Source organism: Helianthus annuus, chromosome 4, assembly GCF_002127325.2.
Source record: "Helianthus annuus cultivar XRQ/B chromosome 4, HanXRQr2.0-SUNRISE, whole genome shotgun sequence".
Lineage (NCBI taxonomy): Eukaryota > Viridiplantae > Streptophyta > Magnoliopsida > Asterales > Asteraceae > Helianthus > Helianthus annuus.
In genome coordinates, this window is record NC_035436.2 from 100,457,475 (window position 1) to 100,529,563 (window position 72,089).

Here is a 72,089-nt window from a genome sequence, read left to right on the forward strand (position 1 = left end):
TAGTTTCGCTTATATGGTAGGTTAGTAGTTTCGCTTATATGTCAGGTACGTATAAGCGAAACCATATGTCCTATATATAGGGGTCATTTGAGCGAAACTAGATAGCAGTTCAGTTGTGGTCTTGTATGGTATGGCGAAGCCCTGCCAGATTGTCTCCAGCGCTTGTACAGTGCTAGCAGATCAATAAAAGAGACGTTAAATTGTGAAATCAAGCTAAACAAAGACTGAATCAATGAATTCCGCCTCTGATATAGTCTGAGCACTCTTCTGATCGACTCGTCAGGTCGTCTAACGATCCTACAAGTGGTATCAGAGCTCAGGAGGAAGAGTTCTTACCGTTTAGCTCGTTTTCGCTCAAAAATTCTGATTTCTACACCTTCTTTCATCATTTCAGAGAGTTTTAACGGTCAAAACCCGCTCAAAATTTCATAGATTGTGCGTAATAGGAAATTAACAAACCCTGGAAAGTTTCAGACCAAAATACGGATTTATAATGGGTCAAATTGCTTTCCGTTTAGGTTCTGCTTTTACGGACATCTGATAGTTTCGCTAATCTGAACACATAGTGTCGCTTTTGTGTCAACAAAATCAGGTGGTTTCGCTCCAAAGGACTTCCAAGAGAAATGTGCTTGAGGTTTCGCTTATGTGTCACCTCTAAGTGTGTAGTTTCGCTCCAAAGGACTTCCAAGAGAAATAGTTCCGCTCTTGTGTACACTCCTGGTTTCGCTCGTGTGTACACTCCTGGTTTCGCTTATTTGAACGTTGAGGTTCCGCTTTTGTGACACTTTGAGGTTCCGCTTTTGTGACACTTTGAGGTTCCGCTTTTGTGACACTTTGAGGTTCCGCTTTTGTGACACTTTGTAGTTCCGCTTTTGTGAACATCAGGGTTTCACTCTTGTATCACACACGTCTTGAGATTTCGCTTTTGTGACAGTTAGAAAATTTGTCGGGATTGTTAAAAAAAATGGCAGAAATGTTTGATGAAAAGGAGAATGAGTTTATTGAAAGGTAAATAGATATGGTTGGTATCATACAAGTATGTATGAACAAGATGATAAGAAAATTTGGATGCTTAGACTTGAAAAGTTTGCATGTCAAAAGGATGAGACCGTGAAAGAGATGGGAACGAGATTTGATTACTTGATGGACAAGTTAAAACTGTTTGGAATAAAATTGACAGATACTGAAAAGATATCAAAGCTTGCAGACGCTTTACCTGCCGAATGGGATGATGTTTTAACGAAATTAAAAAAAGAGCCGAAATTTTCAAAATTACATCCATCTGATTTCATCAATAAACTTCAAAAACATAGTTATGAAAATTCAGATAAGAAGAAAATATTGATGAATAAAATCAAAGAACTTCTAGATGAATTGAATTTGGGAAATCTAGATAAAATCAATTTGGATGTAATTACTGAAATTGATAGGAGAATATGTATGTGTATCGCTGCAAAGCATAACATGAAATATGATCTGAAAAGGGGATGTTATATTGATGCAAATTTATATCCTCTTGACTTTGTTAAAATTGTTTGTGCAGGATCATATAAGATAGAAACAAAGGAAGCTTCAAAAGTTAAAGAATCTGTAGAGTTTGGATTCTCAAATTGTAGGACCGAGTTTGACAGTCAAAGTAAAACTGTAGAAGAAATGAGTAGAAAACAGATAGAATTCACTTTTAACTTGCTTTCACATTAATTCTTCAGAAAACACACGGTCAGCAGTTCGGCTACCTGATGACATCAAAGTTCTGAATGTGAAAACTGACTAGGGGTATATATAGGAGTGACAGGTTCGCTTATATGGACATGACCATATGAGCGAACCACTTACATGTAGATCCGCTATTATGACATGTGTCCATATAAGCGGACCTCATCCACTAATATCACAAAATTACATATCTAACCCCTGTACAATACATAATCAACCTATCTAGACCCTACACATTAATCTAACAAGACTAAGACGCAGGCTTTAGACATAATGCACCAACACAAATTCTGCATCAGTGTGCTCCAAATGTGACAACTTTAAGACTGACAATGACAAACTCGTGAAAGATGCGGAAAGTTTGGCATTGAAGATCAAGAAGTTGAACAATGAGAAACAAGCTGATGATAAGCAAATTCTTATTTTAAAAGAAAATTGTGAGAAGTTGAAAACTGAAAATGACAAACTGTTGGGTAATTTGAACATTTTGACATCTGAGAACAAAGTTTTGAAAGAAAAAGAAAAGGAGTTTGAAAGCAAACATAAATTTTTAGAAGATGAAGATTTATGGATACAGCTTGAAAACAAAAAGTTTAAAGAAAATGCAAGAATTGTTGAAAATAAACTGAAAAATTTTGAAAATGAGAAATTAAAAATGGAAAAAGAATTTCAAAGTCAAATTAAAATTCTAGAAGATGGAAGAGATGTGTTTAGCAAAAACAACATCGAAAAGCAAAAAATGATAAATTCTCATCTTCAGAAGATTATTCGACTTGAAAAAGAAGGTGAGCAAGCTCGAAAGAAAATCAACGAGCTTGAAACAAAATTGAAAGGTTTTGTGACTTCTTCAGAGTATTTGAACATTCCATGTCCAAAACCGATCAATTCAGTTCCAATAAATGACAATGTCACAAACTTTGACAATGTCAAAGCTGAAGATTGCGATGAGAAATCTGATGATGATAATGAAAAAATTGAAAAACAAAAATTGTTTTTGAAATTAAAAGAAAAATTTCAGAAAACTGTTCTGCAATCAACTGAAAAAGGTGAATGCTCTAAGCAAAAACCTTTGAAGAAGAAAGTGGAACAGAAACAAAAAGATAAAAATTTGAAAAATGTACAAAAAGAAAATAACAGCTCATCAGATCGATCATCCAATCAAAATAAAAAATTACAAAAAGTAAAAAATGAAAATTCAAAAGTTGTTGGTAATAAGTGGTGCAGGTCGGACCATAGTGCTCAAAAGTCAAATCCAGCAAACATCAGGAAGGAATATCACCAAGCCAAACAATGTTATGATCTGAGCATTTGGTGTGAAGGTGGTACATGGTACGATAACAGAATGTGTTACCAATGTGGTTATCAAGGACACATTGCTGTTAACTGCCAAGGTTGGAGTTATGAGACGAGGAGATGCTTTAACTGTCAAATTAGAGGTCACATTGCCAGAGATTGCCCAAGGAGATCGAATGACAGATCAAGGGCTAAGTCTCAAAAATTGGCAAAGATTCCAGTCAATGTCAAGCCCCATGAACAGAAGGTTCTAAAACCTAAAGTTCAAGAACAAACAATTCAAGAAAGGAAAGTTAAACTTTCACAGGGGCAGAAAGACAGACTGAGGAAAAAGAGGAAGAAGGCGAGAGAGTATCTCGAGAAGATATTGTCCTCGGGTTCATCTGGTGGATCAAATAAGAGTTCTGATGAATCGACTCCCTCGATTGCAAAGTCAAGAAAGACGAATTCATTGGATACAAATCTGAGGACGAAAGAAGAAAAGAAGAAGTAGAAAATGGTCGGCGATGAATCTGACGTGTCAAAGTCAGACAAGCCACCTTCTCGTGATGAATCTGATAGATCAAAGTCAGACAAGCCATGTGCAGGCAATGATACTGGTTCATTAAAACCAGAGGAGCCATTGGTTGAGGTAAAAATGGAGAATTCAGGTTTAACAATGGATGATGCAAACTTTCCACCATTGTTGAACAAGAATTCGAAATCACCCAAGGACAGTCAGGCTTGGGTGAATCTGTTCAGATAAAAAACCTGACTTGCCGGAGTTCCCAGGTTGGTAAGTGTGGAACATAAATCAGCATATTTCTTGAGAAATTTCACTTTGGTGATTTTTCGCCTTACATGTGGTAAATCAGGGACATTAAATTGTACTTGATTTTCTACAAAGTGATTTTTGAGATCTAAAAACAGAAACCCGGAACCTACAAATGATTGGTAAACACACTAATTTTTCCGGAAAAACCATTTTGATTAAAACAAACTTAAGTGTTTTGAAATCACAATGGGAAAATAGTTTGCTGTAAGGGGGAGTTCTGATTGTTTATGCCAGGAGGATGGAGAATTGAAGTGATTCTCATCAAGTTGTCAACTTTGTACAGTTTATTTCAAATTTTCCCAGAAAATCAAAATTGAAACATATTTTGATTTTAGGGGGAAAAAAATTTAAAAAAAATTAGAAAATTTGAAAATGTCAAAAACATCGGAAAAATTAAAAATGAGTTTTGGTGCGAATAAGGGGAAATGATAGTAAATCAGCTAGACTGGCATAGTACGCTAAAGAATTGTAATGTATAAATGCAATTAAGCAGTCTCGTTAAAGATGTGCCCGTAGGTTTTCACAAAATCAGAAGATCAGTTTGGGATATAAACATAAAATTAACTTGTGTCTATGTGGGGAACACCTCCAGGATATATAGGTAACCCCTGAAATCCTGTTTGAAGGGTCCCGTATTCTGAGATACTAGGTCTTTATGCTCAGTGATATCTGGGGTATTATCTCGGGACTTCTGCTGTATGGAAGTACTGACCTAGTCCTCGGATAATACTTTCTGCAACAAGCTTTGAAATATAAGCTCGCCCTCAGCATGCAGATGAAACAATAAAATTGATAGTCGCTGCTGTTGTAAATAAAAGATCCTCTAAAGGGGACACACCTTAAAGTCGAAGCCGTCCTCTCTGCGTATACGGAAGTATCGACCTGAGCTCTCACGGCCCTCGCACTTACCCCTGAACAGATATCATTTGTGGTATACTCACCTGTAAGACTGAATATTGGGATCTGGATACGGGAGTATATTCAAGTAGTGGGATACACGAATAAGTATAAGTAATTAAGACACTAATTGCGTATCTCGAAACAGTTGAAAAATTGTGTGAAAATTTAAGTGGACAAACATACTGACAATCTAGGTGAATTATTTAGAACTTCAAATGTAATCAAGCTTAATGATGTTGGTGATATGTCTCAGAAACTGATATGATCCTCTTGCCCGAACTCACAAAAATAATGTTTGTACATATTTCATTTCTGCATTTAATTTTTGTTATAGCATTTATGTTTCATATTTGAAAATTCTAAAAAATATTTTCGACAACTGATGTTGGAGAGCTGATATTCAAAATCTCAAAGGATAAACATGATGAACAAATGGTTTGGTTAATTTGGTTTGAAATGTTTAATCAAATTTTTGGAAAGTTTCAAAATTTTATCAGTTTTACATGTGAAGATTCTCAAATGTTTAGTTGATTCATTAAGTTGAATCACAATGTTGTTTGTTTGTGATAGAGTGTTTGAGTTGTGTAGGTTTCTGATCCTGTTGCTATGGAAAGCCAGGAGATATATCAGAACCTGAGAAGAGCTTAAACTGATAAAGCCAGGATTTGATTTCAATGGTGATAACAAATTCCAGACAGCGATCCCAGCTTGATGACAGGGGGAGTCTGACGAGAGTTAGAGCCAAAGAAAGATCCAGGTATATGATTCCAGGAAGAGTTCCTGAAGAAGACCGATCAAGATTGAAGAGTTGTCATGTTTGAAGACTCTCACTGAAGATTCCGTCAACATTCAAGGGGGAGTCTGTTGGTGCAGTTATCTGTCGACTACATCTTAGTTTGAGTCTTAGGTTAGGGCAGATTATATCATACACGGAAATCGAGAAATCATGTTTTAGACATAGTTTCGCTCATATGACACTAAGATAGTTTCGCTTATGTGTCATTAGGATTAGTTTCGCTTATGTGTCATAGAGATAGGTTTCGCTCTTATGTCATCATATAGTTTCGCTTATATGGTAGGTTGGTTGTTTCGCTTATATGTCAGGTACGTATAAGCGAAACCATATGTCCTATATATAGGGGTCATTTGAGCGAAACTAGATAGCAGTTCAGTTGTGGTCTTGTATGGTAATGGCGAAGCCCTGCCAGATTGTCTCCAGCGCTTGTACAGTGTTAGCAGATCAATAAAAGAGACGTTAAATTGTGAAATCAAGCTAAACAAAGACTGAATCAATGAATTCCGCCTCTGATTCAGTCTGAGCACTCTTCTGATCGACTCGTCAGGTCGTTTAACGTTCCTACAACGAATTATTTAACTTACTGTGAGGATTCAACTACTATTTCACGACTGACCGATGATCGAGTATCCTTAGCTGAGGATTCAGGAAAACAGCATACCGGGGAGATTGTGGGACAATAGCTTGTTTTAACAATACACAAGAATGGTGTTTCCTACATGATGCATAGGACGATTCCACACCAAATGCGAAACTCTGAGAATTTAGGAAACATGTACTTAGGACCATCGGGAACTCAGGTCCAAATTCACAAAGCTTGTTGCTTAGGAACCACATCTGTTAACTCAAACATACACCATTAACCTGACATATATGCCAGTTCTGTTGACCAAACAAAAAGTACTTAAACTTCTTTTGTTGAAATCTTTACTTTTGCTTCTAGCAAATAGATGTTTGCATCTCTACTCTCCTAGATAGTAGTTGCATCGCGTTGATTTTCTTCACTAAGAGCGAACACACATTTGTTTCGATACTTGGTCATTTCTTCATTTTAGCAAGTACTTATTGTTTCAGTACTCGGAAGTTTTCATGACATACATGCACCATTTGCTACACATGTGGTTTCGTTTCGAACAAACACTTCATTGAAATTCAAATATTATTTTACTAAACCTAATTACAGATTCGTGATTCGAATAAGCTACATTATTTTAATTGTTGGATCTTTTGCTATTGATGACGGGGGTAGCCCAAATCTCAATAAAATGACTAATATACATAACAACTTAAAAGGTTAAAAGGTTGAGAGGTTCAATACGCGCGAACTCAGGAGAACAGTAAAAAGGACAAGCACAGTTCCAGTCACATCAACACTTAACGTATGAACCATTTCTGCACAGACAGAACATGTGCACAGAGAACACCCTTTTGTCCGCAGGTCCAAACCCTTTCACCCCTAAAACGGTAAGCCCCTCACTGCAAGCCAGGTTTACTAGTTAAAGGTTTCCCCTTTGAGAAACCTCTTCCCCTATAAATTACAGCCCATGTTAAGCATAGAGGACACGAAAATCAGCAGACATCACTCCAACTCTCTGATTCTTCCTCTCCCTCTCTAGAACCAACTTCATGCTTGCTTCTCTTATTCTTCTCCCATGAGAACTTGCTTCTTACAAGTTTTATTCTTCACACTAAATCATTCATCTTCTCCAACGATTGCTTTCTGGGTAGATTTCTAATCAGTTCATGATCTAATTAGAATAACAACAATACAAGTGAACCTCTCTCCACGTCTTGCAAACGTGGGGGGACCCAACGACCTGTGTTAGGCTAATCGAAACCCTTAAACCCTTTTACCCGGAGATATCGCTACAGGCCTTGGTCTATTATTTGTTGCATCAACAAGTTGGCGCCCACCGTGGGGCTACGCCGCTAACTTTTTCTTAAAGACCAGTTGTGTAGCTCCATTTTCTCTTTACATCATGTCTGAAAGCGAGTCTCTTGGTCAGGTAAATCAGGTTCCTAACAACACCGATTGAACACCAAGTTCCGGTCGGATCTCACCGGTCAAATCTACGTTTCTTTCTACTCCCGGAAGTACTCCACCGGGATATGTTCCCGGAGTTCACTTCTTTTCAAACACCAACCCCATCTCGGTCAGGGGTTGCACCTACTCAAATCGATGCAATGCATACACCGGAACACATAGATCTAACACCCGAGGGAGTAGCTAGAAATTTCTTACAACTGAGATTTATTCTCAACTAGCATGTGAGCTTAGAAAGGGAAAAAAGGGTGAGAATAAGACTAAATTATGAGGAGTCTAAACCCTCATTATCACCTGGCTGTCCATCTCTTCCTTTTAGCAGCTCACGTTCAGCCACATCTTACCTTGAAGCTGGTCCTAGTGTAACAGACCAACCACTCAAGCCTTTAATGTTTTGGGAGGCCAAGTCCAACCGTTTTTCCCTTATTTACCTCCCAACCCGTTACAACCGGTGCACCTATGGGGCATAAAACCACTCTTGATCAATTATGGCAGTCACCAGCTTCAAGTGTTCCCCCTCCTATTGCTACTTCGTGAAAACAAGCCATGGCCACCCTGCCTTTGGCTCGAGGTGCGGTCATGATGACATACATGGGAATGACTTATGCAGTAAGCCTTTAAGGCCTTAACCTTATGACACAGATAATGGCATCTTTTATGAGTACAATCAAAAAGCCTTTAAGGCTTTAACCTTATGCCTTAGCTCATGACACAGATGACGGCACAATTTCCTTTGCAGCACGTGAAAGCTGGATGATGACACAGAAATCCTTCAAGGCTTTAACCTTAACTTCATCAACCAAGTGCCAACCACTCACCAGGGTACCTCAAACGGTAACCCAGCTTCAAGGGTAGCAAAATACCTCTCAAAACCTTACAAGCCCAACAACTTGTCTTGCTTCTCCCAACAAATTGTTGAGTATGAATACCCAGATAAAGATGCCATCACGGTACTAAAGACTACCTCCAAATCTTCGCCGGGACTGCAAGAATTGAAAGATGACCTAACTCCGAATGTTGTCTCATGTTCATGCAAACCCTTGTAGGGCCTTCTGGCATATGGTTCAATGACCTTCCTGGACAAAGTGTTCAGACCTTTGACGATCTTAGCAAAAGTTCCCCATAACAACATAGGCATGTCAATGACGCCACGGTAATCTTCCAGCCCAAACAACGTGATGATAAAAGTCTCAGAGACTTCATCGAAAGTTACAAGAATGAAGGTTTAACTTACGCCGATGAAAAGATTAGGGTTGCAGGGTTCATGAATGCTATAAATTCCAAATATCTCGCAAGAAACTTCAATAAATGTCTGCCCAAAACTCTTGAAGAAACACTCGAAAGGGCTGAAGCCCACATTCGAGGAGAATAAGTTGTAGACATCAAAGAAAAAAGAGAGAACCCTTAACTGGTATGGCTCTTATGACAAACGGTTCAAAGGTTCGGATTCCAGAAGGCCTGAAGGCCGGAACCCTCCAAGCCGAGAAAAAACCATAAACTTTACAGCCTTAACCAAGACTCCGCAAGAGATCTTGGCCACCGAAGAGGTAAAACACAGCTTCCACCCTCCTCAACCTTTGCCAAAAAACAAAAGATCGGAAAAATCAAACCAATATGGTGAGTTTCACGAATAGAAAGGTCACCATACCAATGATTTCTTCCAACCCAAAAAGAAGATCGAAGAAGCCGTCAAGTCCGAACTGGCTCACTTGGTTAAAGGGGTCAAGGATAAGATGGTTGAAAAAAAATAATAGTGAACATGGTCGACCTTGAAAACAAAGCTTCCCACAAACGCCATCATTTTGAGGCTTGGGAACATCAACGTAAGGAGAGTTACTTTCAAACCCTCTGGTGATGGAATCCAACATAGGAACCATCAAGACACAAAAGGCTTACATTGACACCAGTGCAACCACCAAAATCATGTTTGAGAAATGTTTTAACCCTCTCAGCGACGATGAATGTTCAAAGCTTCAACATTCTGAATCCTCCATCGAAGCTATCGCAGACATACCTATCAAGCCTTTAGGCCAAATAACCCATAATGTTTGTTCAACAAGAAACCAAAGGGACGAACCGAACAACTCACTTTTGCGGGGATCAATATCCCTTCCACCTATGATATCTTCATAGGAAGGCCAGGGCAAAGTGTGTTCGGAATGGCAGTTTTGAGTTGGTCAAGGTACTGTGAAGTTTCCCAGTGAAAAGGGGATAGCAACCCTTTAACCTACCCAAGAAGCTTTTGTGGTTTAAGAGGAAAGCTAAAAAAAGGACGAAGACGATGAACATGGGTTGGACATAAACCCAAAATATCCTCAACAGGGGATAAGGGTAAACACTCACCTTTCCAATGAACCCCTCTCATACCTTGAAAAGCTGCTCTACACTATGTATTCGCTTGATGCCCCGAAGATATGACCGGCATCCCTCATAGCATTGTTGAAACATGAGTTATGGATCCCATCTGATAATAAGCCCATTATACAAAAGATGGAAAAGCTTGTTCTAGCCGGAATCCTTCGAGAGATCAAGTATCAATCATAGGTGGCCAATCCCGTAATGGTTCGAAAACCCGACAAGTCTTGGAGAATGTATATCGATTTTAAAGACTTGAACAAAGCACGCCCAAAGGATTGCTACCCGCTGCCCTAGATAGACCTCAAGGTTAACTTACTTTTGCTACCAAAAAATGCCTTTTGTTTTAAGAATGAATAAAAAACCGCATTACACACTGATAAAGGTATATTTTGCTACCAAAAAATGCCTTTTGTTTTAAGAAACGTAGGTGCCACTTATCAATGCCTGGTTGACAAAGCGTTTACCGAGCAATCTAGCAAGAACATAGAAGCTTATGTTGAAGATTTAATGATCAAGAGCAAAACGGAATACCAAATGCTCAATGACATATAAGAAACCTTCCAAACCTCAAGAAAGATAAACATGAAAGCTTAATCCAGTCAAGTGCTCGTTTCTAGGGCACATCATGGGGAAACAAAGCATAAAAGCCAACCCTCAAAGGATGTTCTTACAAGAAAGACTTTCAATGGAAAGCTTACACCTTTGAAGCGTTTTACCTCAAAAGGAAGCCTCAACCAAATGAAGCAACACTTGGCTTTACTCCCAGCCATTTCGGCTCCAGAAACAGGAGGAACGACCTCTATCTACCTTTCGATTGCTGAAAATACCATAAGTATGGCTCTAATCATTGAACGAAACAAAGTTCAGATACCCGTTTACTTTTTTAAAACTTCAAAATTAGCAAAAATCAAATATTCTTCTATGAAAAAAAAAACCTGCTCTAGCCCTAGTCCAAACGGCTAGAAGGCTTCGAAGGTACTTTCAGTCATACCCGATACAAGTGATCAATGAGTAACCAATTAAGAATGTGCTTGAAAAACAAGAAAATTCCGGACGATTAGCCAAATGAGTTGTGAAACTAGGTGAACACAAAATCACCTATGTCCTGAGAAAAGTTGTCAAAGCTCAAATCTTGGCTTATCTTGTAAGTCCCTAAAGAAGCCATAACAGAAGTTAATACTACTGCAGCTGAACCCTCCAACCCTGATACCTGGAAGCTCTTTACCGACGAAGCTTCCAGCATTGAAGGGTCAGGAGTAGGGCTAGTTCTAATTGATCCTAACGAATTGTAATTCACGTATGGACTTCGTCTTGAATTTCAGACTACAAACAACAAAGCTGAGTATGAAGCATTGATTGCTGGGCCCAAGCTTGCAAAATATGGGTGTCAAAAGGCTTCAAGTCTTCACAGACTCGTTGCTTGTTTCAAACCAAATAAGTGACAACTACATAGCCAAAGAAATAAGGGTTCAAAAGCTTCAAGTCCTTACAGACTCTCTCAAGATAAGACAATAACAGCTACATAGCAAAAGAACCCAACATGTATTAGTACCGAGAGAAATCAAAGGAATCGATGAACACATTTCAAACATTTTCCATCAAAAAAGTTCCAAGATCTCAAAACAAGAGAACTAATGCACTAAGCAAACTTGTATCTCCTACGTTTGTCCACCTCACCAAGAAGGTACTAATTGAGGTGTTAAAAACCTCATCCATCCAAAGACTTGAGGTTCAAGATGTGATCACTAAAAAAGGGCCAAATTGGATGACTCCCATTGAAAGGTTCCTCAAAATGGTGAATTACCTAATGACCAGACTGAGGCTAAAAGGGTTCGTATCAAGTCAAGACAATATGTGTTATAATGAGATATCCTTTCCAAAAAGGATACCTTGCACCACTACTTCGATGCGTTGGCCCAGAACAAAGCCAATATTTGATCAAAGAGGTCCACGAAGGGATATGTGGAGCTCATTGTGGCCCAAAATTGGTAGTGTCAAAGTTGATGAACCTCGAACACTTTTGGCCTTCCATGCATCGAGATACCTCCGAACAACTGCAAAAATGTGAAACTTGTCAGTTACATGCTCTGGTACCCAAAAGCCCCAAACATGACCCCGTCCCCATCTCCTTGGCTTGGCCATTTCACAAGTGGGGTATAGACATTGTTGGTCCATCCCCACTAGCCAAATGAGGAGTCAAGCTCTTATTGGTAACCGTGAACTACTTCACCAAGTGGCCAAAAGTAAAACTATTGGCAAAAATCTCAGGGAAACAGGTCATTAATTTCGTTTACGAAAACATAATCTGTCGTTTTGGGCTCCAGGGGTACTAGTCACGGATAACGGTAAGTAGTTTGCTGAGAAGCCTTCTAGCTCCTGGTGTAAGGAGTTCAGAATAACCCAAGTATTCAGCTCGGTAGCTCACCCACAATCCAACGGCCAAGTTAATAGGATAAACAACAACATTGTTAAAAGGATTAAATCTCGATTGGAAAGATACGACAACAACTGGCTCGAATAGCTTCCCAATGTGCTATTGGAAATTCGAACAACCAAGAAAACGAGCCACAAGAAAACACCCTACAGCCTAGTGTTTGGATCAGGGGCTGTAATCCTAGTTGAAATCGGAGTAACAACACAAAGAACATTTAACATCGACCTCGAGCCAAATAAGAAAGAGACAATGTTGAATTTGAAACTCCTCGAAGAGGCTCGTGATCAAGCAGCCATACAAAAAGCAAGGTACAAGCAAAACATGGAATTATATTACAATACACGGGTGAAGCATGAACGCTTCAAGCCTGAGGACCTTGTGCTTCGAAATAATGATGTCTGCAAGAAAGAAAGCCAAGGAAAGCTTGGCCCTAAGTAGGAAGGGCCATAGCTTCCCCGCCATTGGAATGGCAAAAACCTTAAAAGGTTCCATGTTTAACCAAAACGTATTACAAATAGTTCCCCAAAGTTGTTCTATTCCCCTAATAATCAAAATACTTTGAAATGAACGAACGATGAATCAAAATTTGTCTTTCTATCCTATAATCAGGTTGAGAACCTAGCAAGAAACTCCATGGCAAGGGCCATGTAAGGGGATGAGCTCCCAGGCCACATCACTCAATAGGTTCAAGGGTTGAATGGACCTATATAAGGGGTGAGTTCCTAAATCAATACAACTCCATGAGACTCAGAGAAATCTTAAAAATCATGTCTCATAGACGGGTTTGAACAGCCTACACCAAATGTTCCTTAAGCCCCAACATTGGCTTACGAACCAAAAAGACTCTAAGTGAATGTCATACATAGGATAGAGGTTGTATCTTCTTGTTAAAAATATCCTAAGGCTAAGTGACTGCAGCACTGAACCCTTTAAGGTATGAGTAAACATAAGATGCACCGCCTAAAACAAAGACAGCATACAAAACCAATGAAAACGCAAGAGAATAAATAGAACACCATAGCAAGATAAGTTAAAGATAGCAAGGGTTATACTATCCACCAAACATAAAACAGTGTCCACAAGCCTTCAAGTCTTTAACCACCAAAGGACATAAGCGGTTCCCTTAAAACAAAAAGATGTCTAAGCAAACAATTCATAACATTGTTCGGCATGCTAAGAAAGCTATGAATTAAAGTTTCTTCTTCATTTGGCAGCATCAGAGATGATAGACTTTGCGGCATCATCCTTATTCGAAACCCCATCATCTTGGGTGTTTTTAGTCATCCTCTTTTTCCTCCCTACGACACCCGTTGTCTCGGAGGCTTCAAGGCTTGAACCCTTCGAGCCCTCACCACCTTCAGAACACGTTTCCTCGCTATCTTCGGAGCAACGACATTTCTTCGAGAGGGACTTCAACACTTCGTTACAAATAGCCTCATTAAGGCCCAAGGGCTTTAGCTCTCGCAAGACAGACAAAGGTTTACCAAAACACTTGGAGACTTCACCCACATAAGGGTAAATCATATGCTCAATCTTAAAAAGTTGTTCCCTTGAAGACTTTGAAGGCTTTGGGTTGAAAAAGAGAAGACTTTTCCCAAGGCTCCCCAGGTTCACAAAGCTTTGTAACCAGCAAACAAACCTTGGTGTCTCCCATGAGCAAGAAGCTTGGTGTACACATCACCCAAGACTTTGTTGAACTCCGACGAATGGAGAAGATAGGTAACCACTTGCTGGAATCCATGCTCAATGAGCCATTCATTATCAGTAGTTGCCTGGGCAAGTGAAGCCTTTAACCATTCTTTCTCCTCTAATAAGGCCTTTTTCTGAACAACCAAGGCAGCCTTATCGACCCAGACTTGAACCTTGTCATCCTCCAAGCGTTTTTCCAACTCAACCACATCAGTCTTGTGCGGGAAGAAACTCCTCAAATCTTCAAACAGTAATGCTTTCTCCTTCTCAGCGTAGCCCTCAGCTTCTTTCAAAGCAACCATTAAAGCTTTCATCTCATCCCTCATCACCGAAAAAGACTTCATATTCTTGCATCCTTTTGCGAAATCAAGATACACCCTCAAGAAGCAAGGTAGCAAGGTTGCAAGCACCCATCAACATTTTCGAAATCATCAGTTCATCGTCCATAAATGAGCAAGAACATCAAACAGTGGGAGGAGCAAAATGGGTAAGAACATCCACACAAACGGATGAAGACTTGAAGCTGTCACCAACTGTGACCCTCCAATCCAGCACATAAACCTCTTCTGGATTAACATTGGTGGAAACTTCAACACCCTTCCCGAAACCCTTCAAGCTCACAACCTTCTTATCCACTGCTTTACTCTCCTTAACAATCACCAAGGGCAACTCCTTGTATCTTTTTATTTTCCCTCAACCCCAACTTCCGAGTCGTCCGAATCCTCTATGTCATCACTTGGTTCCACTGGCTCAGAGGCCGATGGTAGTTCAGCTCCCTTTAACATACGTCGGGTTAAACAACGAATAGAAGCTTTGGAAGCACCGATCCTAGCAAAGCCTTTGATATTTGGAACGTTTACATAACCTGAACCCTCGAACCTGTGTTCAGCACCTCTGGCAACAACATCTTCACCGGAGGTAGCCTCAACATCCCCAAACACAACATCAGAGGTATCACCACTCTTGATAATGCATAAGGCAAAACATCATACCCTGATCATCCCTCATGAGCACAGGGCCACGATCCGGCTTGTCCCACTAAGTGCTCACACCCATCAAAATTAAAAAGTGTTCAGGAAAGGAACGAAGCCTCGAAGGACACTTCCTAACGGCTTTTAACAACCAACTATCTAGTTCAGGCTCAAATGGCTTAAGCTTGTTTAACATAGCATCAGGGTGCCTCCAAACAAGCCTGAAAGGAACAATGGACTCAGAAATCCAGGAAAATCGGTCCTTCCAAGAACCAAGGGTAGTAACCATAGACGAAATTAAACACACATCAACCTGAGATGTTTCAAAGGTAAAACAATCGCCGTTCTTGGCTAACAGGAAGAAATGGCGGAACAACAACAACGATGGGCCATACCCTATCGCTTGAGACAAAACATCAAAGTCTAAAACCCTAACAAGACCTTAAGGGTATAACTGACCAAACGACACAAGATAATACTCTAAAACATTAAGAACAAAGACCGAAAACGGATGACGCAAGTTGGAAAACTCAGCAATAAAGAGCAATCGAACCAACGAGACACTAATCGATCGATTTGCCAAAACCCAGAGCCACCGGATTAAACTTTAGATAGATCCCCCATTCTTTACAAAAAGCCTCAACTTCCTCTTGAGTGAGACAAGTTGAAGCCTTTAAGCCTTAAAGCCTTCAAGCCTTAAAACCTTGAAGCCTATCACATCTACTATCATTCTGAAATTCAAATCTCAAAACTCAAACGCCTTAAAGCCTTGAAGCATTTAAGCAATAAAAAATAATGTGCAAAAGTCAGAAGCATTTGAGTTTACATCCCAAACACCTCTGACTTGGGGGGCTGATGACGGGGGTAGCCCAAATCTCAATAAAATGACTAATATACATAACAACTTAAAAGGTTAAAAGGTTGAGAGGTTCAATACGCGCGAACTTAGGAGAACAGTAAAAAGGACAAGCACAATGTCCAGTCACATCAACACTTAACGTATGAACCATTTCTGCACAGACAGAACATGTGCACAGAGAACACCTTTTTTTCCGCAGGTCCAAATCCTTTCACCCCTAAAAGGGTAAGCCCATCACTGCAAGCCAGGTTTACTAGTTAAACGTTTCCCCTTTGAGAAACATCTTCCCTTATAAATTACAGCCCATGTTAAGCATAGAGGACATGGAAATCAGCAGAGATCACTCCAACTCTCTGATTCTTCCTCTCCCTCTCTAGAACCAGCTTCATGCTTGCTTCTCTTATTCTTCTCCCATGAGAACTTGCTTCTTACAAGTTCTATTCTTCACACTAAATCATTCATCTTCTCCAACGCTTGCTTTCTTGGCTGATATCTAATCAGTTCAGGATCTAAGGAGAATAACAACAATACTAGTGAACCTCTCTCCACGTCTTGCAAACGTGGGGGGACCCCACGACCTGCGTTAGGCTAATCGAAACCCTTGAACCCTTTTACCCGGAGATATCGCTACAGGCCTTGGTCTATTATTTGTTTCATCAACAGCTAATCGTAACCCTTGAACCCTTTCCCTTGAACCCTCGAACCCTTTTACCTTCACAAAAATTGAAGCTTGCGCTAAGTTGTTATGCACCTCATACACGGATTCAAATGTTTATTTATTTGCTCTGAATCCATTTTGCTTATCACAACCAAAGCAGTCTCAACACAGTCGTGTGTTAAGGCAACGGTACATCGATTCATTTCATATCACAATGTACCTCTTAACGATTTTTTTCATTATTGGTCGAAGGTCTCTCACAGTAATTATTGCTCTTTCATTGGAAACAGTGGTTCTTTGATGTTCCCTACTCAGTTGAAAACGCTATGACATTGTGTAAATCAAATCTTCAGATTGTTTCAGTGCACTTTCATTTGATTTCAAACACGGTGAACTTGTTCAATCACCACTATTATGGCATTATGTCAATTATGAAACCTTGTGGTGTCGGTGATAATTCGTAGCTTGTGCTAGCCAGGGTCAACCGTTTCACTCAAACCACACATACTTTTGATTGGCTTGTCAATTAAACATTTCCGATGCAACTACAATGAGACACCACATTCACTTGAATTTCATTTGGCGTACTTTCGCAATTCAAGAATGTCAACTCACTAAACCTTACCATTCATTTATTCGGGAGTTGACAGATCATTTTACTATTACTTTTGAATTGTTGATTTTAAATCCATATAGCGGATGCTATGGTTTGTGAAAACTCGTTTGCATATCGCGATTGATCGATTGAGAATCTTATTAGCCAAAACTCCTCCTTTACGAAACCCCCTGCTGGCTGGATTACACTAGACTATACGTCAATTACGTCTTGTACCTTTGACATCAAAGGTCAAAGGTACATACCTTTAACCATAGAATTCAGATTGTTATATATTCTTAGACTCACCTGAGGTGAGTAGGGTTTAATGCGGTTTAGTGATTATCTACCTCGGTATTAGTCATATACATACACACGTGACGTAACCATAAAGAGTTAAGGTAGTACAAATTTCGAGGACGAAATTTTCTTAACAGGGGGAGAATGTGACAATCCTCACATTTACAGGTATCCGCACAATTAATTAATATTTAATTTGTGCTTAATGACTGTGCTTGATTTCAATTATTATTAAACTGCTTTCTGTTTTCTGATACATACATACTCATGTATCACATTATATACTGTCACTCTACTTATTACACACAAACATTAGTAACAAACTTGATGCACAAAAGCACAGTTAGCGCAGTGAGCGGATAACCCAGTAAACTTGCTGACAATGCCAGCACCTAGACAGACAATATTTTTTAGGCCAGAATGAGCCAGGAATAAAATACTACACTAGTAGGGAGTGTAGGGAGGTAAGGACCATAAAAATGCGTCACTAGGTGATAGTTATAGTGCCGGGAAGTGCCTAAAACAGACTTTAAATGCAGAATTCTGCACTTAATAAACTAAATTCAGCATTTAACTATGCTAGTAAAGTGCAAAAACTTGGCAAACTAGTCCTAGACACTTTCCAAAGTGTTGGGAATCAAATGGGTCACTAAAAGTATTATAAAAGGCATCTTATGGACTAATTATACACTTTAAGGGAACGACATCCAACCGAATAACCGGACATTACCCGGAACACTAAAATATTAAAAGAGACATTATTTTTACTTTTCTGAGCTAGTTATGGTTCCCGAACTTCATAAAACACTATATAAACATCTAGTGCCTAAAAATACTTAATTAGGTACTTAGAATCCAACTTATAACCATAACTAACCATTACAACATAACCAAGACCCCTTTCCCCCCTCATGAAACGGTTAGACAAGGGAGGCCCACATGGGATTTTCCTTGCATACTTTAATAGATTATGTTATAACTTTTGTGGGCATATTATCCATTGGATTGAGTAGTGGGAAGTTTATAAAGTGAACCAATGGACTATCATTTTCATGTCACACCACAAATCAACACTCAAAACACTTCTCTCCTCTTACCCCCACTCACGGCCGACACCAATACAACCATCACTACCATCTTCAAGTTTAATCCTACCAATTTCCAAGTGATATAAGGTGTAAGAAGGCGTATTAGGGAGCTTGGAGCTTTCGGAAGTTCAAGGACCACTCTAGTTTTCTTTTATCCACCACTTTTACGCTTTGAAACTCCCCTAGCCTTGTGCTAGTAGTAAGTGCTTTAAATCATCATCTTGTTCTTATTTTTGGTGGTTAATAGTTGAAAGAATGATAAATATTAAGAAACCCCAAAGAACATAATCAAAGTCTATGAACATAAAGGATAAAGAATGGATAAAAGATGAAGTAGTGTTAGAATGATGTTGAAATCATGTTGTTCTTGTGTTGTTATGATTTTTTTTTTTTTTTGAATATTGTTTGTTAGTAAAAATGTTATGGTTCATCACATGGACTTGCTAGATCATGTTTAAAGACATGAAGTAGCAAGATGTGAAGGTTAATGATATGAAGGATGATGAAACCTTCCATACATAAGCTTTGAACTTGAATAAATGAAAGTTTTCTTGAAAAATAGAGTTATAAACTTGTAGATCTAAGGATCTATGAGCGGTTTTTCGAAAGAACCAAGTGAAAGGAACAAGTTTTGTTAAAACTTGGATATTACATGAAATAAACACATTTTTAGTAGGTAAACAAGTGTAGGAACACTTGTGTAGAAAGAAAATTTAACAAACAAATATTTTTAGGAACATGACTAGAAGTTGTGAAAATACAAACTCTTTAAAAATAAAGTTTTTAAGAAACTAATCTTATTTTTAAAGATAACAAGACTTACTAAATGTACTAGTAAGTTACTACACATTTTTACAAACTTTCAAGTTCATAAGTTTATGGTTCATGTTTATTTTTGTCAAGGTTGGTGGTTAAGAATTGTATCTTGTTGATTGTTAATTGTTTGAATGATTTTACAAAAGAAAATGATATGCTAAAAAGCATGGACACCTCCATTTACAGAGTAAACTTTGGCGAAATTTTTCTAGAAATATAACACTTAGAAATATCTTTTTAACAAGCGTTTACGAATATATTTTTAACTTGGTTTTCAAAATAAACTTCGCCATGATTTTATTACAAAATACCAAGTACCGGAGGTGGATTTTCGTAAATAAAATTTGTTAAATATATATTTAGAATATATATTTTATACTAAAACGCTTGTGTGATTGTTTGTTTATTATGTGCACTAGATATATTATTTTTCGGGTAAAAATAATATAACTAATATATACCATAAAATTCACTACTCCAAAATTAAATACTGAAGCTCTCACAAAATAATTATTTAAGTTAAGCATTTATTATTACAACGCGACACGTTAAAACGTAACTTACATAGTTTTTCGGAAAAATACTCTTATTCGTATATTTTTGGTAAAAGTATTATTTTGGGAAATTTATGAAGCAAAATATAATATTTTTGGGAAAAATATGTATATTTTGGAATTAAGATGTTTTAGACAAATAATTTAAATATATTTTTCTAAGTGGGACTTAAAATATATATTTCGGAACATACCATTACATTATATTTTTGGAAAAATATTATTTTGGAAATCAAAGGAATGAAAATATGATTTCGTAAATATTACCAAGTATATCATATTTTTGATAACGAAAATATATTATTTTTAGGAGTAAAAAAATATATTTTCCTAGCATATGTAGAAGATATATCTTTTTGAGAAAAATATATATTTTCTGGGACGAGAATGAGTTTGTATATTTAAGTGAGACTTGAAGTATATGATTTTGGGAACATATATTAACCTACTAATTTGAACAATACACCAAAATACGACGCCATTACTTGGCAAGAAATACAAATACAAATACTTGAGAAGTATTAATACAGAAACACTTCATAAACAATTATTCCAAAACCAAATATAATCACAATAACTTGGAATAATATTAGAAACGTAACCCAAAAACACAAATACTAAGACAAGGCACGACCCGTTCGTCTAATAGACATAGCACACTGTAGGTAGTCGTGTTGGTTGAGGAGACTTGGGTTACACATACTGAAGACGCAATACTGTGAGTTCATGTCCCCCTTTTCTTTTAACTGTTTTCAGTTTTACAACTTCAGGGGTGAAATACATGTTACATACTGTTTACAAACGCTTTAAACATGGTATGATTGGCTATGGAATTTACTACTAGATCACGTGAATGGGTAGGCTATTATCGTAAGACCATTAATCCTTGTATAAGGACTGAGGGGCATGAGTGATAGATCTATTGGGTGTTGCGAGCCCCACCCATGGGCCTGCGAGTGGCTGCATGTGGTGACTATGTCGTTCCGCCGGAGGGGCCGGTACGAAATACGCATACAGGTTTGAGTGCTTCCTAGACCATGTCACTTATTAATGTATTAGCTACACATTAATTGATCTGTTTTTCCTTATTTGCTACATACCAAGAACATACATTTATACAAACATATTTTAACGATTTATACACATGAACTCGCTCAACTTTTGTTGATGTTTTTCAAACTACATGTATTTCAGGAAATTAAGTATGGATCTGGCGGGCGTTGGAGTCTCAAGTCATGTTAAGTATAAAGATGTCATCCATGGTCTTTGGGTTTGGCCAGCGTGTCTTAATCCTGGACGAGACACGTCTTCCAAACTTTGGTTACAACTAATATCTTTTGACGAGTCCTTAGCGAACTTTTACACAATTCATATGGTTTGTAAAAACTTAAATTTGAAGTCTACGTTTTAGCCAATGTTGTTATGTTTTAAACTCATTTTATGGATGACAAATCTTTATTTTATCATATAGTTGTTTGATATGGTTGAATGCAATGATAACAAGTAAGTCACACCATAATCACGCTTCCGCAAAAGTCAGGGTGTGACAGCTTGGTATCAGAGCTTCGATCGTAGCGAACTAGGATTCTTTCTCGAGTCTAGACTACGATCATTAGGACTCTCACGAAAACGTTTTACGACATGTTTTCATTGCATACACAAAAACATCCAGATCCAGGGAACAAACATTTTTACAAACAAAAGGCACAATACACATTTCAAAATTCATATTTATAATTCAGTCTTAGAGACTGAGGGAGGTTCAGTCTTAGAGACTGAGGGAGGATCAGTCTTAAAGGCTGGGGGAGGATCAGCCTTAGAGACTGGGGATAATTAGTCTTAGAGACTGGGGAGGTTTAGTCTGAGAGACGGGATGTGTCAGTCTTAGAGACTGGGGAGTTTAGTCTGAGAGACGGGATGTGTTAGTCTGAGAGACTGGGTGGCTTAGTCTGAGAGACTGGAAGATTTGTCTGAGAGACTAGGAAAGATAATGTGAATACATGGCTACGTGGTAAATTAATCTTATTTGCATATGCTGGTTGCTAATGATTATTATGGATATACGTGCTATGACTACTATGTATCGGCACACACGACACCTTCCTCAGGGAACGAATTGTCAGATAATGATGACCCTACGGCCACCGGCACAGATGATGAGACTATACCTGCGCTGGAGATATCTACGACAGACACTGAGAGTGACCCTGACATGCTGACCATTGACGAGGACGACTTCTAACCGTCCGCGCTGCCAGACTTTGGTGAAAATTTACCCTTGCTGATGGTTTCCTTGACGAGAATCTTCCTGTCATTCTTGATTCGGTCCACAACCGCCTTACCCTTTGGACACTTTGGTGAAGAGCACCTCTTGACTCCAATCTTCGACAATGCGCCTCCTGTGGACATTCCTTCCGAAGGTTGGCTACTCAACGAATAATTGATGTTGACATTGGCATGTTATTGACAGTCCTTCTGATAACACTCACGATGATGGGAAGTTAGACGAGAACGCTACTACTAATTCCGCTTTCAAGGCCCGTGTTAACAAGCTATCCTCTGATTATAGCATACGTTCGATTTCAGACTCCTTTGAGTCTGTGACATCTGCAGCCCTACAGACAGCTGGATTACAGCCTTCTACTACTGACGCAGACGACGATGACATGACTGCTGCATTACCACCTGCTTGAGGCACCACACCGATACACGACCCAGAGCCTGCCCCTGAGCTAGCTTCTGCACCTTTTGGGCCAGCTTGATGTTGCACTTACTGATCCTACGCCCTTGCTTGATCATGACCCTATTTCTTTTGGTTTAAGAGACATTGCGCCCCTTGAACCTAAAACCGTACATGCACCTATTGATCTTCCTTTTCGGGACAATTGCCACTACACCCGCACCCGCTGATGTTACTCCTTTCCTCCTGTGGAGTCCGACGTCCATCGCACCAGTTTGCCTAATGTTTTCTTTCAAGACATACCCGCACCCCGGGAAGGAACTCCAGGTCAGCACCCGCATAATGATCCTTTTACTACGGTAGTATTTTTTTCCCCAACCTCACAGGCCGCACCGTTTGCTACATTCATCTTTACAACGCTGGACGAGCCATTCCAATGGTTCCTATAATACACTATGCTGATTTTAGACCCTTGCCATCCCTCACATTATGGAGGCTACACACGGAATGAGTGCTCCTGTAACATCAGCTACAGTTTGAGGAGATAAGTCGCAAAGTTTTGGAGCTTGAGCTGACACCACAACTTCGACCCTATTTATTTCCAGTATACTTTGATCCTCCACAATTGTCGAAAACTTCTTTTGCGCTCTCACCTGCTGCTATAACGCCTTTCCCAGGGTTTTGATGCTCGTTTCTTTACCATCAAGCGGCAGATCAGTTAACTACTTCGATGTATATACAAGCTCGAGGAGGAGTTTACGCATGTTAACAGTTTACTTTTCTTTCCTCCTCCACCTCAGCCACCAGTATAGCTGAGTTCTCAATTTATGCGGAATACATTACTCTTGGGTAAAGACACTACAAATGAGCTGAGACCGTGGAGATTTTTGGAGACTACTTTTGACCACTCAATTTTGATACACTGATAGATTTGTTGGGCAAGGGTAGGGTGACCCTGTGTCCCTTCTAATGTGATAAATTTTGTAAGACAAAGTGATTGTGGCCGGAGGATAATGAAAGCCCAATCATCCTTAAACATGCGATAATATTTATGACTAATAACTAATGAAAAACTAAGTCGCTATGTTCTCACTAAGCACGTTGTTGATCTACATATTTGTGCTATAACTAAAATGCTACATACTTACTTGCTACATTCCTATTTACTAGTTGTGCTGTAATTGTGATGATATGTGATTGACTGTTATAACGACTGCGTATATACATATATGTAATACACCTCTGAGGTCTTAATCGTTAAGTAGAGGCTTGTGTGCTCGTGTCCTTAACATGACCTGACCTAACCGACCATCTTCTAGGAAGATGTCGACTCAAGGGAACACCGATACCAACAACCCTCTTGTGACAACTCGAGTTTCCAAGATTTCCTTATTCGCATTTATTGCACATTGACTGTTTAGTTGCCTGGTTGTTTAGCTTGTAACTGTATCCTGAATTATAAGATGAGACATTTGTTTGATATATTATGTGCTTAACATGAGTAAATATTTTGATTCCATGAACATGAACCTGTAATACCACATAACTTGTAATACTGCATAACTGATGAGTTTAGACCCAACGAAACAGGATATTTCGCCACAAACCAAGTCGACGAAACAAACTATGTTTCGCCATAAGCCAATTCGACGAAAATGAGCGTTTCGCCATCTATAACTCGACGAAACAAGCCGTTTCACCGGCCCAGAGTTACGCGAAGCCCATTAAGGGCCCAGTACGTTGTTTCGTGTATTATAATGTGAAACGGTTTTAGTTTCACACATTTGTGGCAAAAACCGAAACCCTAGAGCTCTCTCTTCTGTGTGACGACAGTTTGAAGTTCTCAAAAACTATTCTTAGCGATCAAACCCTCATCTATCTCGGTTAGTGCATGTTCGTTAAATTTGTTTCATGATGCTTTGATTTCTCCATACATGTTTGTGTATATGCTTGCTTGATTTCTGGAATAGATGTGATTATATGAGTATGGTGATCTTGATTTCGTTAGGCATGATTAATCGGTTACATAACTTTCTACGAAACATGATGCTGATTAGGGTTCTATGAGTCTTACGTACTATAATCCATCGCACATCTGATTTAAACCGTGTAGAACGTAACCATATGATTGTTCTTTGAACCAACAAATCTACACTATATTAATCGTTTAGATACATAATGATTTTGTGGATTTCATGTCTGTTTAGTAACTGTTATGCAAAGAATACATGTTATATCTGTGCTGATCAACGATTTCCACCGTGTGTGATAACTGGTTGTTTGAGATTGGTGTAAAACGGCTGAACTGGTGATTAGGGTTTCTGTGATTTACTGTTTAGTCGACGTAACTGACATTCGGATGAAACACTTAGCGACGAAACGAACATGACGAAACAAAATGTGTTTCGCCGGGACTAATTACAACGAAACAAACTTGACGAATCAAGTGTGTTTCGCCGAGGACATCACGACGAAACCCAGGGTGTTTCGTCGAAGGGGATTCACGGCGAAACAAGGGTGTTTCGCCGAATGGGTAATCTGCACAGTAACATAGTTTGAATCTGTTAAGACTTAACTGGGTTAACTAACTGCTGTTAGGTGATACGCATGACTTGTACGAACTTGATTAAGTGCCTTGTACTATTCGTGATTGTTGATTGATATCACTGTAATCGTATATGCATACGTGAACTTCGTGAATATAAACTGGTTATGTATATGTGCGTACTTTAGGACTTGATTGATTAACTGTGAGCACATACCTTAGCATACCGAGCAAACCAAGGTGAGTTCACACTCTTACTAAGGCATGGGATTCCCGGGGTAGGGAATGGGATTGAATGGTACTTGCACTTACATTGTTATTGGGAATTATGAATCACTGACCTCGTTAGGGGAAGGTCACTTATAGTTACTGCTAGACTAGTGATACAAATACTACTCTTCGCACACATGCCTGGAATGGCCGCGATACAAACACGAATCTTTGCACACATGCCTAGAATGGCCGCGATACTAATACTAAACTTCGCATACATGCCTGGAGGGCCGCGATACAAATATAACTAGTCTAGAATACATGGGAAACTCCCACTAATCTTCGCAAACATGCCTGGAGGGCCGCGATACAAGTATATACGATACATGGTTTACTAAACAAACATACGGTTTACGAAATGAACATTATAACTAAACAACCAACTGTGAACTGGCTCAACTTTGTTGTTGACTCTCTGTTACATGCCTTGCAGGTCGTTAGGTACACATGGAGCTTGCACAGGGAGGTGCAGTCGTTGTGGACATGGATCATGGATACGTTGATAAACATTTATGACATTTCAAAACTTATACTTATGATTGGGTTTACTTTTATGCTTCCACTAAACATTGAAACTATACTTATGTTTTGAACACCTTTCATATAGGGTTGGTTGATTTACATTTACTATTTACTTATCTGTTCAATATGATTGGTGGCTTGATCCTGGTCATGTCATGCCTCCATGCGGTGATACTCCGCGTGTGGATTTTGGGTTGTGACAGATTGGTATCAGAGCCATTGGTTATAGTGAACTTGGTTTTAATAAGGGGAAAAAGTTTTTGTTAAAACCAGACTATCACCTGTACAGTGCTCAACGATCCACAACGACGCTTCGCTCCACGTGCAAGACTCAATCCACTAGGTACTACAATTCATGTTTACATTGCCTACTTGCTAGATTACATAGAACTTTGCTCGTGGTATGCTTAGATAAACGTAACAACTTTTGCTTGAGAACACTTGTGTGCTTACTCTCTTCTGTCATCTATGTTACCTTTGCTATGAAGATCATGGTTGGACGCATTAACATGACTCAAGCCCAGTTGACGGCTCTCATTAACGAACAAGTTGCTGCGGCACTTGTAGCCGCACAAGCAGGAGGTATACCCTGCAGTCGTAACTCACCCTAGGATCCTTAGATCCTACACTCCTAAACCAACTCTTGTGTTTAACCTTGTCCTGTTCTTATAACAGAACAGGTCAACACGCTCAGCCACCTGTTTGCACTTTCAAGAATTTCATGGACTGTCGTCCTAGCACATTCAGTGGCACTGAAGGAGCAGTTGGACTCCTCCATTGGTTTGAAAAGCTTGAGTCCGTATTTGAGATGTGTGAATGCCCTGAAGCTCGCAGGGTGAAGTACGCCACTGGTACTCTAGAAGGTATTGCGCTGACTTGGTGGAATACGCAAGTTTAGATTTTAGGGTTGGCAGCTGCTAACGCCACCCCTTGGAATTATTTCAAGGAATTGATCAAACGGGAATACTGCACGCGTGATGACATCCATAAGTTAGAAGTGGAGTTCTTTCATTTGAAAATGACGGGGTCAGAAATTGAAGCTTATACGAAAAGGTCAAACGAGTTGGCCATCCTGTGTCCAACTATGGTGGACCCTCCTATCAAGCGTATTGAGTTGTATCTCAAAGGGCTAGCACCAGAAATTCAAAGCCATGTGACATCGACCAACCTTGATAATATCCAGGATATTCAACGTCTTGCTCATCACCTCACAGATCAGGCAGTGGAACAGAACAGGCTACCTAAACGTATCAGTGCTACCGATGCTACTACTTCTGCTACTCCCAGTGACAACAAGTGGAAATGGGATGGGGATTCCAGCAAGGGTTCAGCTACAGCTCAGTCTCAGGTTCAGCAGCGAAAGACTGATAACTACCAGAGCCCTGGCCAGCAATCTTCGGGCAACCAAAGACAGGGTGGATATCGAGGAAACCTCCCAAGGTGCAATACTTGCAACAAGCACCACAACGGCCAGTGCAACAAGGGTCGTTGTTAGCGGTGCCTCAAGATGGGTCATGAGGCTAAAGATTGCAAGAGCTCACGACCTGCGAATCAGAATCAGCAACAACAACAACCTGCTCCACGAAACCAGCAGCAGCAACAGCAGCGGGGCAGCAGGGGATGCTATCAATGTGGCGCTGAAGGCCACTTCAAACGTGACTGCCCCCAGTTAAACCAGAACCAGAACAACAACAACAACAATAATCCGGGCAACGAGAACAACAACGGGGGGAACAATAATGGCAACGACGCTAGGGGTTGTGTGTTCGTGCTGGGGCAGGGTGTTGCAAGGAATGATCCTAACGTGGTTATGGGTAAGTTTCTTCTTGACGACTTTTATGTTACTGTTTTATTTAATTCGGGTGCGGATACCAGTTACGTATCTCTAAAAGTTAGTCAAATGTTAAAACTTACACCAACGCCCTTAAACACCAAACATGTCGTAGAGTTAGCCAATGGTAAAAGTTTAGAGGCCACACACGAAGTCAAAGGTTGTAACATCGTCTTAGCCGGTCAGACTTTCCCCATCGATCTCATTCCTATAGTTCTGGGTAGTTTCGACATCGTCATTGGTATGGATTGGTTATCCCAACATCAAGCGGAGATCCTATGCAAGGAGAAGATTGTTTGTATACCCCGTTCTGGTAAAGAACCTCTTGAAGTTCAAGGCGACAAGAGTGGTGCCGTGGTTGGCATCATCTCCTTTCTGAAGGCACAGAAATGTTTAAGAAAGGGTCACACTACCATTTTGGCACTTGTTACAGACGCATCAACGAAAGAGAAGAGATTGGAGGATATTCCAGTAGTACGCGACTTTCCTCAAGTGTTTCCTGAAGATTTACCTGGTCTACCGCCTCACCGTCAGGTCGAATTTCAAATCAAACTAGCTCCATGAGTAGCACCAATAGCTCACGCACCGTATCGATTGGCTCCAACTGAACTGGAAGAACTGTCTAAACAACTATAAGAGCCCTTGGATAAGGGTTTTATTCGTCCTAGCTCTTCGCCCTAGGGAGCTCCAGTGTTATTCGTGAAAAAGAAAGACGGTACCTTCAGGATGTGCATAGATTACTGCGAACTCAACAAGGTGACAGTGAAGAACCGCTATCCTCTTCCAGGTATTGATGATTTATTCGACCAGTTGCAAGGGTCGAGCTACTACTCGAAGATTGATCTGAGGTCAGGTTACCATCAGCTGAGAGTCCGAGACGAGGATGTGACAACTCGAATTTCCAAGATTTCTATTTCGTATTTATTGCACGTTCATTTATTGTAGTTGTGTTTGCACAATTAGTTGCTATGGAATTGTATACGTTTTAGTGAAATAAATCGTATTGTGTGATTATGCATGGTTGTTTGTTAATTGTGATAAATTTGTTAAATGCATAAACTTGGTGGTGAAACTGTGAAATTGTTTGAGATGGTGCACTATTGTGAAATATAATAGTAGAGGGTGTAAAGAGTTATTAGTGAAACCTAAATCATACTTAACCCTAAATCATTCACTAAACCTCACACAAAAATCCAAGCACGTACTTTCACTTCTTTGGTTTTCTCTAGCAATCATCACATCATCATTGGCAAGCTATTCATCACTTTCGATTCCACATTTTCTCTAGAATCAACACAATAGGACTTGACAGATTACTTGTGGGTGCATAACCTAGCATACCGAGCAAACCAAGGTGAGTTCACACAGCCAAGGCATGGGGTTCCCAGGGTGGGAATGGGATTGATTTATTCATTGGTGCTTCTCTAGATAATGGAACGTAGTGATATGATCCTCGGGTGAGGAAGGTGATTGGTTAAGAGACTGCTAGACTAGTGATGCTTATAGAACTGATCTTCGCACACACGCCAGGGTTGGCTGCGATAATATGATTGATCTTCGCACACATGCCAGGGTTGGCTGCGATAATATGACTAATCTTCGCACACATGCCTAGGAAGGCTGCGAACTATACACTAAAACTTCGCACAGGTGCCGGGTGGCCGCGATACAAACATACCTATTCTAGAATACTTGAGAACTTTACTTAATCATCGCATACATGCCTAGAGGGTCGCGACACGTACTAATACGATATACGACTTAATGAACGAACACAAGGCTTACTATACTATTACAATTGCTGAACTATAAACTGTGAACTCGCTCAACTAGTTGTTGATCCTTTGTTACATGCCTTGCAGGTCGTTAGATTCATGGAGTTTGCATAGGGAGGAGCAGGTCGTTGTGGAGCATGGATCGGGGATGCCTTGTTAAATTATTTAAACATGTGAACTTATGATATACATTGGGTTTTCATACTTATGCTTCCGCTACACTTTGAAACTATAATTATGTTTTGAACACCTATCATATTGAATGACTAGTTTGCATTTATTTTACTTGATATTAATTACATGTTCAATATGATTGGTGGCTTGATCCTGGTCATGTCACACTCCCAAGCGGTGGTATTCCGTAGGTGGATTTTGGGGGTGTGACAGATTGGTATCAGAGCCATTGGTTATAGAGAACTTGGTTTTAATATGGGAAAACGTTTTTATTAAAACCAGACTATAACCAGAACAGTGCTCTCAACGATCCACAACGACGCTTCGCTCCACGTGCAAGACTCAACATCCTAGGTAATAAGGTTTGTGTTTATTGCCTACATGCTAGAATTGCATAGAACTTTGCTCGTAGTATGCTTAGATTACATTGCTCACTACTTGTTATTGCTTGAGAACACCTATGTGCTTACACTCTTCTGTCATCGCACTATTCGCGAACCTCTCTCATCTATGTTGCCTTTTTCTATGAAGAACAATGGCTGGACGCATTAACATGACACAAGCCCAGTTGACGGCTCTTATCAATGAACAAGTTGCTGCGGCACTTGCAGCTGTAAACGCAGGAGGTATACCTTGCAGTCGTAATTCATCCTAGGATCTTTAGATCCTACATTAACTCTTGTGTTTAACCTTGTCCTATTCGTACACAATAGGTCAACACGCTCAGCAGCCCGTCTGCACTTTCAAGAACTTCATGGACTGTCGTCCAAGCTCATTCAGTGGCATCGAGGGGGCAGTGGGACTCCTCCATTGGTTTGAGAAGCTAGAATCTGTGTTCGAAATGTGTGAATGCCCTGAGGCTCGCAGGGTCAAGTACGCCACTGGTACTTTGGAAGGGATCGCGTTAACTTGGTGGAACGCGCGAGTACAGATCCTAGGGTTGGCAGCTGCTAACGCCACCCCTTGGAATGATTTCAAGGAATTGATCAAAAGGGAATACTGCACACGTGAAGATATTCACAAGTTGGAAGATGAGTTCTACCATTTGAAAATGACTGGGTCAGAGATTGAAGCTTATACTAAGAGGTCGAACGAGCTGGCCGTTCTGTGTCCAACTATGGTGGACCCTCCAGTCAAGCGCATTGAGTTGTACCTCAAGGGGTTAGCGCCAGAGATCCAGAGCCATGTGACATCGGCTAATCTTGATAATATCCAGGCTATTCAGCACCTTGCTCATCGTATTACGGATCAGGCAGTGGAACAGAACAAGCTGCGAAAACGCATCAGCGCTACCACTACTGCTGTTACTACTTCTGCTACTCCCAGTGACAACAAGAGAAAATGGGAGGGGGATTCCAGCAATGGATCAGTTTCTGTTCAGTCTCAGCAGCGCAAGACAAATGACTACCAGAATCCGAGTCTGCAATCATCTGGCAGTCAGGGGCAGGGTGGATATCGGGGAATTCACCCACTATGTAACAGGTGCAACAGGCACCACAGTGGACGGTGTCGTAAGGAGCATTGTCAGAGATGTCTCAAGATAGGGCATGAAGCTAAAGACTGCAGGAGTTCGCGGCCTGCAAATCAGAATCAGCAACACCCACCACCAGCTCCACAGAACCAGCATCAGCAGCAGCAACAACGGGGCAACATGGGATGTTTTCAGTGTGGGGCTGAAGGTCATTTCAAGCGTGATTGCCCCCAGTTGAACCAGAACCAGAATCGCCACAATAACAACAATCAGGGAAATGGCAACAACAACAACAACGGTGGGAACAACAACGGCAATGAAGCAAGGGGTCGTGCATTTGTGTTGGGGCAGGGTGATGCCAGAAATGATCCCAACGTAGTCATGGGTAAGTTTCTTCTTGAAGATATTTATGTTACTGTTTTGTTTGATTCGGGTGCGGATGCGAGTTATATGTCTTTGAAATGAGTAAATAGTTAAAACGTACACCAACACCCATAAACACCAAACATGTCGTAGAACTAGCAAATGGGAAAAGTGTAGAAGCCACGCATGTAGTCAAGGGTTGTAATATCATTCTAGCGGGTCAGGCCTTCTCGATTGATCTTATTCCAATAGTTCTGGGTAGTTTCGACATCGTCATCGGCATGGATTGGTTATCCAAACAGCAGGCAGAGATCCTATGTAAAGAGAAGATCATTCGCATTCCTCGTTCGGGTAAGGAACCTCTCGAAGTCCAAGGCGATAAGAGTGGTGCTGTGGTTGGCATCATCTCTTTCTTGAAGGCTCAGAAATGTTTAAGAAAGGGTCATACGGCTATCTTGGCACTAGTTACTGATGCAGCGACGAAAGAGAGAAGAATAGAGGATATTCCAGTTGTACGTGATTTTCCTCAAGTGTTTCCTGAAGATTTACCAGGTCTACCGCCTCATCGCCAAGTCGAGTTTCAAGTCGAGCTAGCTCCAGGAGCAGCACCTATAGCTCACGCACCGTATCGTTTAGCTCCAACTGAACTGGAAGAACTGTCAAAGCAACTACAAGAGCTCTTGGATAAGGGCTTCATTCGTCCAAGCTCTTCGCCTTGGGGAGCTCCAGTACTATTCGTGAAAAAGAAGGATGGCACATTCAGGATGTGCATCGATTACCGCGAACTGAACAAGGTCACAGTGAAGAACCGTTATCCTCTTCCTCGTATTGACGACTTATTCGACCAGTTGCAAGGGTCGAGCTACTACTCCAAGATTGATCTAAGGTCTGGTTATCATCAGCTGAGAGTCCGCGAGGAGGACGTCTCCAAGACAGCATTCAGAACTCGCTACGGTCACTACGAGTTTCTAGTCATGCCATTTGAACTTACGAACGCGCCTGCAGTCTTCATGGATCTTATGAACAGGGTGTGCAAACCCTATCTAGACAAGTTTGTCATTGTCTTCATCGACGACATTTTGATCTACTCCAAGAGTCAGGAGGAACACGAGCAGCACTTACGTCTTATCTTGGAACTTCTTCGAAAGGAGCAATTGTATGCAAAGTTTTCAAAATGCGACTTCTGGCTTCGTGAAGTCCACTTCTTAGGCCATGTGGTGAACAGGGATGGGATTCATGTCGATCCATCCAAGGTAGATTCGATCAGGAACTGGCCTGCACCGCGTACACCAACAGAGATACGCCAATTCTTGAGTTTGGCGGGGTATTACAGACGATTCATCAAGGACTTTTCGAAGATCGCACAGTCGCTTTCTATGCTGACATAGAAAGGTGTCACCTACCGTTGGGGAGATTTCCAGGAAACCGCTTTTCAATACTTAAAGGATAGGCTTTGCAGCGCACCTACTCTCTCATTGCCAGAGGGCACGGATGATTTTGTGGTCTATTGTGACGCATCGATACAGGGGCTTGGTTGTGTATTGATGCAGCGTGATAAAGTTATTGCCTACGCTTCACGGCAACTCAAAGTTCATGAACGGAACTACACGACGCACGATCTAGAGCTGGGAGCTGTTGTTTTCGCGCTCAAGATATGGCGACACTACCTGTACGGTACCAAGTGCACTATCTACACCGATCACAGGAGTCTCGAGCATATCTTCAAGCAGAAGGAATTGAATATGCGTCAATGACGATGGGTCGAGTTACTTAACGGTTACGAATGTGCCATCAAGTACCATCCAGGCAAAGCCAATGTTGTGGCTGACGCTCTCAGTCGAAAAGACACTCTACCTAGGCGTGTACGAGCTTTGCAGCTCACTATTCAGTCTGATCTTCCTGCACAGATACGAAATGCTCAAGTGGAAGCATTGAAACCAGAAAACGTCAGGGCTGAAGCTTTGCAAGGCTCAAGGCAACGATTAGAACAGAAAGAAGACGGTGCTTACTATGTAACGGGGCGCATTTGGGTCCCACTCTATGGCGGTCTACGCGAACTTGTAATGGATGAAGCTCACAAATCTCGCTACTCGGTACATCTAGGGTCGGATAAAATGTACCACGACATCAGAACTACATATTGGTGGCCTAGTATGAAGGCCCACATTGCAACTTACGTCGGCAAATGTTTGACTTGTGCGAGAGTCAAGACAGAGTACCAGAAACCCTCAGGCCTACTACAACAGCCCAGGATACCACAGTGGAAATGGGAAGAAATTTCCATGGATTTTGTTACTGGCCTGCCTAGGTCCCAGCGTGGGAATGATACTATATGGGTGATCGTGGACCGACTCACCAAGTCTGCACACTTCCTGGCTATTAAGGAAACGGATAAGTTCTCCATCCTCGCAGACGTTTATCTTAAAGAAGTTGTTTCGAGGCATGGGGTGCCCACCTCCATTATTTCGGATCGCGATGCACGATTCACTTCAGAACTGTGGCAAGCAATGCGCAAAGCTTTTGGCTCTCGATTAGACATGAGCATAGCTTATCACCCTCAGACGGATGGGCAGTCTGAGCGCACGATTGAAACTCTAGAAGACATGCTTCGGGCGTGTGTTATCGATTTCGGCAACAGCTGGGAAAAGCATCTCCCTTTAGTGGAGTTTTCATACAACAACAATTATCACACCAGCATACAAGCCGCTCCATTCGAGGCATTGTACGGGCGTAAATGCCGATCACCTCTCTGTTGGGCAGAGGTGGGGGATAGTCAGATCACGGGTCCAGAACTCATAGTGGACACCACAGAAAAGATTACACAAATACGACAACGCATGGCGGCAGCACGCGACCGTCAGAAAGACTACGCGGATAAGCGTAGGAAGCCATTGGAATTTCGGGTCGGGGACCGGGTTTTACTCAAAGTTTCACCCTGGAAGGGTGTGGTTCGTTTTGGCAAACGGGGCAAACTCAATCCGCGGTATATCGGACCGTTCGAGATCATAGAAAGAATAGGAAAAGTAGCCTATAGACTGAACCTACCAGTTGAACTCGGTGTAGTTCACAATGTATTCCATGTGTCGAATCTGAAGAAGTGCCTGTCAGATGAGACCCTCATAGTTCCTTTTAAGGAACTCACTATCGACGAGCGGTTGCAGTTCGTGAGGAACCAGTTGAAATCACGGATCGGGATGTTAAGGTCCTCAAACACAAGAGAATCCCTCTTGTTCGAGTTTGTTGGAACTCCAAACGTGGCCCAGAGTACACCTGGGAACGCGAAGACCAGATGACAGAAAAGTACCCCCCGTTATTCGGAACCAATGCAACCACTACTGAGACTGAAGCTACTACTGTGGAATTTCGGGACGAAATTCCAAATCAACGGGGGAATGATGTGACACCCCAGGAAAATCAGTAAATGATACAACTTACCTAGCTTCCTCAGTAACCGCATGCTAAATTTCGGGACGAAATTTCTTTTAAGTTGGGGATAATGTGATAACTCGAATTTCCAAGATTTCTATTTCGCATTTATTGCACGTTCATTTATTGTAGTTGTGTTTGCACAATTAGTTGCTATGGAATTGTATACGTTTTAGTGCAATAAATCGTATTGTGTGATTATGCATGGTTGTTTGTTAATTGTGATAAATTTGTTAAATGCATAAACTTGGTGGTGAAACTGTGAAATTGTTGGAGATGGTGCACTATTGTGAAATATAATAATAGAGGGTGTAAAGAGTTATTAGTGAAACCTAAATCATACTTAACCCTAAATCATTCACTAAACCTCACACAAAAATCCAAGCACGTACTTTCACTTCTTTGGTTTTCTCTGGCAATCATCACATCATCATTGGCAAGCTATTCATCACTTTCGATTCCACATTTTCTCTAGAATCAACACAATAGGACTTGACAGATTACTTGTGGGTGCATAACCTAGCATACCGAGCAAACCAAGGTGAGTTCACACAGCCAAGGCATGGGGTTCCCAGGGTGGGAATGGGATTGATTTATTTATTGGTGCTTCTCTAGATAATGGAACGTAGTGATATGATCCTCGGGTGAGGAAGGTGATTGGTTAAGATACTGCTAGACTAGTGATGCTTATAGAACTGATTTTCGCACACACGCCAGGGTTGGCTGCGATAATATGACTGATCTTCGCACACATGCCAGGGTTGGCTGCGATAATATGACTAATCTTCGCACACATGCCTAGGAAGGCTGCGAACTATACACTAAAACTTCGCACAGGTGCCGGGTGGCCGCGATACAAACATACCTAGTCTAGAATACTTGAAAACTTTACTTAATCATCGCATACATGCCTAGAGGGCCGCGACACGTACTAATACGATATACGACTTAATGAACGAACACAAGGCTTACTATACTATTACAATTGCTGAACTATAAACTGTGAACTTGCTCAACTAGTTGTTGATCCTTTGTTACATGCCTTGCAGGTCGTTAGATTCATGGAGCTTGCACAGGGAGGAGCAGGTCGTTGTGGAGCATGGATCGGGGATGCCTTGTTAAACTATTTAAACATGTGAACTTATGATATACATTGGGTTTTCATACTTATGCTTCCGCTACACTTTGAAACTATAATTATGTTTTGAACACCTATCGTATTGAATGACTGGTTTGCATTTATTTTACTTGATATTAATTACATGTTCATATGATTGGTGGCTTGATCCTGGTCATGTCACGCTCCCAAGCGGTGGTATTCCGCAGGTGGATTTTGGGGGTGTGACAAAACTTCGCACAGATGCCGGGTGGCCGCGATACAAATATACCTAGTCTAGAATACTTGAGAACTTTCCCTAATCTTCGCACACATGCCTAGAGGGCTAAGATACGAACTATTACGATACATGACTTAATGAACGAATACAAAGCTTACTACACTATTACAATTACTAAACTATAAACTGTGAACTCGCTCAACTAGTTGTTGATCCTCTGTTACATGCCTTGCAGGTCGTTAGATACATGGAGCTTGCACAGGGAGGAGCAGGTCGTTGTGGAGCATGGATCGTGGATGCCATGTTAAAACATTTAAACATTTGAACTTATTTACACATTGGGTTTTCATACTTATGCTTCCGCTACACTTTGAAACTATAATTATGTTTTGAACACCTATCGTATTGAATGACTGGTTTACATTTATTTTACTTGTTAATTAATTACATGTTCAATATGATTGGTGGCTTGATCCTGGTCAGTCACGCTCCCAAGCGGTGATACTCCGCGGGTGGATTTTGGGGGTGTGACAGAGGACGTCTCAAAAACAGCATTCAGAACTCGCTACGGCCACTACGAGTTTCTAGTCGTTCGGGCTAACAAACGCACCTGCAGTCTTTATGGATCTTATGAACAGGGTGTGCAAACCCTACCTAGACAAGTTTGTCATAGTCTTCATCGACGACATCCTGATCTACTCTAAGAGTCAGGAGGAACACGAGCAGCATTTACGACTTATTTTGAAGCTCCTTCGAACAGAACAGTTATACGCCAAGTTTTCGAAATGCGACTTCTAGCTTCGTGAAGTCCACTTTCTAGGCCACGTGGTAAACAAGGATAGGATTCATGTGGATCCATCCAAGGTAGACTCGATTAGGAACTGGCCTGCACCGCGTACACCGATGGAAATACGCCAATTCTTGGGTTTGGCGGGTTATTACAGACGGTTCATCAAAGACTTCTCAAAGATTGCACAGCCGCTTACACTACTGACACAGAAAGGTGTTACTTATCATTGGGGTAATACGCAGGAAACAGCTTTTCAACACTTAAAAGATAGACTCTGCAGCGCACCTATTCTCTCATTGCCCGAGGGTACAGACGATTTTGTGGTCTACTGCGACGCATCGATTCAGGGTCTTGGTTGTGTATTGATGCAATGGGATAAAGTCATTTCTTACGCTTCTCGCCAACTTAAGACCCACGAACGGAATTACACTACACATGATTTAGAGCTGGAAGCTGTCGTTTTTGCGCTTAAGATATGGCGACATTACCTGTACGTACCAAGAGCACTATCTACACCGATCACAGGAGTCTCGAGCATATCTTCAAGCAGAAGGAATTGAACATGCGTCAACGTCGATGGGTCAAACTACTGAATGATTATGAATGCGCCATCAAGTATCATCCAGGCAAAGCCAATGTTGTGGCTGACGCTCTCAGTCGAAAGGATACGACATCTAGACGCGTACGAGCACTACAACTTACTATTCAGTCTAGTCTTCCTGCACAGATACGAGATGCTCTGTAGAAGCATTGAAACCAGAAAACGTTAGGGCTGAAGCCTTACGCGGCTCAAGACAACGATTAGAACAAAAGGAAGACGGCGCCTATTATGTAACGGGGTGTATCTGGGTCCCAGTTTATGGCAACTTACGCGAGCTTGTAATGGATGAAGCCCATAAGTGTCACACCCCCATAATCCACACGCGGAGTACCACCGCTTGGAGGCGTGACATGACCAGGATCAAGCCACCAATCATATTGAACATATAAATAAATTGTAAAAGTTTCCATCAATACGAAAGGTGTTTATCAAAACCAACAAAAGTAAATATAGCGGAAGCATTAATGTAGAAACCCAAGATAGGTGTTAATGTATGAAATAACATAAGTGTTTAATAAGTAATCACGATCCATTTGCCCACAACGACCTGCTCCTCCTTGTGCAAGCTCCATTAGTACCTAAGGTCCTGCAAGGCATGCAGCAGAGAGTCAACAACTAGTTGAGCGAGTTCACAGTAAGTAATTGCGTAATAGTAAGTTTATGAGTATCAGGTGGCTCTACTGGGCCGTTATAGGTTTCTATTGGTGGGGGCTTCCCATGTTATTTATCCACTAGACTATGCGTTACCATAGGTGTTCTACATATCCCGAGAACAGTAATACGTACAAATTTACGTAGGATTTACGTAAGTATCCTTCACAACCGAGGATAGGGGTACGCGGGGGTTTACGTAGGTTTTACGTAAGTGCCTGACACAACCGAGGCAGTAGTGAGTATCCGTTCACGTAGGTTTTACGTGAGTGTCCTTCGCAACCTGAGGACAGTGAGTAACTTAGGTATACGTAGGTTTTACGTATGTATCCTGCAGAACCGAGGACGATGGTATGGTAGTCTAGTAATGGTACCCGTATGAATCTATGCAACCTTATCCTTTTCATCCCATTCCCAACACCCCGGGAATCCCATGCCTTGGTAAGAGTGTGAACTCACCTTGGGTTTGCTCGGCAGATACACAAAGTTCGGTTAAGCTATATAGTGATCAACCACGTCCTAGCATGGTTATCATACAAGTCAGGTTCGTATTCGAATATAGCACATAGGTTCTACACGTATTGTGGCAAATGTAATCATGGCATGCACAAGTATTCATAGCAGTCCAATAGCAGACACGTAAACAAGTTCAAGTATCCGGCCCAATCAATTGGGCTCGTGACAGTGCAAGTCCAAACAGTGTGCATGTGTAGCTGGTCTTGAGTTGAGACTAGGGATCTCGAGTCGCAACAAAAGGAGGTCTCGACTTGTGCCTAAATCACTCGAGGCTAGGTGGTCACGAGTCAGGTCTTGAGTCGCAACGGGACTCGCAAATGCAGGTCTCGGGTTGTCATGATCAGGTCGAGATCACACGGTCTCGAGTCGCAACTGGACCCGCAACCGTGGTCTCGGTTTGTGTTGTTGTGTGTCGATAATGTGGTCTCGAGTCGAGACTGAGGGTTCTCGACTCGCAACCGTGTCGAGACTAGCAAATTGTAACCACTTCCTGATTTCATGTAGATAGGTTACACTTATTCAGGTTTCCAAATGAAAATCAATCAATTAACAGAACAGTTTCTAAACCCAAAACCATTATCGATCAAACAGGCACATCTAGCATTCAATTCACATGAACCCTAATCGAAACATAATCATGAACAAAGATCAAACATTCAAGAACTTCAATCGCATTAACAATAATTCCTATTACTAGCATACACACTAGCTATAACAACGTAATTAATCATTCGGATATAGTCCATAATGGTCGATTAATCAAACACTTGTTTTGGTGAACAATGATCAATCCCTAGACTATTGGTTCAATCGTTTTTCATCATGAAATCACACACACACACACACCTCCGATTCACACATTCGGTTACTATAAAAATCCAAACAATCATATTGCAAGACATCCGATCAAACATATAATCATGCAATCATGTATAATCAAAGTATCATCGATCAATGCAAACAACATCACACTAACCGGATTAGGGGATTGGAACCAGTAGGGTCTCGGGTGAAAAAGGGGATTTCCGCCGGCTTCAAAACTTCGAGAGAGAGGGAGAGAGGTGTTAGGGTTGATGTGTGTTTGTGGTTTTACCAATTATGAGAGTCAAAACCCACCCAATGGGTATGTGTATTCGCAAAAGAGAAAGTGGGCCGAACCCTTCACCCGGGTTGCCTTGGTCTCGAGTTACGCATAGTGGGTCGAATGGGTTTGTGGGTTTGTGAAATAGAGCAAATGTTGTGCAGTTCGAGTTCAAGTAACATACATACAATCATTTAATTCGTAACATACAATAGCAACACATATCACGTAAACATGCATTTATTCAATTAAGGTGGCTCACGCAAATACGTAACGTTACAAGATAGGTCTAAAGTACGAGTTGTCACATTATCCCCAACTAAAAAGAAATTCCGTCCCGAAATTTGGTATGCACTCACTGAGGAAGCTAGGTAAGTTGTATTGTTTACTGGTTTTCCTGGGGTGTCACATCCTCCCCCCGTTGATCTGGAATTTCGTCCCAAAATTCCGCAGTAGTAGCTTCAGCCTCAGTAGTGGTTGCATTGGTTCCGAATAACTGGGGGTACTTTTCTGTCATCTGGTCTTCGCGTTCCCAGGTGTACTCTGGGCCACGTCTGGAGTTCCAACGAACTCGGACAAGAGGGATTCTCTTGTTTTTGAGGACCTTCACATCCCGGTCCGTGATTTCAACTGGTTCCTCGACGAACTGGAACCGCTCGTCGATAGTGAGTTCCTTAAAAGGAATTATGAGGGTCTCATCTGACAGGCACTTCTTCAGATTCGACACGTGAAATACATTGTGAACTGCGCCGAGTTCAGCTGGTAAGTTTAGCTTGTAGGCCACCTTGCCTATTTTCTCAATGATCTCGAACAGTCCGACATACCGCGGATTTAGTTTGCCCCGTTTGCCAAAACGAACCACACCCTTCCAGGGTGAGACTTTGAGTAAAACCCGGTCCCCGACCTGAAATTCCAATGGCTTTCTACGCTTGTCTGCGTAGGCTTTCTGACGGTCGCGTGCTGCCGCCATGCGTTGTCGTATCTGCGCAATCTTTTCTGTGGCGTCCACTACAATCTCTGGACCCGTGATCTGACTATCCCCCACCTCTGCCCAACAGAGAGGTGACCGGCATTTACGCCCGTACAATGCCTCGAATGGAGCGGCTTGTATGCTGGTGTGATAACTATTATTGTACGAGAACTCCACCAAAGGAAGGTGCTTTTCCCAGCCGTTGCCGAAATCAATAACACATGCCCGAAGCATGTCTTCAAGAGTTTGGATCGTTCGCTCAGACTGCCCATCCGTCTGAGGGTGATAAGTTGTGCTCATGTCTAATCGTGAGCCGAAAGATTTGTGCATCGCTTGCCATAGCTCTGACGTGAATCGTGCATCCCGATCCGAAATGATGGAGGTGGGCACCCCGTGCCTTGAGACTACTTCCTTCAAGTATATGTCTGCTAGTGTGGAAAACTTGTCTGTTTCTTTGATTACCAAGAAGTGAGCAGACTTGGTGAGTCGATCCACGATCACCCAAATAGTATCGTTCTCACGCTGGGACCTAGGTAGGCTGGTAACGAAATCCATGGAAATTTCCTCCCATTTCCACTGTGGTATCTTGGGTTGTTGAAGTAAGCCAGCTGGTTTCTGATATTCTGCCTTAACTCTTGCACAGGTTAAGCACTTGCTGACATAGGTAGCGATGTGGGCCTTCATGCTAGGCCACCCATAAGTAGTTCTGATGTCGTGGTACATTTTGTCCGATCCTGGATGTACCGAATAGCGAGACTTGTGAGCTTCATCCATTACAAGTTCGCGTAGACCGCCATAAAGTGGGACCCAAATACGCCCTGTTACATAGTAGGCGCCGTCTGCCTTCTGTTCTAATCGTTGCCTTGAGCCGCGTAGGGCTTCAGCCCTGACGTTTTCTGGTTTCAATGCTTCTGCCTGAGCATCTCGTATCTGTGTAGGGAGGCTAGACTGAATCGTAAGCTGTAGCGCTTGCACGCGCTTAGGTAGAGTGTCTTTTCGACTGAGAGCGTCAGCCACAACATTGGCTTTGCCTGGATGGTACTTGATGGCGCATTCGTAATCGTTCAGTAGTTCAACCCATCGACGTTGACGCATGTTCAATTCCTTCTGCTTGAAGATATGCTCGAGACTCCTGTGATCGGTGTAAATTGTGCACTTGGTACCGTACAGGTAGTGTCGCCATATCTTGAGCGCGAAAACAACAGCTCCCAGCTCTAGATCGTGCGTCGTGTAGTTCCGTTCATGTATTTTAAGTTGGCGCGAAGCGTAAGCAATAACCTTGTCGCGCTGCATCAACACACATCCAAGACCCTGGATGGATGCGTCACAGTATACTACAAAATCGTCCGTGCCCTCTGGCAATGAGAGGATAGGTGCACTGCAAAGTCTATCCTTTAAGTGCTGAAAAGCAGTTTCCTGATTATTGCCCCAACGGTAGGTGACACCCTTCTGTGTCAGTAGTGTAAGTGGCTGAGCAATCTTTGAAAAGTCTTTAATAAACCGTCTGTAGTAACCCGCCAAACCCAAGAACTGGCGTATTTCCGTTGGTGTACGTGGTGCAGGCCAGTTTCTGATCGAGTCTACCTTGGATGGATCGACATGGATCCCATCCTTGTTCACTACGTGGCCTAGAAAGTGGACTTCACGAAGCCAGAAGTCGCATTTTGAAAACTTAGGGTACAGCTGTTCCTTCCGTAGGAGTTCCAAAATAAGGCGTAGATGCTGCTCGTGTTCCTCCTGACTCTTGGAGTAGATCAGGATGTCGTCGATGAAGACAATGACGAACTTGTCAAGATAGGGTTTGCACACCCTATTCATAAGGTCCATAAATACGGCAGGTGCGTTCGTCAACCCGAACGGCATGACAAGAAACTCGTAGTGGCCATAACGAGTTCTGAATGCGGTTTTGGAGACGTCCTCATCCCGGACTCTCAGCTGATGATAACCAGACCTCAAGTCTATCTTGGAGTAGTAACACGACCCTTGTAACTGGTCGAATAAGTCATCTATGCGTGGAAGAGGATAACGGTTCTTCACCGTTACCTTGTTCAGTTCCCGGTAGTCTATGCACATCCTGAAGGTACCGTCCTTCTTTCTCACGAATAATACTGGAGCTCCCCAAGGCGAAGAGCTTGGACGAATGAAGCCCTTTTCCAAGAGCTCTTGTAGCTGCTTTGACAGTTCCTCCAATTCTGATGGAGCTAAACGATATGGTGCGCGAGCTATGGGTGCTGCTCCTGGTGCGAGCTCGATTTGAAATTCGACCTGACGATGAGGCGGTAAGCCAGGTAAGTCTTCAGGAAACACCTGAGGGTAGTCGCGTACAACTGGAATGTCTTCCAATTTCTTTTCCTTCGTTGATGCATCTGAAACGAGTGCCAAGATTGCGGTGTGACCCTTCCGCAAACACTTCTGAGCCTTCAAGAAAGAGATGATGCCAAGCACAGCACCACTCTTGTCGCCTTGAACTTCGAGAGGTTCTTGACCAGTACGGGGAATGCGAATAATCTTCTCACTGCATAAGATCTCTGCCTGATCTTGGGATAACCAATCCATCCCTATAACGATATCAAAACTTCCCAAGACTATGGGAATAAGGTCGATCGAGAAAGCTTGACCGGCTAAGACAATACTACAACCCCTGACTATTTGCGTGGCTTCTAAACTCTTACCATTAGCTAGTTCTACAACGTGTTTGGTGTTTAGGGGTGTGGATGTACGTTTTAACATTTTACTCATTTTCAAAGACATGTAACTCGTATCTGCACCCGAATCAAACAAAGCAGTAACATAAATGTTGTCGAGAAGAAACTTACCCATAACGACGTTGGGATCATTCCTGGCATCACCCTGCCCCAACACAAACGCAGGATCCCTTGCCTCATTGCCGTTGTTGTTTCCCCCGTTGTTGTTGTTGCCATTGCCGTGATTGTTGTTATTGTTGTTGTTGTTGTGGTTCCTGTTTAGCTGAGGGCAGTGCCTTTTGAAATGACCTTCTGCACCACAATGAAAACATCCCCTGTTGCCCTGTTGCTGATTCTGCTGTGCTTGTGGCTGCTGCTGGTTCTGGTTCGCAGGCCGAGGGCTTCTACAATCCTTAGCCTCTTGACCCATCTTGAGGCATCTTTGACAGCGACCCTTGTTACACTGGCCACTGTGGTGTCTGCCGCAATTGTTACACTTTGGGAGGTTCCCGCGATATCCGCCCTGCCTGTGACTACCCGATGAGTGCTGACCAGGACTCTGGTAACTGTCAGTCTTCCGCTGCTGGGTCTGAGACTGAACTGAAGCTGATCCCTTGCTGGAATCCCCATCCCATTTTCTCTTACTGTCACTGGGAGTAGCAGGAGTAGCTGAAGTAGTAACGGTAGCAGTAGCGCTGATACGTTTAGGCAGTCTGTTCTGATCCACTGCCTGATCAGTGATGCGATGAGCGAGGCGTTGAATAGCCTGGATGTTATCAAGATTAGCCGAAGTAACATGGCTCTGGATCTCTGGCGCCAACCCTTTGAGATACAACTCAATGCGCTTAACTGGAGGGTCCACCATAGTCGGACACAGCACGGCCAACTCGTTTGACCTTTTGGTGTAAGCTTCAATTTCGGACCCTGTCATTTTCAAGTGATAAAGCTCATCCTCCAACTTGTGGATGTCTTCCCGAGTGCAGTATTCCCTCTTGATTAGTTCCTTGAAGTCATTCCAGGGTATGGCGTTAGCAGCTGCCAACCCTAATATCTGAACTTGGGCGTTCCACCAAGTTAGTGCTATTCCTTCTAACGTGCCAGTGGCGTATTTCACCCTGCGAGCCTCAGGGCATTCACACATCTCGAACACAGACTCTAGCTTTTCAAACCAGTGGAGGAGTCCAACCGCTCCTTCAGTGCCACTAAAGGTACTTGGATGACAGTCCATGAAGTTCTTGAAGGTACACACAGGTTGTTGAACGTGTTGACCTAATGTGTAAGAGTAGAATGAGGTTAAACATACTAGTTAGTTAGGAACGTAGGATCTAAAGATCCTAGGATGAGTTACGACTGCAGGGTATACCTCCTGCGTTTGCAGCTGCAAGTGCCGAAGTAACTTGTTCTTGGATGAGAGCCGCCAACTGGGCTTGAGTCATGTTCACACGTCCGGACATGATCTTCATAGTAAAGGTAGTGTAAGTAAGAATAGTTCGCGAGTAGGGCGATGACAGAAAAGTGTAAGCACGTAGGTATTCTCAGGCAATAGTGTCATGTGTATCTAAGTGTACTACGAGCAAAGTTTCTATACGTTTCTAGCAAGCAGGTAATAAACATGAACCATATTACCTAGGATGTTGAGTCTTGCACGTGGAGCGAAGCATCGTTGTGGATCGTTGAGAGCACTGTTCTGGTTATAGTCTGGTTTTAATAAAAACGTTTTCCCATATTAAAACCAAGTTCTCTATAACCAATGGCTCTGATACCAATCTGTCACACCCCCAAAATCCACACGCGGAGTACCACCGCTTGGAGGCGTGACATGACCAGGATCAAGCCACCAATCATATTGAACATATAAATAAATTGTAAAAGTTTCCATCAATACGAAAGGTGTTTATCAAAACCAACAAAAGTAAATATAGCGGAAGCATTAATGTAGAAACCCAACATAGGTGTTAATGTATGAAATGACATAAGTGTTTAATAAGTAATCACGATCCATTTGCCCACAACGACCTGCTCCTCCTTGTGCAAGCTCCATTAGTACCTAAGGTCCTGCAAGGCATGCAGCAGAGAGTCAACAACTAGTTGAGCGAGTTCACAGTAAGTAATTGCGTAATAGTAAGTTTATGAGTATCAGGTGGCTCTACTGGGCCGTTATAGGTTTCTATTGGTGGGGGCTTCCCATGTTATTTATCCACTAGACTATGCGTTACCATAGGTGTTCTACATATCCCGAGAACAGTAATACGTACAAATTTACGTAGGATTTACGTAAGTATCCTTCACAACCGAGGATAGGGGTACGCGGGGGTTTACGTAGGTTTTACGTAAGTGCCTGACACAACCGAGGCAGTAGTGAGTATCCGTTCACGTAGGTTTTACGTGAGTGTCCTTCGCAACCTGAGGACAGTGAGTAACTTAGGTATACGTAGGTTTTACGTATGTATCCTGCACAACCGAGGACGATGGTATGGTAGTCTAGTAATGGTACCCGTATGAATCTATGCAACCTTATCCTTTTCATCCCATTCCCAACACCCCGGGAATCCCATGCCTTGGTAAGAGTGTGAACTCACCTTGGGTTTGCTCGGCAGATACACAAAGTTCGGTTAAGCTGTATAGTGATCAACCACGTCCTAGCATGGTTATCATACAAGTCAGGTTCGTATTCGAATATAGCACATAGGTTCTACATGTATTGTGGCAAATGTAATCATGGCATGCACAAGTATTCATAGCAGTCCAATAGCAGACACGTAAACAAGTTCAAGTATCCGGCCCAATCAATTGGGCTCGTGACAGTGCAAGTCCAAACAGTGTGCATGTGTAGCTGGTCTCGAGTCGAGACTAGGGATCTCGAGTCGCAACAAAAGGAGGTCTCGACTTGTGCCTAAATCACTCGAGGCTAGGTGGTCACGAGTCAGGTCTCGAGTCGCAACGGGACTCGCAAATGCAGGTCTCGGGTTGTCATGATCAGGTCGAGATCACACGGTCTCGAGTCGCAACCGGACCCGCAACCGTGGTCTCGGTTTGTGTTGTTGTGTGTCGATAATGTGGTCTCGAGTCGAGACTGAGGGTTCTCGACTCGCAACCGTGTCGAGACTAGCAAATTGTAACCACTTCCTGATTTCATGTAGATAGGTTACACTTATTCAGGCTTCCAAAATTACAATCAATCAATTAACAGAACAGTTTCTAAACCCAAAACCATTATCGATCAAACAAGCACATCTAGCATTCAATTCACATGAACCCTAATCGAAACATAATCATGAACAAAGATCAAACATTCAAGAACCTCAATCGCATTAACAATAATTCCTATTACTAGCATACACACTAGCTATAACAACGTAATTAATCATTCGGATATAGTCCATAATGGCCGATTAATCAAACACTTGTTTTGGTGAACAATGATCAATCCCTAGACTATTGGTTCAATCGTTTTTCATCATGAAATCACACACACACACACACCTCCGATTCACACATTCGGTTACTATAAAAATCCAAACAATCATATTGCAAGACATCCGATCAAACATATAATCATGCAATCATGTATAATCAAAGTATCATCTATCAATGCAAACAACATCACACTAACCGGATTAGGGGATTGGAACCAGTAGGGTCTCGGGTGAAAAAGGGGATTTCCGCCGGCTTCAAGACTTCGAGAGAGAGGGAGAGAGGTGTTAGGGTTGATGTGTGTTTGTGGTTTTACCAATTATGAGATTCAAAACCCACCCAATGGGTATGTGTATTCGTAAAAGAGAAAGTGGGCCGAACCCTTCACCCGGGTTGCCTTGGTCTCGAGTTACGCATAGTGGGCCGAATGGGTTTGTGGGTTTGTGAAATCGAGCAAATGTTGTGCGGTTCGAGTTCAAGTAACATACATACAATCATTTAATTCGTAACATACAATAGCAACACATATCACGTAAATATGCATTTATTCAATTAAGGTGGCTCACGCAAATACGTAACGTTACAATATAGGTCTAAAGTACGAGTTGTCACAATAAGTCTTGCTACTCGGTATATCCAGGTTCGGATAAAATGTACCACGATCTCAGAACTACGTATTGGTGGCCTAGGATGAAGGCCCACATAGCGACTTACGTCGACAAGTGTTTGACCCGCGCGAGGGTCAAGACGGAATACAAGAAACCATCAGGCCTACTTCAGCAACCAAAGCTACCACAACGGAAATGGGAGGAAATTTCCATGGATTTTGTTACTGGCCTATCTAGATCCTAGCGGGGGAACGATACTATTTGGGTGATCGTGGATCGACTCACTAAGGCTGCACACTTCTTGGCTATCAAAGAAACAGAAAAGTTCTCTACGTTAGCGGACATTTACTTGAAAGAAGTTGTTTCGAGGCATGGGGTGCCGACCTCTATTATCTCTGATCGTGATGCACGATTCACTTCAGAACTGTGGCAAGAAAGGCACAAAGCTTTTGGCTAACGATTAGACATGAGCACAGCTTATCACCCTCAGACAGATGGGCAGTCTGAGCGCACTATCCAGACTCTAGAAGACATGCTTCGGGCATGTGTTATCGATTTCGGCAACAGCTGGGAAAAACATCTCCCGTTGGTGGAGTTTTCGTATAATAACAGTTACCACACCAGCATTCATGCCGCTCCCTTCGAGGCATTATATGGGCGTAAATGCCGATCACCTCTTTGTTGGGCAGAGGTGGGTGATAGTCAGATTACGGGTCCAGAACTTGTAGTGGACGCAACGGAAAGGATTGCACAGATACGACAACGCATGGCGGTAGCTCGTGACCGTCAGAAAAGCTACGCTGATAAGAGCAGGAAACCGCTCGAGTTCCAGGTTGGGGATCGAGTGCTACTCAAAGTCTCGCCCTGGAAGGGTGTAGTTCGTTTTGGCAAACGAGGCAAGCTCAATCCGCGGTATGTCGGACCGTTCGAAATCATAGAAAGAATAGGCAAAGTGGCCTACAAACTGAACTTACCAGCAGAACTCGTTGCAGTTCACAACGTTTTCCACGTGTCGAATCTGAAGAAGTGCCTGTCAGATGAGACTCTCATAGTTCCTTTGAAGGAGCTCACTATCGACGAACAGTTACATTTCGTCGAGGAAACTGTTGAAATCATGGACCGGGATGTTAAGGTCCTCAAAAACACCAGAATACCTCTTGTTCGAGTTCGTTGGAACTCCCGTCGTGGCCCAGAGTATACCTGGGAACGAGAAGGCCAAATGGAACTCAAGTATCCCCAGTTATTCACGAACAATGCAACTACTACTGAGGCTGAAGCTACTACAGAATTTTGGGACGAAATTCCAAATCAACGGGGGGATGATGTGACACCCCAGGAAAACCAGTAAACGATACAACTTAACTAGCTTCCTCAGTAACTAGCTTCCTTATTCGCATTTATTGCACTTTGACTGTTTCGTTGCCTGGTTGTTTAGCTTGTAACTGTATACTGAATTATAAGATGAGACATTTGTTTGATATATTATGTGTTTAACATGAGTAAATATTTTGATTCCATGAACATGAACCTGTAATACCACATAACTTGTAATACTGCATAACTGATGAGTTTAGACCCAACATAACAGGATGTTTCACCAAAAACCAACTCGACGAAACAGACTATGTTTCGCCATAAGCCAATTCGACGAAACTGAGCGTTTCGCCATCTACAACACGACGAAACAAGCCGTTTCGCCGGCCCAGAGTTACGCGAAGCCCATTAAGGGCCCAGTACCCTGTTTCGTGTATTATAATGTGAAACGGTTTTAGTTTCACACATTTGTGGCAAAAACCGAAACCCTAGAGCTCTCTCTTCTGTGTGACGGCAGTTTGAAGTTCTCGAAAACTGTTCTTAGCGTTCAAACCCTCATCTATCTCGGTTAGTGCATGTTCGTTAAATCTGTTTCATGATGCTTTGATTTCTCGATACATGTTTGTGTATATGCTTGCTTGATTTCTGGAATAGATGTGATTATATGAGTACGGTGATCTTGATTTCGTTAGGCATGATTAATCGGTTACATAACTTTCTGCGAAACATGATGCTGATTAGGGTTCTATGAGTGTTACGTACTATAATCCGTCACACATCTGATTTAAACCGTGTAGAACGTAACCATATGATTGTTCTTTGAACCAACATATCTAAACTATATTAATCGTATAGATACATAATGATTTTGTGGATTTCATGTCTGTTTAGTAACTGTTATGCAAAGAATACATGTTATCTCTGTGCTGATCAACAATTTCCACCGTGTGTGATAACTGGTTGTTTGAGATTGGTGTAAAACGGCTAAACTGGTGATTAGGGTTTCTGTGATTTACTCTTTAGTCGACGTAACTGACATTCGGACGAAACCCTTAGCGACGAAACGAACATGACGAAACAAAATGTGTTTCGCCGGGACCAATTACAACGAAACAAACTTGACGAATCAAGTGTGTTTCGCCGAGGACATCACGACGAAACCCAGGGTGTTTCGTCGAAGGGGATTCACGGCGAAACAAGGGTGTTTCGCTGAATGGGTAATCTGCACAGTAACATAGTTTGAATCTGTTAAGACTTAACTGGGTTAACTAACTACTGTTAGGTGATACGCATGACTTGTACGAACTTGATTAAGTGCCTTGTACTAATCGTGATTGCTGATTGATATCACAGTGATCGTATATGCATACGTGAACTTCGTGAATATAAACTGATTATGTATACGTGCGTACTTTAGGACTTGATTGATTAACTGTGAGCACATACCTTAGCATACCGAGCAAACCAAGGTGAGTTCACACTCTTACTAAGGCATGGGATTCCCGGGGTAGGGAATGGGATTGAATGGTACTTGCACTTACATTGTTATTGGGAATTACGAATCACTGACCTCGTTAGGGGAAGGTCACTTATAGTTACTGCTAGACTAGTGATACGAATACTACTCTTCGCACACATGCCTGGAATGGCCGCGATACAAATACGAATCTTCGCACACATGCCTGGAATGGCCGCGATACTAATACTAAACTTTGCACACATGCCTGGAGGGCCGCGATACAAATATAACTAGTCTAGAATACATGGGAAACTCCCACTAATCTTCGCAAACATGCCTGGAGGGCCACGATACAAGTATCTACGATACATGGTTTACTAAACAAACATACGGTTTACGAAATGAGCATTATAACTAAACAACCAACTGTGAACTCGCTCAACTTTGTTGTTGACTCTCTGTTACATGCCTTACAGGTCTTTAGGTACACATGGAGCTTGCACAAGGAGGTGCGGTCGTTGTGGACATGGATCATGGATGCGTTGATAAACATTTATGACATTTCAAAGCTTCTACTTATGATTGGGTTTACTTTTATGCTTCCGCTAAACATTGAAACTATACTTATGTTTTGAACACCTTTCATATTGGGTTGGTTGATTTACATTTACTATTTACTTATCAGTTCAATATGATTGGTGGCTTGATCCTGGTCATGTCACGCCTCCATACGGTGATACTCCGCGTGTGGATTTTGGGGGTGTGACACCTCTGCCGACGACAGAGGCAGAATTTCAAGAACGCATCTTGCAAGTCATCGCACAGTACGAGGCCTTTTGCTCCGAGCGTAGCGGAGGTACCTCAGGAAATACCCCAGCCAACGGTAATGTTTAGTCCCTTAAGACACATTACAAAACGTTTGGACATTTCCACTAGTGTCTTGCTATTACCTTACGCGAATAATGTTGCTTATATCGCAGGTTGCACCTACAAGCAGTTCTTGGGCTGCCAGCCCCTGCATTTAGACGGCACTAGGGGTGCCGTAGCCTTCATACGCTGGGTTAAGAAGACGGATTCCATTTTACGTGTGAGCAAGTGCGCCCCAGAGCATCAGGTTACGTACGTTTCCGGACTGTTCCAAGATGGGGCTCTGTCATGGTGGAAACTCCAGGTTCAGACGATGGGCGAGACTGTTGCGTATGCTTTGACATGGGATCAACTGAAAGAACTAATGCATAAGAAATATTGTTCGAGAGCAGAAAGCCAGAAGATGGAAACTGAGTTCTGAAACTTGAAAATGGATGGACCAAAAATAGCTGAATACGTGGAGAAATTCCATGTTCTATCGCGTATTGTCCCCTACATGGTAGAACCAGAATTTAAAAAGATTGAGCGTTTAATTTGGGGATTGGCACCCAAAATCATGAGCATGGTGATGACATCAAAGCCTGCAACGATCGCTGAGGCCATTGATCTAAGTGTAACCTTGACTGAAGAGGCGATCAGGTTGAACAAATTTTTAACCTCTGAGGAGAAAAAGGAGACTCATGTAGAGTTATCTGGAGACAACAAGAGAAAGTTCGCAAACTTCAAGCAGGGTACTCAGATGAATAGCAACAACAAGGCCAAAAAAGGAAAAGAGTACATAGGTAAACTACCTCAATGCGACAAGTGTCGGCGACATCATACCGGGGGATATAAAAATGGAAAGTGTGACAACTGTGGCAAAGTGGGGCACAACAGGGAAACGTGTTGGTACGAGACGAAACGTGGAAAGAAAGGTAAGGGATGTTATAACTGCGGTGATGTGGGGCACTTTAGGAAAGATTGCCCAAGGGAGATTAAACAAAATCGTGGGAAGAATGTCTAACACCAGAGCTAGGGAAGCACGCCAGGATCCAAACGTGGCCATCGGTACGTCTCATAGTAGTCAATGTTATGGTCTGTGCTATTTGACATTATTGTCAGATTTTAGCTTCAGAATATACTTGTTTTAATAGTAAGCAAGATGTGACAACTCGAGTTTCCGAGATTCCACTTTCGCATTTATTGCACATTAACTGTTTGTTTAGTTGTTTACTTATACAATTTGTTTGCTTTGTAACTGTATACGTTTTGATTTGATAAAGTTTTACGAACGATTTGTCAAATACATGAATTTAGTGATGAAACTGTAAATTGTATGTCTTGTGCATGTATTATGTAATAGATAATACTTAAGGGTGTTTAGTGTCAATAGTGAAAATAAAACAAAACCCATAACCCTAATCATTCTCACTAATTTTCATCATACGGCATTTCAATTCATCCTCTCTACAATCATTCCTCTCATCATTCTTGGCTATCAATCTTGGCTACACAAGTCCTCTTGCATCAATCTTGATATTCCAATTAGAATCAATCTAAGGTAAACGTTTAATGATTGTTTGTTGTTAATCCTTGATTATGTGATTCATGCAAAACCCTAGTTCTTCATATAATAGTTCTGTGTTTATTGATTGAATTCTGAGTATTGTGAAATGGTTATAATTAGTTGTGAAATCACTTGCTGAATGTTAAGATGCCTGTTATGATAGAATGTTTGATTGTGGATTTGATTACTGCACTGCGAATATGAAATTAGGGTTCTTGATCGTAAGAACGTAACTGTTACATTGCTTATCTTATGTTTCTGTGCGACTAGGGTTTTGAGTCCGAATTATGTAAGTGAAGCATGTCCGAATATTGATTCATGTATGTAGTCCGACTTTTATATATGACACAAAGGTCCGAGTTTTATGAACTAAGTAGTCCGAACTTTTTGTAATGTATGGAGGTCCGAATTTTATTAATCATGAAAGTCCGAATTCCATTAAGTAAAACATGGTCCGAAGTTCTTTATAAGAAAACATATACTCCGAGTTTTAAAGATTGTATGTTATCCGAGTTTTATGGAGATGCAAGGTCCGAACTTCTTTGCTTGATATGGCCCGAGTTTTTGGTGTAATGTTATGGTCCGAGTTTTGTTAAAGGGGATGTTTGTCCGACTTTTAATGATATAAGGGGGATCCGACTTTTATAAAGATATAAGGGGGTCCGACTTTTATAATGATACAAGGGGGGATCCGACTTATAATGATATAAGGGGATCCGAACTTCATGTGTGATGATGGTCCGAATTTATGTATGTGATGCACATGGGGTCCGAATTTTATAAGTGTGATGTGTTGTCCGAGTTTGTTTAATATGCTAGTTCGACTTTTATGCTTGATAACCTAGTCCGAGTTTTATGCTTGATTCATAGTCTGAACTTTATGCTTAATGAATGATCCGACTTTTGTTGATGAATTGTCTGAGTTTACTTATGATGCTTATGATGCTAAGTCAAAACCCTGTATGAGGAACACTTTGCATGTCAGAATGTAACTGTATATTACTATATGTAACTGGATGATCCTGTATGTGTGAACAATCTTTCTCATATCATTCTGTACACAATTATCACACAGAACACAGTTGCTTGGATACCAAAGACTTGTAAACCCTAATTGAATATAAACACTTACATCGAGTTATGTGCAATGTACCTTAGGTCGTGTGTAAAGGACCTAACTATTAATTAACACTAGAAGCAATAACATACCGAGCAAAACAAGGTGAGTTCACACTCTTACCAAGGCATGGGATTCCCGGGGTTGGGAATGGGATTGAAGGAATAGATTTGTACTTACAATGTTACTAGACTATCTACCATCGTCCTCGGATGCGCAGGATACATACGTAAAACCTACGTATACTTGTACACATCACTGTCCTCAGGTTGCGAAGGACACTTACGTAAAACCTACGTAAACTTATACTCACTACTACCTCGGGTTGTGTCAGGCACTTACGTAAAACCTACGTAAACCCCCGCGTACCCCTGTCCTCGGTTTGTGAAGGACACTTACGTAAAACCTACTTAAACCTTGTACGTACTACTGTTCTCAGGTTAAGAAGAACACTAATGGTTATAAATAGTCTAGTGTATATGCAATTATGGGAAGCCCCCACCAATAGAACATACTATTGGTCTAGTAGAGCCACACGTTACGAAAGGAACTTACTATAACAAACTTACTTACTGTGAACTCGCTCAACTAGTTGTTGACTCTCTGTTACATGCCTTGCAGGTCGTTAGGTATACATGGAGCTTGCACTGGGAGGCGCGGTCGTTGTGGACAAGGATCGTGAATGCTTGATTTAAACATTATAACATTACATACTTTATTTGTGAATGGGCTTTTACTCATACGCTTCCGCTAAACTTTGTTATTATACTTATGTTTTGGAACACCTTTCATATGGATTGGTTTGGTTTAATTACATTTACTTTTACTATTTACATTGTTCTATATGATTGGTGGCTTGATCCTGGTCAGTCACGCTCCCAAGCGGTGATACTCCGCGTGTGGATTTTGGGGGTGTGACAGATTGGTATCAGAGCCATTGGTTATAGAGAACTCGGTTTTTTTATGGGGAAAACGTTTTTATTAAAACCAGACTATAACCAGTACAGTGCTCAACGATCCACAATGACGCCTCGCTCCACGTGCATGACTCAACATCCTAGGTAATAAGGTTTATGTTTATTGCCTACATGCTAGAATTACATAGAACTTTGCTCGTGGTATGCTTAGATTACATTGTCTACTATTCGTTATTGCTTGAGAACACTTGTGTGCTTACTCTCTTATGTCATCGCACTATTCGCGAACTTCTCTCACATATGTTATATTTGCTATGAAGATCATGGCTGGACGTATTAACTTGACACAAGCCCAGTTGATGGCTCTTATCAACGAACAAGTTGCTGCGGCACTTGCAGCCACACAAGCAGGAGGTATACCCTGCAGTCGTAACTCACACTAGGATCTTTAGATCCTACATTCCTAAACCAACTCTAGTGTTTAACCTTGTCCTGTTCTTATATACACAACAGGTCAACACGCTCAGCCACCTGTTTGCACTTTCAAGAATTTCATGGACTGTCGTCCAAGCACGTTCAGTGGCACGGAGGGAGCAGTGGGACTCCTCCATTGGTTTGAAAAGCTCGAGTCGGTATTTGAGATGTGTGAATGCCCTGAGGCTCGCAGGGTGAAGTACGCCACTGGCACACTGGAAGGAATCGCGCTGACTTGGTGGAATGCGCAAGTTCAACTTTTGGGATTGGCAGCTGCTAACGCCACTCCCTGGAATGATTTCAAGGAGCTGATTAAACGGGAATACTGCACACACGACGACATCCACAAGTTAGAAGTGGAGTTCTTTCATTTGAAGATGACTGGGTCGGAAATTGAGGCTTATACTAAAAGGTCAAACGAGCTGGCCGTTCTGTGTCCAACTATGGTGGACCCTCCTATCAGACGCATTGAGTTGTATCTCAAGGGGTTGGCACCAGAAATTCAAAGCCACGTGACATCGGCCAACCTTTCTAACATCCAGGATATTCAGCGCCTTGCTCATCGCCTCACGGATCAGGCAGTGGAACAGAACAAGCTGCCTAAACGTATTAGCGCTACTGCCACCGCTACCACTTGAACTACTCTTGCTACTCCCAGTGACAACAAGAGAAAATGGGAGGGGGATTCTAGCAAAGGTTCAGCTTCAGTTCAGTCTCAGGTGCAGCAGCGAAAGACTGACAACTATCAGAGCCCTAGTCAGCAATCTTCGGGCAATCACAGGCAGGGTGGTTATCGAGGGAACCTCCCAAGATGTAACAATTGTAACAGACACCACAGTGGCCAGTGCAACAAGGGTCGTTGCCAGAGGTGTCTCAACATGGGTTATGAGGCCAAGGATTGTAGGAGCCCGCGGCCTGCGAATCAGAATCAGCAGCAGCAGCAGCAGCAAACACCGCAGAATCAGCAACAGGGCAACAAGGGATGTTTTCATTATGGCGTGAAGGTCACTTCAAAAGACACTACCCTCAGTTAAACCAAAACCAGAATCGCAACAACAACAACAACCAGGGCAATGGGAACAACAATAATGGGGGAAACAACAATGATGGGAACAACGGCGCTAGGGGTCGTGCATTTGTGCTGGGGCAGGGTGATGCCAGGAACGATCCCAACATAGTTATGGGTAAGTTTCTCCTTGACGACTTTTATGTTATTGTACTGTTTGATTCGGGTGCGGATACCAGTTATGTGTCTCTAAAAGTTAGTCAAATGTTAAAACGTGCACCAACTCCCTTAAACACCAAACATGTCGTAGAGTTGGCTAATGGTAAAAGTCTAGAGGCCACACACATAGTTCAGGGTTGTAATCTTACCTCGCTGGTCAGACTTTCTCCATCGACCTCATTCCTATAGTTCTGGGTAGTTTCGATATCGTCGTTGGTATGGATTGGTTATCCAAACAGCAAGCAGAGATCCTATGTAAGGAGAAGATCATTCGTATTCCCCATTCTGGTAAAGAACCTCTCAAAGTTCAAGGCGACAAGAGTGGTGCTGTGGTTGGCATCATCTACTTCCTGAAGACCCAAAAGTGTTTACGAAAGGGGCACACTGCCATTTTGGCACTAGTTACTGATGCATCAACAAAAGAGAAAAGAATAGAGGATATTCCAGTTGTACGCGAATTTCCTCAGGTGTTTCCTGAAGATTTACCTGGTCTACCGCCTCATCGCCAGGTCGAGTTTCAAATCGAGCTAGCTCCTGGAGCAGCACCAATAGCCCGCGCACCGTATCGATTAGCTACTGGAAGAACTGTCAAAGCAACTGCAAGAGCTCTTGGATAAGGGCTTTATTCGTCCTAGCTCTTTGCCTTGGGGAGCTCCAGTATTATTTGTGAAAAAGAAGGACGGTACCTTCAGGATGTGCATTGATTACCGTGAACTGAACAAGGTCACAGTGAAGAACCGCTACCCTCTGCCACGTATTGATGACTTATTCGACCAGTTGCAAGGGTCGAGCTTCTACTCCAAGATTGATCTAAGGTCAGGTTACCATCAGCTGAGAGTCCGGGATGAGGACGTCTCTAAAACAGCTTTTAGAACTCGCTACGGCCACTACGAGTTCCTAGTCATTCCATTCGGACTATCGAACGCGCATGCAGTTTTCATGGATCTTATGAACAGGGTGTACAAGACTTATCTAGACAAGTTCGTGATTGTTTTTATCGACGACATTCTGATCTACTCCAAGAGTCAGGAGGAACACGAGCAACATCTACGACTTATCTTGGAACTTCTTCGAAAGGAACAACTGTACGCCAAGTTTTCAAAATGCGACTTCTGGCTTCGTGAAGTCCACTTTCTAGGCCATGTGGTAAACAAGGATGGGATCCATGTTGATCCATCCAAGGTAGATTCGATCAGGAACTGGCCTGCACCGCGTACACCAAAGGAAATACGCCAATTCTTGGGTTTGGCAGTGTCACACCCTGGCTTTGCGGAAGCGTGGTTAATTTGGTGTGACTTGTTAATACCATAGCTTAACCATAACAAGCTATATGAATTTAAAAACCATGCAAGATCATCCATTAAATTGAGTTAGAAAAGTAAAATACCATAACATTGTCTCAACGAAAACACATCCTAACAACATAAACATTGTTCAACAGACACAAACATCAACATGACATAAACACAGTTTAAGAACTGAGACTTATCCAGGAAAAAGTCACATTCCTTAAACTTGGATAACCTCGTAACTAGTGCAGCGGGAACACGTGCCATACCGTGCCAGATCCTTTAATTCCCTGAAATACATGTAAGTTGAAAAATCAACAATAATGTTGAGCGAGTTCATGCGTAAGTGAGTAAATAAACGTTTGTATGTATAAAAATCCTGGTATGTAGCAAATAAGGAAAAAGAGATCACCAATGGTTTGCAAGGCCATTGATATGTGTGAAGTGCAAGTAGGAAGGCTCAAACCTAGCAGATTTTGCGTTGGGGTACACAGTCACCACCTGGTCCATTAGGCGGGCTCAGGGGTTGGGTTCGCTACACCCAGATAGATCTACCGCTACTGTCCCTCGGTCCTACCATGAGGATTAATGACCTCATGTTTCCGCCTACCCAATTCACATGATCTAAATAATAAACCTCCTTACGCTAACCATACCATGTATAAAGTACTTGTAATCATAGTAACATGTATTTCACCCCCGCAGTTTAGAAAACTGAAAACAGTTAAGAGAAAAGGGGGACATGAACTCACAGTGGTGCGTCTCTACCAAGTATACCTCCAAAACAAGCAGCTGTGCGACGACCTACATGTACTAACTCTATTAGACGGTCGGCCGTGCCTTAGCTTTATGGTTTAAGTTTTTGGGAAATAGTTAGACAACTATTTCGTGTTTACTTTCTGTATATACTTGGTAATTATTTTCCTTCCCAAGGATGGGGGAAATAATACATGTGTGTTCGAAATATATTATTAAGTCTCACTTAAAATATATTTTATTTCTAACTTCAAAATATAAATATTCTTCTCAAAAATATTATATTTTCTATTACACATAATTTTCCCAAAATAATACTTTAACATAAATACGCGTTCATAAATATTTCCTTAAAATGCGTAAGTTACGTTTTAATGATCGAGTGGTAATAATAATTACCGGTGTAACTTATTTATTTATCGCGGAGGCGTTCGCATTATTTTGGATTCGTTAACATCCGATAATATTATTTTTACCCTAAAAATAATATTTATGTATCTTCACAAATAATTGACAAGTAACGTTGCGAAAAATATATTTACTAAATATATATTTATCACGTTTAATTTTGTGAAAATCCCACCTCCGATATTTTGTAAATAAAATCGTGGCGAAATCTATAATTTGAAAACAAGTCGAAAAGTATTTCTAACACTTGTAGTGAAATTAATTCTAAGTGTTAGGTTTTTAGAAAAATTTCGCCAGAGTTTCCTCTGTAACTGGAGGTGGCCACGCTTTTAAGCGTATCATTTTCTTTTACAAATCAATCCAACAATTTTTTTTATTCAATCAAAATGACGCTCAAAGCAACAAACTAGTAAATAAATATGTAAATCGCATAAATTACATGAACTTGTGATTTACTCAAATATATGAAGTAAATCCCATTATATTTAGTGGATCTTTATATAAAGCAGTCCGACCTCGTAAAAACCTTGCTTTTAGAGAAATTCCGTCTTTACAACTTCTCGTCATCTTTTACAAAAATAGTTATTTTGTCGAATCTTTGTGCTACACAAGTGTTTACACACTTGTGTGTTCTAAAAATCATTCTTGTTAGTGTAAGATCCGTTGTTAGAAAACATGATTTCTTTGATACTTGGTTCTTTGAAAATACCGTTTGTAGATACGTAGATCTACTAGCTTTAAACACTATTTCACAAGCAAATCATTTTTACACAAGTTCATGATTCGTGTGTGGTAGAGTTTCATCCTTTAACCCTTGTTACTTCCAAAACAACCTTATGTCATGATCCAAGATCGTGACCAATCCGGGTTAAACGATGATTCGAGCTACCACAACATAGATCGGGCCTAAATAACTACTCAAAACAAATACTACAAGATTTACACATCAAACAAGCTTTTGACCATCACTTTTAGTGTTTTTAGTAGACTTTTATGCATCAACTTGTATGTTTTCGAGTTTTAACCGTTACAAATCATATTAACCATCTTAAAATAGTTCGAGAAGGTGATTCAAGCAACTTACTACTAGCTCGAGGCTAGGGAAGAATCTAGACGCAAAATGAGTGGATAAAAGCAATAGGGTGAGGTCCTTCGCCTTCCGAATGCACCAAGCCTCCTTGTAGGTGGTCCTTAACACTTGAATGATCTTGGAATTGCTTGAACAAGACTCGAAAAATTGTTGGATGTTTAGGGGTGCTTGGCCGTGAGTTCTTGAGGGAGAGAGGGAGAGTTTTGTGAGTTGAGTGTTGGATGATTATGTTGTGCCATGACTTGTTCTTGTAGACAATTACCAAGTCCTTTAACCATTGGATGCAATGCACTCTAGATAATAGACAAGGAGATTAAAATAATCATGATTAGGACAATGTGTGTCCCCCCTTGGGGACGGTTTAGTTAAGGGGGGGGGGGGTCTAGTTCATTTCTAACCAATTAGTTAACTATTAGTTAGGTTAATCTAGTTAAGTTTAGGGATTAACCCCGTTACTAGTGTGTAGTGCATTACAGTGGGTATTAGGATGTTCAGGGACCCTAACTGGCTCAGAAAAAGACAAATAATGTAAATGGCAATATTTCATGTCCCGGGTAAAGTCCGGTTGTTTGGTTGGATAGTGATCCGTTAAAGCGCTTAACAAAGCTTTAAAGTGTCGTTATTATTATTTTTAGTGACACAACTTATTCCCGACACTTTGGAAAGTGTCTAGTAATATTTTCTCATGTTTTGGCACTTTATTAGTTAGCTAAAAGCTGAATTTTTAGTTAAAGTGCTGAATTTTGTACTTAGAGTACATTTTAGGCACATCCGATCACTGTAACTTATTCCTAGAGACGCAGTTCTACAACCCTTGTATCTTCACACTCACTATTAGTGTAGTTAACTATCTCGGGCTCATACAGGCCTTAGAGGCAGTGTCTGCCTGGTGCTAGTTATGACAGCACGTTCAATAGGTTATCCGTTCATTGTGCTACTGTGCTTTTGTGCACCATGTTTGTCACTAAGGTTCAACATGTAAATAATGTAGTGACGGTAAATAGAGTATGATGCAAGTATGTACATGTATCAACATTCAAGTAGAAGTTTATCCATAAATTCAAGTAAGCACAGTAATTAAGTAGTAATTAATTATTAACTAAGTCGTACGGATACCTGGTTTAGTGAGGGTTGTCACATTCTCCCCCCGTTAAAGAAATTTCGTCCTCGAAATTTGTACTACCTTAACCCTCTATGGTTTCGTGACATAATATCGAAGTAGATAATCTCCAATCCGAATCAACATTACTCACATTTGGGTGAGTCAAAGAATATATAACAACCCGAATCTTAGGGTTAATATGGTGTGTGCTTTTCGCATTAGTTGTCAAGGTACAAGACGTACTTGACGTATAATTTAGCGCAAACCAGCTAATAGGGGAGGGGGGTCCACAAAGAGGAGCCTTGACTAAAAAGACTCTCAAACGATCGATCACAACATGCAGACGAGTTTTCACGAAATATAGCACCCGCTATATAAATTCAAAAATCCACAACTCAATTATAATAGTAAATAGATCTGTCAACTCCCAAGTAGATGAATGGTAAGGTTCAGTGTGTTGAACATTTTGAATTGAAAGAATACACCGAGTGAACACAAGCGAATCTGGTGTATCATTGTCTTGATTCGTAGTTGCATCAGAAATGTTTAAGTGATAAATCAACCAAAGGTATGTGTGGTCTCGTGTGAAACGGTTAACCATGATTAGCACAAGCTACAAGTTTGTAATGACACCACCAGGTGTCGCAATGACATAATTTCATAATAGTGGTGATTGAACAAGTTCACCATGTTTGAGATCAGATGAAGGCGTACCGAAACAATCTGAAGATTTGACTTTTTCCATGTTACAGAGTTTCCAATTAAATACGGAATATCAAAGAACCACTGTTTCCAACCGAAGATGAAATGTAAAAAGCATCGCAAGGCATTTGATTGACAATGAAAGAATCGTTAGGAGGTACATTGTGCTTATGGAATGAATATATGTACCATTGTCTTAACACACAATTGTGTTGAGACCGCTTTAATCGTGGTACGCAAGCGGATTTAGAGTGAGTCAATAAACAATTAAATCTGGGTATGAGGTGCGTAATCAAATTAGCGCAAGCTTCAATTTTGTGAAAATATCACCGCAAGGTATCAAAGTCAATCAATGATTTAGGGGAGTCATAGATCAAACAAGTCTACTATGACTTGAAGCAAAAGGATCGGTGCCAAAGTATTAGAATATGATGTTCTCAATACATCATATGGCGTCTCAAATCAAACATGCGAATTGGATAAGTTCAAGCAACCGAACTTGTTTTAAACGTAACCCAACAATAATCGTACACATCAACAAGGGAATGATAGCAAACATGTAACTTGAAAGAAAGCAGTTGCAAGGAAATGTATTGACTTGATAACAAAAGAGTCAACATTGAGAAGGACATAGGTCATTCGGATCATCAACCAGTATTTAGATTTAGCTATGTAATATCTGAGCTTTACTGAAACGTTTATTCGAAATGGAACAGCATGTGTAGCAAAAGGTGCATGTGTGGAAAATAAGTTTCCAAGAAAATGGAGCAATGTGTGTTTGCTATATTGAAGAAACGACCAAGTATTCGAAACAAACATGTGTTCGCTCTCAGCGAAGGAAATCAACGTGATGCAACTACTTTGAGGGGAGTAGAAACGCAATATCTACTCGTTAGAAGTAAGAGTGAAGACTTCAACGGAAGCAAATTTAAGTACTTTCGATTTTTGAAATGACAAGTTTGTCAAGTTGGTGACGTTTGATTGAGTTGACAGATATGGTTCCTAGATGTAAGGCCTCTAGTCCTTCCGGATTCCGCACCTCGTGTGGATCCGACTTATACACTGTGTAGGAAGCATCATTTTGCTTATGTCTAAGCATAATCATTGTCCCACAATTTCATCCTGGCATATCCCCTGAATTTCTCCACTGACGATATTCGATCGTCGATCAGTCGTGTAGTAGTAGTTGGATCATCATAATCAGTTGTGTAAGAAGTTCTTTAATCCTTAACAAAAGCCATCGACTCTTGTATGTTGGTCCGTTCGGCTCCTGGTCATTTGGAAGTTGTTCGACCTTTTTTTTGGCGAGTAGAACTGCGGTTATCCAAAACAAAAGTTTTGGTCTGTTATCTTCATTCTCTATCAACCACTGAGGTTGCACTGTCAATCCTTGCATCTCCGAAGGTGTAAGTCGCTCGAGGTGCCTTGGGCTACAGGCACGTGGCCTAGAATCAGATTGATGCAAAAATTCGACCTGTCGTCGAGGAGATTACTCTGGCAAGTCTTCGAGGAAGACTTCAGGGTATACTCCGATCACGGGGGTATCGCTAAGTTTTAGTTCTTCGGCTCCCTTGTCCCCGACATGAGCCAGGAAGCAACACATCTTTCCCACAACAACTTTCGTGCCATAAGTAATTCGTGATCGGTGGTGGCGTGTCCTGCTTCGTGATTCACAATCATTCCTTCATCCGTCCTCGAGGTGCGGATATCATCCTCCGCTCGATCGTTTGCCAACTAACACATCCAATTACCACGTTGAAGCTTCGCAACTCAACTGGCACTAGATCTAGCGTAAACTTACGCCCTCCAGGTTCTATTGGGCCGATTCCAGCTACTGTGTTGGCTTCCACTAGCTTCCCTTAAGATAGTTCTAATGGGTACTGGAATAACTACTCACTTGCTACGTAAGCTAATTATACTCTCGAACTCTTGAGGTGTGAATCGTATAATTTGTTACATTATCAAGTAGTACAGACGCATAACGTTGGGTGCTATGGAACGTACCGATTTCCATGCTTGAATCCCTGGCGTGTCTCCCTAGCTTCGGTGGGGAGCTTTCATCCGTGTGCCTGATTGTTTTTAGGGCAATATTTTCTGAAATGCTTTTTGCTTCCACAGTTAAAACAACCTTGAGTACGTTTCTGTTTATCGCTCATTCTACTTTGACAATTGCTATTGTCGTTGTCCTCTTCGTGATCCTCACTACTGTCTTGGCCCCCATTACTATGTTCAGTATCTTGCCAACAAGTTTCCTTGACATGCCCCACCTTGCCACATTTACCACAATTTCCATATTTGCATCGCCTGACATGATAACGTAAACAATTGTCGCACTTAGATAGGATACCCTTGTAATCTTTTCCCTTTTTGGCCTTCTTCTTGTTACTTACTCGCGTAACCATCTTGAAATTTGCGAGCTTCCTCTTGTTATCCCCAGATGACTTTATAGCAGTCTCCTTTTTCTCCTCCGCAGTGGAAAACTCTCCTCGTCTAACTGCTTCTTCCGTGAGTGCTATGCTTATGTGGATAGCCTCGGTGATCGTTGACGGTTTTGATGCTGTTACTAGGCTTAGAATCTGAGGTGCCAATCCCCTTACGAACTGTTCAATTCTCTTAAACTCTGGTGTCCCCAGGAGTAGGGCAACTTGTGATAATTCGTTAAATCTCTGCACATACTCCGCTATCTTTGGTCCTTCCATTTTCAAGTTCCACAGTTCTGTCTCTAATCTCTGGACTTCTTCCCTCAAGCAATATCTTTCACACATGAGACTCTTCAGTTCATCCCACGTCATAGCATACGCAGCGGTCTCGCCCATTGTTCGAATTTGATTGTTCCACCATGACAGAGCCTCATCCAACAATAGTCCAATTATGTACTTGACTTGAATCGTAAAATAGAATCTGTCTTTTCAACCCAGCGCACGAAGGCTAAGGCACCCCCGGTGCCGTCGAACTCTCGGGGTTTATGGTCCAAGAACTGCTTGTAGGTGCAGCCGCTGGGGGGGTTATTTCCTGAGGTACCTCCGCTGCAATCGGAGCGATGGGCCTCGTATCGTGCGATGGCCTGAAAGAGGTGCTCTTGCATTTCCGCCTCTGTTGTAGGTAAAGGGTGGTTGATATTGGTGTTCCCTTGAGTCGACATCTTCCTAGAAGAAGGTCGGTTAGGTAAGGTCTTGTGAAGGACGCGAGCACATTAGTCTCTATTCAACGTATAAGACCTCCTAGGTGTATTACATGTACGTATATACGCAGTAGTTATACATTCAGTCACATATTATCTCAGGTATTGCACATCTTGTAAATATAAGGTAGCAAGTAAGCATGTAGCATTATAGTTATCGCACAAATACGTAGATCAATAGCGTGCTTAGTGGGGACATAGCGGCGGAGTTTTTCGTTAGTCGGTGGTCGTAAGTATTGCCGCGTGTTTAAAGCTAATTGGGCTTTCATTACCCTCCGGCCACAATCACAGTGTCTTACAAAATGTATTACAGCAGAAGGGACACAGGGTCACCCTACCCTTGTCCAACAAGTATTTTGTTGCATCAAAAGTACGTAGTCAGAAGTGGTACTTAAAAGCCTTCGAAATCCCAGCTTATCATTAGCGTATTTACTCAAGCGTAATGCAATTTGCATAATCCAGAAACCAACTATACTGGTTACTGAGGTGGAGGAGGAAGGAAAAGTAAACTGTCGACATGCGTGAATCCCTCCTCGTGCTAGGATATATGTTAAAGTAATTAGCTGATCTGTTGCTTGATAGTAAGGAAACGAGCATCAGCATCCTGGGAACGATGTATTAGTGACGGTCAAGTGCGCAAAAGGGGATCTTGAGGTATGTGGCGGATCAATGCATGCTGGCGAAAGACAGAGTGGAGGACGTGGTGTTAAACTTTTTAGACAATATGTTGTCTTGTGATGTAGACGCTGCACTCCTGTTTTTGGTTATGTTATGTTTTGTATCTGAAGTTGCCAATCGCGGTGTCAGCTCAAGCTCCAACATTCTGCGGCTCATATCCTTAAACTGTAGCTGATGTTACAGGAGCAACTTATCCTGTGTGTGTTCTTCATAATGCGAGAAATGGTAAGGGTTTATAGTTAGCATAGTACGTTTATAGGGACCACCGAATTGGCTTATCAAGCGTTGTAGGGGTGAATGTAGCAAGCGGTGCGGCCTGGAGCATCTCTACGAGGCGCGAGTATATCCTGACGGGAAGTGTTAGGCATGATGGCGCAACGGGCGTTGATCCTCACAAGGGAAAATGAACCTCTTCACAAATGAGGGGGGGCTGCCTGATGCAGGTAGTTATAAGGGGTGCAATGTCTGGCAGTCTAAAAAGAAACAGGATCGTGATCACGTAAAGGTGTAGGTTCAGGGGGCGCAACATCAACTGACTCCAATGGTGTAGTAACTGGCTTGGGTGCAGGCTCCGGGCCATGTGACGGTGTGGCGAGCATCAGTGGTGAGTGTGGGAACAAAAAGTGCATCCATAGGAACTGAAACAGGGGCTGAAACAGGAGTCACAGAAAACTCGAAAGGTAACCATTGTCATCGACTATCCACCCACTTCGGGTGTGCGCGTATCGAGGATCAACTTGGGTTGCAAGAGGCGCATGATTGAACTGTACAGGCACAGAGTCAGGAAAAGGGGCAATAACAGGATCAGTAGGCATATCAGTAATGTGAGGGGTATCAACATGGGCATCAACAGCATGCTCATCCTCCAGCAATGGAGCAACAATGGAATGGTCATTGATAGGTACATTATCAATCAAAGGATCCACAGTGGGTACATCTGCACGAATAGGGTCATGCTCGAATACGGGGTCTGGAGCAGCCACTGGCTCGGGGCTACGGCATCTAAAATCGAATGCATGGTCAATGGGGTCAACTGGGCCAACTGGGTCAACCGGGTCCTCCATAGGCTGATCCAGTGGTATAAACTCGATCTCCTGATCTGGGTCGAATCCTGGGGGAAAGACAGGATCGGAATTCTCCTCAACATCGTGATCGAAAGCAAAGCTAGGAGCAAGGGCAACAGAGGATGCTCTATCAGGATCTGATTCGTGAGAAAAGTGCTGCACACTCTGAGTGTGTGAAGGTGCGGCGGCCACAGACTCAAAGGAGTCCAGGACCGGTGAGTGAGCAGGTAACTCCTCTGTGGGAGCATCTGCGATCATCAAGAGATCACCAGCAGCAAGAAGGGCCTCGCCCTGAACCTCATCCTCTATGGGCTTATCATCAAACAGATCGACGTTGCCATCAACGTCGGCGTCGAGAAGCAAATCGTAAGCAGGATATGAAGCAAGTGGTATGGGAGCAGGGATCTCCACAAGCGGTAGGTCCCCGGCCAAAGGGCCATCAGCGAGCCTGGAGGCAGCACCGGGTAGTGAGAAGAGCTGGAAATCATCCTCATCCGAGCTGGGGGTATCCGAAGTATGCACCTCACTTTCTGTCATAATCTCATCGTTCGACACAATTTCTAAAGGATCCAAGGTGTCCGTCACTTCAGTATCTGAAGGGGAGGCCATGCCGTCTTGTAACACAAACACATATACGTATAACAATCAATCATATAATCATATAAACATGTTAGTCAACAATAATCAATCAAATAATTCTCCTAGTCCCACTAGTCTCCCAGTCTCCTAGACTGACATTCCTAGTCCCACTAGCCAAATTCTCCCAGCCTCTAAGACTGCTCTATCATCTACCTCGATCTCTTAGATCGAGCCTCGGCCTCTAAGACCGAGCCTCAGCCTCCAAGACTGAGCCTACTCTTCCTAGTCTTACTAGCCATCTACCTCGATCTCTTAGATCGAGCCTCGGTCTCCAAGACCGAGCCTCAGCCTCTAAGACTGAGCCTACTCTTCCTAGTCTCACTAGCCATCTACCTCGATCTCTTAGATCGGGCCTCGGTCTCCAAGACCGAGCCTCAGCCTCCAAGACTGAGCCTAAAAAGAAAATAAATAAAATGTGCTCAACATTTGTTTGTAAAAACGTTTTGGATCTGGACTTAAGTGGTATGCAGTAAAAATGTTTTCGTGAGAGCCCTAGTGATCATAGTCTAGACTCGAGAAGGAATCCTAGTTCGCTATGATCAGAGCTCTGATACCAAGCTGTCACACCCTGGCTTTGCGGAAGCGTGGTTAATTTGGTGTGACTTCTTAATACCATAGCTTAACCATAACAAGCTATATGAATTTAAAAACCATGCAAGATCATCCATTAAATTGAGTTAGAAAAGTAAAATACCATAACATTGTCTCAGCGGAAACACATCCTAACAACATAAACAGTGTTCAACAGACACAAACATCAACATGACATAAACACAGTTTAAGAACTGAGACTTGTCCAGGAAAAAGTCACATTCCTTAAACTTGGATGACCTCGTAACTAGTGCAGCGGGAAAACGTGCCATACCGTGCCAGATCCTTTAATTCCATGAAATACATGTAAGTTGAAAAATCAACAATAATGTTGAGCGAGTTCATGCGTAAGTGAGTAAATAAACCTTTGTATGTATAAAAATCCTGGTATGTAGCAAACAAGGAAAAAGAGATCACCAATGGTTTGCAAGGCCATTGATATGTGTGAAGTGCAAGTAGGAAGGCTCAAACCTAGCAGATTTTGCGTTGGGGTACACAGTCACCACCTGGTCCATTAGGCGGGCTCAGAGGTTGGGTTCGCTACACCCAGATAGATCTACCGGTACTGTCCCTCGGTCCTACCATGAGGATTAATGACCTCATGTTTCCGCCTACCCAATTCACATGATCTAAATAATAAACCTCCTTACGCTAACCATTGTTGGTGCATTACATCTGTTGATTTCGTCTTGGATCGAGTCTTACACTGAAATGTATAGATTAGGGATCGAATTACGAGGAAATAGGAGATTGTATAGAATTTGGGCTTAGGTTCGCTTATTTGGCCCAATTAACCTTAGGTCCGCTCGAACGGACATGTAACTGGTCCGCTCGAATGGTTAAGCGTTTGGTCCGCTCTTAGGACATGTGTGTGGGTCCGCTCGAGTGGCACGTATCAGGTTCGCTTATTGGGCCTGTCCTATAAGCGAACCAAACAGCCTATATATATCTGCTGTTCGAGCGATCCAGTGAGTAGTAGTTGTGATTTCCACGCCGAAGCTCTGCCGGTGTGAGATTTGGACTGTACAACTTGTCAAATCAATACGAAAGGTGATTAAGTGAACTGTGTGCTATTTTCTACCTTGTTTTCTTGTTATTCCGCACCTGAATTCAAGGAGAAACCTCTGAACGACTCATTTAGGTCAGATCTACGATCCTACAAGTGGTATCAGAGCTTGGGAGGAGGTTTTCTGCAGATTATAGCCGGATTTCATTGATTTTTCTCACTTCTACACCTTCTTTTCTTCGTTCGGATAGTTTTAACGGTCGGAATTTGCTCAAAATTTCAAGGATTGTGCGCATCTGTATAACGACAAACCCTGGAAAGTTTCGTGTCAAAATTCGAAGTTTTAGTAGGTCAAAAATGTGTTCGAATTCAGTCCGCTCGAACGAACAGCGTATGGTCCGCTTGAACGGACATTGATTCGGTCTGCTTATTTGGTTTTGATCCGGTCCGCTTATTTGGTTTTGATCTGGTCCGCTTATAGGGTTTTGTCCGATTCGCTTATAAGGTCTTGATCCGGTCCGCTCCAAAAGCATTCGAGTGGTTCGCCTATACGGTCACAAGACAGATCCGCTCCAAAAATCCGGTCGGTCCGCTTATTTGGTCTTGTCCAGTCCGCTTATCAGGCTTGTCTGGTCTGCTTATCTTGCTGTTTCGCTCCAAGTGATTTGGTTGGATCGCTTATTGTACCAGATTCGCTTATAAGTCATTTGTCTTGAAATTTGTGCCATTTGATCATGGATTCCAAGTTCTACAACGCTTTTGCTACATCGACTACTCCAGCCGCAATTGCTCAAGCAATGAATTTAGAAAACGAGACGGGAACGACTCAAAAGCCCCCTAGATTGATGAGCATTGAGGAATATTATGGGCGGAAGGATCGGTTTGAAAACTGGGTTCAGGCAAACCATCTCAGATCGTGGGAGTGTATATTGAAGAAGTACACATTGCCTCGAATAGATTTACAAGTTATTAAAGAGATATCCGAGTTTACCGATCAAGAACGAGCAATGTATAGAGCCGAGAAAATGATGATCAGTTTGTTGCAGCAGGCGATAAAGGAAGATATATTCATCTTGTTACAGCACGACAAAACTACTAAATCGATATGGGATGCTCTTAGGGTTAAATTCGAGGGAAGCGAAAACATGATCAAAAGCAAGAAGGCATTGTTAAAGAAAGAGTTCGATTTGTTTAGCAGTTTGTCGGGAGAGGATACTAAAAGGCTAATCGAGAGATACTGTCACTTGGTGCGATCGTTATCGATGTTGGGAGTTGAGAAAGGTCGTGAGGAATGGGTGGATAAATTGGCTGACGCGTTACCTCAAAAAGAGTGGGGAACATATTTGATGATTTTAAAGAATACTGGTGTGTATGACGGGCTGACTATTTCACAGTTCGTTGAGAAAATAGAAAGTCAGGATCTTGAGCAGCAGAAGATCGCAAGGATGAATAGTCCGAGTGGTCAACAGGATGTGAAGATGTACTATCGGGGTAGTGTTCCAGTCACTGAGTCTGAAAGAAGTCCGAAGATTCAAACTGCGTTCAGTGTTGGTGATTCATCTGAAAAAGCTGATCAGGGTTCGAACAAGAGCAGCAGTGGGTTTTCATCGTTTCCGAGTGTGAATCCGAAAGAGACTAACATGAGTTTTCAGTCTCAGAGTACAAAAATCGGAAATGGATACATAATTCAATGTAACATAGCTCTTAATCTTCCAGAAGGTCAAAGCTTCTCTGAAGACACTGCTAAAGACCACATGGCACTTCTGGGTTCAGTTCTGTTATCCTATGAAGGTCTTGTTGCTGGTCGGATCAGAAATCCTATGCTCACCAAAGAGGATTACGATCAAATAGACGCTGAGGAAATGGAACTCATGGACATTAAATGGTGTCTCGCAAGTGTTCTTCGACGGGCTGAGAAATTCAAAACCATTACCGGGAGAAATGACTTTCTAGATGCTCATGTATCTACTTTAGGTTTTGATAAATCTAAAGTTACTTGTTTTCGATGCAGGGAGAAAGGCCATTTCAAACGGGAGTGCAAAGGAAGAGAAGCTAGCGGAGCACAGAATCCATTCGGGAAAGATGATTACTACCGCAAAGCTATCTATCAGCAAGTCGGTCAATCCCAAGAACTACAGACCGCTCACGGGAGAAAGATTGAAGATCCCAAGAGAGCATGTTTGGTAGATTTCAGCTGGAGTAATTACATATCATCTGAAGCCACAGCAGCACGCATTATTGATCAAGATGATGAGAAACTACCAGAAGGTTTCAGCTGGGATATGTTTGTGGATGAAAATGGAGAGTTTAAAGCTTTCATTGCCAAGATCGTCCGAGAGCCAGATCTGTTTGCTACTTGGATGAAATCTATTGGAGAGACTGTGAAAAGTGAAGATGAAAAATCTGTGTCATCTGAAAGTTCAGATAGTACTGATAAACTTACAGAACATTCTGGGGAAGTGTCAGAAAGTTCAGATGAAGGTTTACAGGGTTCAGATGAAGATTTACAGAATTCTGACAAAAGTGTACAAAATGAAAATGTTCAAGAAAAAGAAGTTGTTTTTGATAAAACACCGTCTGATTCTGATGTATCAGATGGTGATTCTGATAAGTCTGTACAGTTTGATCAATCACCTGATCACAACAGCAGTGATGATGAGGAAGAAAAACATATAAATATTGCAAAAACTCATCTATCTCCTGAAAGTTTTCATTTCTATTTTGCAGAAAGAATGGAGAAACTAAAGGAGAAACGAGCTGCAAAAGAACAACAAGCTGAATCTGAAGGTGATATTCAGAATGCTGAGAGTGTCACTAAGAATTTTACCGAGATTGTGAAAGAAGAAGAAAAGGTGATCGAAGTAGAAAAGGTGGTTGAAGTTGTTAAAACAATCGAAGTTGAGAAGATTGTTGAAGTCGTCAAGCCGTGTGAAAAGTGCTTGGAAGCTTGCAAGGATTGTGCATCTAAAGACAACATCATAGCTGAGTATGAGAAGAAGAAGAAGGAGCAGTTATTGTTCAACCTCAACTATGTGAAAGAATCTTACGATGTTTTGAATAAAACAGT